Source organism: Vanellus vanellus (genome assembly GCF_965231255.1).
Source record: "Vanellus vanellus genome assembly, chromosome: 2".
NCBI lineage: Eukaryota > Metazoa > Chordata > Aves > Charadriiformes > Charadriidae > Vanellus > Vanellus vanellus.
In genome coordinates this window covers 99911905-99983993 of record NC_138906.1, presented here as the reverse complement: position 1 = coordinate 99983993, position 72089 = coordinate 99911905, and the positions used below count along the sequence as shown (strand labels likewise).

The 72089-nt window shown below is 41.1% G+C and overlaps 2 protein-coding genes across 2 annotated transcripts; one reads left to right on the top strand and one right to left on the bottom strand.

Moving 5' to 3' along the window:
* Positions 1-36656: 36656 nt before the first annotated feature.
* NDUFS6 (NADH:ubiquinone oxidoreductase subunit S6) lies at positions 36657-43957 on the bottom strand. The gene is made up of 4 exons (XM_082479379.1): positions 43805-43957; positions 42436-42489; positions 38538-38660; positions 36657-36803 (listed from the first exon to the last, which is right to left on the bottom strand). The coding sequence occupies exons 1-4, from the start codon at positions 43943-43945 to the stop codon at positions 36738-36740; spliced, it is 384 nt and encodes a 127-aa protein (XP_082335505.1). The 5' UTR covers positions 43946-43957; the 3' UTR covers positions 36657-36737.
* A 92-nt stretch (positions 43958-44049) lies between these two features.
* MRPL36 (mitochondrial ribosomal protein L36) lies at positions 44050-45032 on the top strand. The gene is made up of 2 exons (XM_082479576.1): positions 44050-44137; positions 44258-45032. Exon 2 carries the CDS (start codon positions 44268-44270, stop codon positions 44607-44609), a length of 342 nt encoding a protein of 113 aa, XP_082335702.1. The 5' UTR covers positions 44050-44137; positions 44258-44267; the 3' UTR covers positions 44610-45032.
* Positions 45033-72089: the final 27057 nt, after the last annotated feature.

Sequence of the window (72089 nt, the reverse complement as noted above, 5' to 3'; positions counted from 1 at the left end):
CAGAAATTGTCAGAAACTCCTAGCTTGGACTAGATGAAAAGGAGTGTTTGATGGGCAAAGAAAACCACAGTACATTTCCACAGCCTTTCCTGGTGGCTGCCCCTGGCAGGTGCCCCCTCCCTGCTCGGGGTGCTCCATGTCCCCTTCTGGGGCACGTACCCTTCCCCTGGGTCAGGCAGGAGGCTCAGGGAGTTGCCCAACCTCAGAGACAGTTACAAACTATAGCCGTGGCATGTAACTGCTCAGGACGGCATGGTACCTCTCCAAGAAACAGAATTTCAGCCAATGCTGGAATGCTTTCCAGCCTCGGAAAGCCAGTCGCTGCTTTCCGAACAGGCAAGTATCCTGAAGTCTGTGGGAAGCCTCTGTAAACACCACGACCTGGTATTCCTGAAGGAGACACGAATCTAAATCAGCTGAGGGAAACAGTGGGCATGCCTTGAAGCTCGGCATAAAAACATATTTTGTAAGGGCTAATCTTCACGTTGTCCGGCACTTAATTCCCCGTTCCTTTTCTACGTTTCAGCCAGAACCCAAGTCCATATGTCTTTTCAAACAAACCACAAATAATTTTCCCTCTCAAATTTGTTTGCCACTGTAGTGACACTATTGTACAGCGCACCAAGAATTTCCTGAGTTTTTTTAATACTGTAACAATACCTCAGTTTTAATTACTTGAACAAAAGGGTTTCAAGTCCGTCAGAGTGCCTTTCAAGGCCTGCGAAGATATTAACTGATTCCATAACCAATTACCTACATTTTCCTTTACTTATTGCAAATGTGACCTTTTGTTAGAATTTGATTGCAAGTTTCCTGCTGTGAGTATATAACTATCTGTGTGTCTGAGAACGGCTACCCTCCACTCATGTGATGACTGCTGTTAATTTTAATACACTTTGATGGCTGGAGAACAAATAAGTGTCTGTGACACAGAGCAGAGACATTTGAAGGTGGATAAACTACCACTTTAATGAGTAGAAATCAGCAAGTAAAGGGGCCTTCCAGTGACAAACCAGAAGACCTTCAACCTAAGCAAAGCAAAGTATCTTTCAGTCTGGAGGGAATTAAAAAAATAATCCTACTTTCCATATAGAGGTAGAATAACAAAATACCCCATAAAAATGACATAAATTAGAGAAAAGAGGAATACTTAAATAAATGCTCTCAAGACATAATCTTATAAATGAAAGTATGTGGGAGAAAATATTTCAGAGAAACTATTGCAGTTGTATGTTTTTATTACCGGTTGATAGTAATTCTTTGAGATACAAAAAAATTGGTTTGTAGACCTGTTGCCTCCGTACTGGCACTGTGTTTTTATTGTTTGTTTTGTTTGGTTTGGTTTTATTTTCCTTGACTCCAAAGACAACCCTCAGGCTAGAATCCTACCTCTGAATAAAAATATACTCACAGATTTGTTGGAGTCCAGAGGAAAGCAAGAGTGAAAATTAGGAAACTGAAAGGATTCGCTTGCAAGACAAGATTAAAAAAAGTTACTTAACATGACTAAGTAATGATCAAGGTGAGACATATTAATTCTTTATAAATATTTAAATAGCATGAATCCTTAAGAGTGAGAGGAATTAATTAACAATAGTTAAAGGAGTACTGGGATATTCGAAAGGTTGTAAATAGTCTAAAATATGTAGACTGGATTATTTATTGTACAGAAAAAAATGTACAAATTATTTAAAAAAATGAAGAAAAAATATTGCCTGCTTATATAAAATTATATTGGACTAAGGTTTGGCTCTTGAAGCTGTATACTTTTCTTTACTGTTATTTGCACTAAAAATGCACTATTGCATAGAGAGGTTCTGTTATGCAAAGAGAAAAACCTTGCACCCAGGCTTTTTTTTTCTGCCTTTTCTAGTTTTCCTCCACAGTTAGGGTGTGTATTCTGAAACCTAAATACTAACTTGTTATCGCTAATGGAAGAATTTGCAGACCACAGCAACATTTCTGATTACATGTAAAAAATGGAGGAGCAAGCTCAGTCACTATTGAATGGTTCCAAAAACTGATGAAATTATCAACTATTAGCCTACAGAATTATCTTTCCTTATGTTCCCAATCACTGATTAGAGAGTCTCATTTATTTGCAGAACAAAATCAGTCTTTATCTTGTTGCTCCCAGAAAGAAATCCTATCTTCACACTGGCTCCAGAATCTACCACCTGCCTGGACCCTCACACCCTTACTAAACACTCTATATGATAATAAGAAAAATTTCAGATTTGTATGGGGACTTAGGGCCCTCTACAGCATTTTAGTTTCACAGCCTATAGCTGACTTTTGTTTTCTGTTAACAATATTAATTAAACGAGCAGAGGAGGGGCATTGCCTTTGTTTAAGACACAAAATACTTTCCATTATAAAAGTCTTTTTCAGTAATAATTTTTGCCAATCTCTTAACATTTTGGTCTGAAAGTGCCCATGCAGAGTCAGATCATTTTATCCTGGTTGCTGGAAGAAAGAATCTCAGCAAAGAGAACACAGCTGATTCCAAGAGTCAGATAAGCAAAATTACCATGCTGCTTATTCCAGCTCCTCCATTCAGTGGCGTTGTCAGAGGACACCCTGCTGTAGTTGACATTCTTCTCAGAAGGCAGGTAAAAGCTCTTGGTCTGGCCCCCATCGTCATTCATTCATCCTTGTTAAGGTGAATCTTAATGGCCACTTGATGGTAACTACCATTAAGGAGTCCCACAGTTTACTGGGACTTGCACCATTGGCACATGGCATCCACACAGTCATCCAAAACTCAGGGCACTGGTCTCCTTTTTTTGTTTCTATATAAGTCACTGAGAGAAGGTTGTCTTTGTCCCATTACCTGAGCAGCTCCATGGCTGGTAGGCGGCTGGCCCCCACCAAAATTGCCTTTCTACTCTTCTAATGTCAAAAACCTGCCATGATGCGGCTACCAGCTCCCACTGACCTCTTTTAAACTACTGACCCCAGGACTGGCCAGCAGTCATCCATAATCCTCCACTATTGCCTTGCCAGCTAGTTGATGAGTTTCTAAGCCTTCTGCCTCGTGCATAGGTTCCCTGCTAGCAGTAAAGTTCTGTATCAGAAAATGTCTTTTTCAAGACATTAATAAATATTCTCTTTCCTTTAGTGTACCGGACTGGAGCCCTCTAGGTACCAGGTGCACACATGGCTGTTTGGAAAATAAAGCCAGTTTCCAAAGCAGTACTGTAATGGCAAGAGCTTGAGGGCAGGCAAGGCTTGAGCTGTCAGAGCTATACTGATTGTAGGACAACGCTTGAGCGTAAGCCCACTGCCAGTTTGTACCCAGACTTGGCCTTCTTCTACAGCACAACTAGCCAATGTTACCTCAAACCAGGTTACCTCAAACCAGGACAACTACATAGCATTTTGGAATACAAATTAACACACAGGCGTTGAAAATGATCCAGAAGAGGAGGAGCAAGGTTTGTGCTCGGCAGCAACCTCAAACTGCAACTAGCTCATCAGTCACAGACACAGTGAAAAGAGATCTGGTACACAAGTCCAAAGGCTCGGGTGGCATTTCCAAGAGGAATGACGGGTAACAAGTAGTTCCACACAACTTCTTAAAAAATCAATGTTGAATCCATGTTCCCACTGAATAGAAACTATCCGTAAAAAAGAGCACTTTGTAGAACGTTGTTCACAAAAAGGTTGCGTCAGTCTTGCCTTTTTTGTATCGGAGTGACCTGTGAATATTTTTTTCTGGTTCTCTGTAAGTATTACTAAAGCAAGCAAGAGGGAGGAAGTGTTTATATTACAATGGATATTTTTTTAATAAAATATAATTCGTAGCCAGATGTATGTCACTCAAGGTCATGAATTCTAGGCAGCAAAAACCGGTGAAATAGCATATCTTACCAAATCTACCTATAACAAGGGCAAAGAGCATTTCAAATATAAGACAATCAAGATGAATTAGAAACCAGAATGATACAAGTTGCAAAGCCGCATGTCTTTGAGAACTGAAACTGCTTGCTATTGGCACACGTTGTATTTACCCTGACATCTTGCAGAATGTCCCCAGTCTGCATCTTTCCTCATTATCATCTTCATTGTCTTGTTCTTGTCTTATTATTTTCCAATGGGAAGTTATTTATACATTTCAGCCTTTTTGATCTTTTAGAACAGTATTTGCCCTATTTTTTTTCTCTTTTTTACTACATTATAAGCTTCTAAAATTAATTACAAAATATCAACGAAACCAGTAGGGAAAACACCAATAGCAAAGGAAATTATGTATTTCCAATACACACCTATTAAAATGCCGTCAGTCTTTACAAACCACATCTTAAAAGTTGTACTATAGACTGTGAAGTTTCTTTATGAGCAATAGGAAGGAAAGCTTGACGCTTTGTATCAGTGAGAAATTGTTACTGGACCAGCTATGAAATGACAAGAGTTTTCAAATTGATTTATTTTTTGCCCCTTCCTCTGCAACAACAGAACAATTTTAACCACTGTGTAGATTGAGATAGATTGTCACATTAGTAGCCACTGGTCTTGCTGGTGAAGCAGAATGACGGGAGGAATTGCACTGCTTTCAGAGGCTAGAGGTATCTGTCATGTGCAAGATGGACAGGATGGGTGTGATTCAGTTGCCTAAACACTGTTGCCTCATTCTATCTGAGATGCCCCAGAGCAGCCGCAACAGCTGTGTGGGGCTGGCAGGTCTGAGGTAGGACTCCAGCAAGATCCACTCCTTTGCAAAAGAGCAAGTGGAGGCCAGGCAGGCTTAAAATGTCAGAGCCAACACCAAAAGTGATACTTGACACTCCTCTTTAGGCAACTGCATCTTCCCCTCCTCCTTGAGTATTCATTAGCCTGACCTCCTCGCAGTCCCTGGGGGCTGTAGCTCTCCTTTCACTCCATTCCTACTAGAAAATGGAATTTCTCTGGCAATTTCATTGAAACTAAACCTTGCACCCCAGGATTTTGATCCCCCAGTTATTCAGCTGGGAAAGAACTAAAAAACAAATTTCTCTCTGTTTTCTTTCTTCCTTTTTAGGAGTTCACAGAAATTATGGGATGCACTAGCTGTGTCCTCACACCTCACTTCTAGCCACCATGGCAGAGCACAAGGGAACCCCTTCTGGAGTTATTAGGGTTTGCTGACAATTTCCAATCTCTTTTCGAATTAAATGCCTAAGACACATGTCCTCTCACAAAATAAACAAAAACTACTGAAATTTTGCAGTCTTATGACACTGTTCAGTGATGAGTGCTCTCAGTTAGGAGGTGAGAAATCTGCTCTGAGATACCTATTAATCTGGAAGCAAGGAGTTCAACCCAGTTCTCCTACCGGCCAGGAGACTGCCTGCAGCCGAAAACCATTGAAGAACTGCAGGTGCAGCCTTCCCAGGCTTGACAGAGCTGTTCCATCTCATGTTAATAATTAAATATTCATTGGAGCATGGACCAGAACCTGACTCTCCCACTTCCCAGGTGATAGCCCTAATTACATGCCCGTGTCATCAATCTCTGTCTCTGCTGTAATGAATTGTCATTATTTGTATATACTGGAAGAGTTTTAACAGGAGACAGCTACCCTCCCTCTTCCCGTCCCCTCTGAATATCTGACAGCCAAGAGGTTGCAGCACTCTTTCTGGCACAGATGAAGAGCTGGGTTCAAGTCTTTCCTCTGAATTACACGGAATACTGAATCTGAGAAGAGGCACACGGAGAATAGCCATAGTCACTGCAAGGTAGCCTTCAGCCTTTTGGCTAAGCTGAGGGACACTGAATCTAGGAGGAATCCGACTGAGGACATTATGAAGAAGGATCCTGACCATGCTGCCTGTGGGTATGCATTTGTGCGTGTCCATTGGCCACTGAAATAGGGCTTCAACAGTCTTGCTAGTTCCTTAAGACTAGAGTTATGCACTAAAAGGAACGCACGGATGCTTATGTCCCTTTGCACATCTAGCCCTTTCTATCTACAGGATTACCTGCAGAAGTATACATTGCTTCAAATAGTTTTCTAATGAAAGACAGTATCAATAACCAATATACTGGCTCTGCGCTCCTCTCCCTTCAGGTGTCATTACACAGTCCTTGGCACTGACTCGAACAACATAAAGATTTCACATTAAGACTCACACAAAAGATCCTTCAGACTCTATAATCACATATTGCCTCTCCAGGGCATTTTCTACAATGCAATACCATATTTTCATATCCATTACTCACATTCTCTGTAATACTTTCAGCACTAACACTGTTGAAATTACTTGTGCAGGCTTTAAATAGGCTGTTTTTACTACACTAAGTAGGTGTTTCCCCAGAGTTTTCCATAGATAGACGCTTCCTGAAATGCAGTGCAAGAGAATGGGTTTATCACAAGTTAAAGAGTCTGTTAATGCTTACCTTTCCTTTAGGAAAACAAATAAGACTGAAACTGATACACTTAGCGCTGTTTATAACAGACTCACTAGTTCTGTGCACCCTCTGTGCGTGCAGAATTACTAACTCTGCAGTGTAGAAAAGCTTTTTCTGTTACACTCCGGTCAAAAGAGAGCATAGATTGGGGTTTTTTTACATGACATCTTTACACATTAACCTCTTTAATATTGTAGCCTCTCTTTGTAGCGCTTGAGTACTTTGCCAAGCCAAGCTGCAGCAGGGGCCAAAGCAGTCCCCGCATGACTGGGAGAGGCAAGGGACAAATGAGCTTTACCCCTTGCGCACCTGATAACATACAGGGACATGATTCTTCTTGCCCCAGCATGCACTAGCCAGGACAAGGCTTTCACTCGCCAGCTGCTGCATGGTGTCACAGATCCCCTTTGGCGATCTGCATCCTGTGACCAAGGTGCCAAGGAGAAGCTGCAATGCTGTGCTGCGGATATCCAGGCTCCCAGTGCTGCCTCAGGGAGCTGGAGATGGGGACTACTGTGCCCTTATCCCTGTCTGTAAATCTGCACCAGCAAATATTGACTCAACTCTATTACAGATATCATGCTCATAGCCAGTTTTACCATCTATCTTTGGTCTTTCCCTGTTGAATCTATCACCTTTTTTTTTTTTTTAAAGTAATTACTATATGAGCCAGCAGTAATTAAAACATTGCTTTACAAAATCCATTCAAAACGGTAATTTCTGAAAATGGTTCCATGTAAACCTTTGCACTCCAATTGTGCCTTTTCTAATTGCAGTAACAACAGTGTGACCCCAGTGAGTTATTTGGAACTACTCTTAATTTCACCCTAACAGAAGTGACAGGAGAATCAGGCTTTCTGAATCAGGCTTTACCACGTTCAGAGGAAGAAAAACACTGAAGACAAAACTGAGTTTTTGTTTTGTTAGTGTCAGCATTTATACATCATGCCCTCATCCCAGCATGGCCTTTGTGAAGCCAGAGAGAGATGTGCAGAAGGGCAGCATATATTGATTCACAAGGTCTTGCAGGACCAAGGAGAAAGTTTCAGCTGCAGTTGGGTATGAGGGAGGGAATGGTACACTGCTAGAGCTTGGATCATAGCATTTCTACAGCAGGAAAGATGGGAAAAGCACTGAGAACATCTATTAGGACTCAAGTGTGCTTTCTAAAATACAGCTACAAGCACTGTTGATTTCATCTCCTTTCATCTGTGCAGGAGAAAGACAAACTTTACCTCTGCTTATCGTTTCTTTAATAATCAAGAAACTAAAAGCCTAGAAACTATATAATTAAGAAACTAAAAACCCATATATAAGTAAGAAAACATGATGGAAAATATGGAGAAAAAGGGAGAGGAATAATGTTGGCTGAGCAGGTGACCGCTACTGTGCAGAACATACTAGTATATCTGTCTTATCACATTATTGTTATTGCGGTGGCTTGCCATGCCATCTAGCAGGGACTCAGGGAACTACTAGTTCTGGGGAAGAAGCGAACAGACAACACAAAAGCAAGACAAGAAAAAAAGTTCTGGAATTTATATTTACCAAGAGCAAATATAAGCATTTGCATTTTTCAAATCAAACAATTTCTGAATGAAGGGTAGCTTATACAAAAAATATCTTTTACCCTTAACTCTGTAATAGACACTGAGCACTTTCACAAGTTCACTATACATTGTATATGAAAATATTTTTCTTCTACCTTTAAATGTCTCGTGTTTGCTATTTTTTTCTAATATTAACAAAGAAAATCTGCAGCTGCATTTCCATATATCATGCAGCATTACTATTTTACCTGTGTTGCATTCATGTTCTTAATCCCTTCTCTGATTTTTTTTCTGATGCTTCTTTGAGTTGAACCCTTCATGCTTCTAGTCCACTGCATTCATAGTAGTTTGTGAAAGTGATGACCAGATAAACCACAGACCAATATCTGTCTAACGTAGTTGCACTTTACTCCTTACTGGCATGCAAAAATGTCCTGTTAGACTTTCCTTTTTTTTAAGGGGTAATATGCCATTTTATAAGTTAATTTCCCATCCAAGAAATTACTAATCCCCACCAAATATACCAAATCAAAATAGTACATTAAAGCAAACTTCATCACTTCAGCTTCCTACTTGAAGACTGTATTTTATTTTGCATGGACAAAATCACATTGCTGTTCTTTTTTTCCATCATTTTCTGAAGCAGGAAAGTTGAATGACAATCACTTTATTTGTTCTTAATATAAAGCTACAACCACTCTATCACTTGGCCACACAGGCAAAGCCTTTCCTAGCCTGTACATGTACCAGTACTATGTTTGCCCCAAGCAACTCTTAAAAGGACACGAGAATACCCCTGCCATTGCCCCTCCACCTCTCACTGGGAGCCCAAGCCTCTGGCATTCTATAGACATTGATAACTTTGACATTTCTCCTTCGCTTTCCCCCCCTCTTCCTCAATTTCTACTGTACCTACCTTCCTTCTCTAGCATGTACACCCCTTTATCCCATATGCCTTTTCTCCTCACTTTAGCAGTTTTGCTTTCTCTCTTGCAATACATAGCAGATCCTACCAAAATGTGGTTATGACCTCTCCTGCAAACAGAAACACTTTGGCTGTATTCTCACTGTTGCAGCTATCAGGATCACCATCACCACTACAGGCAGTTCAGAGAAAAACTTCGGACAAGCCAAGATCTCTGACTCCGCTGTTGACTCCACCACTGTGCTTCCTCCAGTCCTCTCATCCAGCAGAACAGGTTGATGGGGAAAACAAGGACACAAGTTTCAGCTAAAAGACCCAGCACATCATAACTCCAGCCTCACCCAGCCATGATGTTGTCCATGGACCTATTTCTTCTTGATCCCCCTGTGAACACAGTGGTATCAGTCCCCAGAGTGTGCATCAAGCGTGTCATGTTGCTGCCTGGCAGAGCCCATATCTGCAGCCACATCTTTGGGCATACCATCTAGAAATGCCATGGTATCTATCCATCCTGACCCTGCATCTGTGATCTCCTGGTTACCAGTTCATCCTATTTGAAAATATACATATGGGAATTAGAGATAGGACCTTCGGCTGTGGCAGCACTCTCCAAGAGACAGAGAAATATGGTTTTCTCCCTGGCACTGGAGGAACCCTGCTAGACATGAGGGAGGAGGGGAATCCAGTTATTGGGTCATCTTTGTCCCTTTCAGCATACGGGAAATCTTTAAATCCTACTACCCATCTGCCCCAGGATACTCATCTCCCAGCTCAACCCTCCTATTGGGCTGTACCAACCTCACTCTCTGCTACCTCCTCTCCTGCCATTACAAGTTACAGACAATATACTGGTTGGAGCATGGTGTCAGAGTGTTTGAGTTTTCACTGACAATACCAGAACTTCTTCTACCAGCTGCATTATTCCACTGAAAAATTCAGTGACTTTCTTCTAAATCCTAGGGCACATTTGGAGGAACTGGTTTTGATCTAGGGGGAAGGACTCGCACCCCTTTCTTTCATAATGCAATCTAACAAGTCAGTGTAGGTACCAGCTCATGTTTCCCAGCAAAGCACCACGGAACAGCATCTGTTGTCTACTTGGATGATTACAGAGTGCCAGGCACTGCTGAAAGGACTTAACTGGTATCCGTCTCTTGTTTATTTCCTTTGGAATTTTTAGCTTTGTTCCCATCCCTCCTTTTTCAGTTATCTTCCATAACAACCAGTTTATTGTCTTCTTCTGTAGCCCTGTATCGCGTTCTCTCTCACTCATCTTTCTTCCAAGGCCAAGAGTCACAGCCTGTTTAGTTTTGCTTCAGGCAGAGCTTCTGTGCTTCTGACCAGTGTGTTGTGAGATACAGGGTTCTGCAGATAATGTAAGTTTACACAGCTTCAAAAATGGACTGAACAAAGTGATAATCAAAATCTGTCTAGTGCTACTAATTACAAAGATTCGACACCAGGAAATCCCTGTGCCGTGTGAGTGAAGCATCACTACACATAGGCTAGAATCTTGCTTGGGCATCCACCATTCCCAGCTGTCAGATACAGGTTACCAGGTCTTTGGTCTGTCCCATCAAGACAGTTCTTACATTTTTATGTCTTACTCTCTACTTTCTCTAGTTTTATCACACTAGAGGGGAATGGGCAGTAACAATAATTTCTGGCTGTACTCCAGAGACAAGTGCATTATATTTTATATGGGGTCATAACGATTTTTCAGTTTTCTTTCCTATTCCTTCATTAATCATTTTTAGATTTACCTACTTAGCATCCCTAAGCACATAAGCAAATTTTTAACAGTTACCCACAAGTTCAATGTTCTTCCTTGCACAGATTCCCCTTTTGTCTGCATTATTTTACATTTACCAATATTGAATTCTGAAACCATTTTACAATTCAGTTAATCTGTATCTCAAAATTCTTCTGCAACTCTTCCCTTGTCTCCTGGACGGTTATTAGAATACAAGAGGACCACACAAAACATTCATTACTCCAGAGGCCTGTAGTGATGGAAGCACGTGAATGTCCCTGGAGCTCCTTTAAAAGATGCGTACTGCATTACTCATCTTCCATCTCTCTACCACCAAAGCTATCTTAGATGATGTAGTAAATACTAGAATTATTAGTTCACAAATTTCTTACCCGGGTTCTTTTAAAACCTTGGGGTGAACTCTTGTTGAAGGGCTATTACATCTAATTTAACAATTTGCTCTATGGTCTCTGAAACTTGTGTTCAAAAGTCTATTTGCCAGACTCAGCCCTTAAATAAGCCCACAACCAAACAAAAGCAAGCAAAAAAACCCAAGCCCAGAAAAAGAGGCTCTGGCATCGAAATCATGATATTCAAAGACTCTGATTGTATGAATGAACTCTCTTAGATCAAAAATGATCATGATATTCTATTATACCTTCTAGAACTTTTCTGTATGAACTACTGATTTGATTTTCCTCAGCTTTCACACAGAATACAGTTAGCTAAGCTACTTGCAGCAAATGAAAAGAAGCTCTATGGCATATACAAAGATTACGTATACGTACAGACATATTTTTGTCTGTCTGTAAGAGCTCTTGCTTTATTTTTATATATTTTGCTCACTTACCTTAGATTCATAACTTTTGCTTGCTTAACATGAAAGTCATCTTAAATGAAAATGTGGCATGGGGACACTGACAGTTAATCCACCAGGCAACGGCATGGAGCCCATGGAGGTAGATAGACCTTGAGAAGCATCATCGATGGCAGAGGGCCCACCTGCCACAGAGATCACCTGGCTGTACCCCAGCCATCCAAGCTTCTTTGCGTGAGATGGTGCCTACAGCATCACAGGCACACCCAGCCGGATCCCTACCAGTGGCCCAGCCTCTGCGTAAACATGACTGGATAATAAACAACACAAGAATAAAAATGCATCTCTTATTTGGCACTTTGGCAACTGCATCTGCACTCCCGTGTCCCCTCCTGGTCTCTGTCTTTGAGTAGGAGGCTCTTTCTGGAACCTTTCCCTTTCCAAGCCCACCTACATGCTTCGGGACTGCCTTACATTCTGGGCTTTTTGAGGCTGTAACATCAATAATTTGATAATAGTTTCTTAAATGGAGTGCAATTATCATCAGAAAAGCCATTGAACCCTAGGAATTTCTTGTTTCCAAAGATACTAATCTGTTAAGAGATCTGAATAGTAACATTTAAAAAGAAAGTTGGTTGCATAGGAAATGCCATGTAAAAAATACAGTATTTTCCTATATATTGCCTGGACCTGTAAGTAACAAATTTTAGACAAAAATTTAAATCATCCTGTAAATGATCTGAAGAGATCGCTTGATATTTTCAGTACATAGCTGATACGATGCTTTTGTACCTTTTATCTGTGGTTTTCAAAACTTCGTACCATTCCCAAAGGGAGGACTTACAGATACATTCCAATGAACTTAACAGGAGGTTTTCATCATTTTGATATACCCCAAGACTCTATCTTGACAAGTAATATTGACTAAGTCTAGGTCAGGCTTAGTGACCCGGGCTCAGTTAGGCCAACCTAAATGTAACATTTTTGCGCAAAAGACGTGTGGATCTTCGTGTGTCTATACTAATGAATAGGCAGCATGAGGAATAAAGAGAAGGAGCTAGAAGCTTTGATCCAGTTCCAGAGCTACTTTGGCACAGGTGAAACCTGGTGGGATGAGTCCTGTGACTGGTGTGCTGTGATGGATGGTTACAGGCTCTGCGGGAGGGATAGGCAGGGCAGGTGAGGCAGGAGGGGCGGCACTGGATGTCAGGGATGGGTTGGACTGTACGGCACTTGCAGCTGGTGGTGGCATGGTTGAGAGCCTCTGGGTAAGGATGAAGGGGAAAGCACATAAAGCGAATGTTGCTGTGGGAGTCTACTTTCAACCACCCAGCCAGGACAACATCACCAATGTATTCTTCTGTAAGGAACTAAGGGATATCTCTAGATCAGCTGCTCTTGTCCATCCTGATGGGTGGTTTGAACTTCCCAGGTGTTAACTGGGAATATCATACAGCAGGCAAACAGGTCCAGGCAAATGCTGAAGGACATTGAAGGTAACTTCTTGGTGCAGGTACTAAGGGAGATGACCAGGGAGGGTGCCCTCCCAGATTTCTTGTTTGTAAACAGAGAGGGTCTCATGGGCGAAGTGGTGATTGGTGGCTCTCTTGGTCACAGTGACCACCAAGTACTTGAGTTTCAAATTGTTGGTGATAGGAAAAACTGCCAGCAAAACTTCAACCCTGGACTTGGGAAGAGCAGACTTTGGGCTGCTGGAGGAACCAGTTGGAAAGGTCGAATCTGCTTTTGAATGCTGGGCGCTTTTAAGAGCCATCTCTTAAGAGTGCAGGAGCAGGAAATTCCAAAGTGTGGGAAGTCAAGCAAGTACGGCAGAAGGCCAGCTTGGACTGAGCAGGGATCTTCTTCTAGAACTTAGGTGCAAAATGAAAGCGTATGGACATTGGAAGCAGGGACACGCGACACAGGGGGACTACAGAGATGTTGTTCACCACAGTAGGGAGAAAATTCCTTCAGTCTAGACTCGAATAGAGTTCAAACTGTGTGCTGCCTAGTTGCCACCTGGATTCAAACCAGGAAAATTACATGGTGCAGCTTATATGCTTGAAGGAAAGCACGCAACCCAGAGGGATATTGACAGGCTTGAGAAGCAGGCCAGTGTGAACCTCATGAGGTTCAACAAGGCCATGTGCAAGGTCTTGCAACTAGGTTGGGGCAATCACTATTATCAGTACAGGCTGGGTGATGAATGGATTGAGAACAGCCCTTCAGAGAAGGACTTGGGGATACTGGTGAATGAAAAATTAGATATGTGTGCTTGCAGCCCAGAAAGCCAACTGTATCCTAGGCTGCATAAAAAGAAATGTGGCCAGCATTTTGAAGGAGGTGATTCTGCCCTTCCATTCTACACTTGCAAGACCCCACCTGGAGTACTGCATCCAGTTCTGGGGTCCCCAGTACAGGACATGGGCCTGTTGGAGCCGGTCCAGAGGAGGGCCACAAAAATGATCAGAGGGTTGGAGCACCTCTCCTATGAAGACAAGCTGAGGGAGGTGCTGTTGTTCAGCCTGGAGAAGTGTCTGGGTACAGTCTTCAGTACTTAGAGTACTTAGAGGGGGCTTATAAGAAGGACGGAGAGAGACTTTTTATCAGGGCATGTAGTGAAGGACAAGGTCTAACTGTTTCAAATCAAAAGAGGGCAGGTTTAGATTATATACAAGAAAGATTTTTTTTTTATGATTAGGTTGGTGAGACACTGGAACAGGTTGCCCAGAGAAGCTGTAGATTCCTCATACCTGGAAGCATTCAAAGTCAGGTTGGATGGGGCTTGGAGCAACTTAATCTAGTTGAAGATGTCCCTCCCTGCCTTTGGCAGGAGGATTGGAACTAGATGATCTTTAAAGGCCCCTTTCAACCCAAATCATTCTATGATTCCATGAGTGGAATCACTAACCTTAGCAAACAGATGAATAAAAAGGGACACATAATAAACCACATGAAGTTACATGCAAGGGACTACATCAGGAGGTTGTTACTGAAAAGTGAAATACTTAAAAAGAGATTGCACTGTTGCTCAACAATCAGTTTTCAGCTCCTTGATATTTCTACTCTGGAGTCTAAATGAGGCGTGATTAACGAAGAGAAAATATTGATTATGACCATGCCATTCAGAATCAGAATGCTGATGCAGAAGAGACAAAGGAAGCACGCGCAGATGATTGTAAGCTCAGTTCTAGATTTTGAGTGCTGAAAATTACAACAGAAATATTCTTCTAATATAATTCTAAAAAAAAAAAAAAAGAAATAAATTCTTAAGATTGATTAGTTGTTTGCTTGAAGCTTAAAGAAAACAACCACCAAAACTTGACAGTACTCTCTACAACTGTAGCAGCAGAAGCCACTACCTCCAAGATCTGCTACAGTGACACATCAGAATTTTCAGCCCAGAAGTAGCCACTGAGGTTGCAGTTTTGGCTGCTGCAGCAGCATCTGTTATTGCTTTGGCAGTAGCACAACCTGGATTCTTCAGATGTCCATCAGTTTTTGACAGACTAGATATCCCTAAGAAGGGCAAATGAAAGGGGAATCCAATTTTTAGCGTTGTATAGGAATGAAATTTTCCACGACAATAAAAAAGGCACTTCTACAACCCAAGGCCTTTCCACTTGAAAAATATCAAAAGCTATATTTCACACACACAATAACAGCGTGTAATTTTTTTCCGAGAAACACTTAAAAGCATCCTTCCTTTAAAATATTAAGAAAGTGGATATCCTAAAATATAGGATATTTATCAATTCTTCTTTGCATTGTAAAGGATATACAGAACGTCTTTCAGGACCTTCTATCCTACCTTTCAGAACGAGGCAGTCAAGAAATGTAAAAATGGAAAATGCAATCCCCCAAAAAAGATCTTTTCCCCATAAAATGTGTGTGGACTGGGGAACTCACTGCTGCAATTCTTTGAAGACTCTTAAGGTCTTAGCAAGTTTCCAGGAAGCATATAGAAATAACAAGAGGATCTAGAACTATAAATGTTAGTTAACAAAAAAATACATTGAATATAAGATAACAATCATATTCTTTGGTTTTTAACATGGATTTAAGACACAATTAAGAAAATCTTGTGGGATGAGGGGCAGTGATTATCCCTACACAACACCTAAGTAATTTTGCATCTTCAGCCTCAACTACTGGTTGGGATTACTTCTATGAAAAGGACACAAGAAGGGAAATCACTGTGGGTTTGGGGTGGGGTTTTTTTTTTTAGGCTGTGCAAAATGCTCAGTGAGATCAGGTTCATCTGTCAATAGAATACCTGAGCCTTCATCTGGCAACAATAAAAAAACTTTTGGAAACAAAAGATAGTTCCAGGCAAACTGCCTGTTTCAGTAGTTTCCTATTGCAAAAGGAGCTGGGTTGACATCCAGAAGCGGCAACAATGCTGAAGAGGAATGAAGGGTCTTTGAACAGCTATGAATTTTCACACCCAACACCTAAATTATTTAGTAAGTTTGATACATCATCTAACCAAGACCAAGAAGCAGAGATCAGCCTTTCTGTGTGTCATTATCTGTTATCAAGGGGAGTGAAAGTGGTACTAGAACAAGGTATGTAGCAAAAAATAAGAAACAAAAGCAAATCTTAAAACTTCTCCAAAAAGTCCTTCTCACGGGCTGCAATTCTTCATAAACTGCTTCAGCGTGGGTCCCTTCCACAGGGTGCAGTCCTTCAGGAACAGACTGCTCCAGCGTGGGTCCCCAAGGGATCACAAGTCCTGCCCACAAACCTGTTCCAGTGTGCACTCCTCTCTTCATGGGTCTACAGGTCCTGCCAGGAGCCTGCTCCAGTGTGGGTCTCCTTCAGGCACCCACCTGCTCCACAGGCTGTAGATGGATATCTGCTCCACCATGGACCTCCACGGGGAGCAGGGGGACAGCCTGCCTCACCATGGTCTTCACCACGGGCTGCAGGGGAATCTCTGCTCCAGCACCTACAGCACGTCCTCCCCCTCCTTCTTCACTGATCTTGGTGTCTGCAGAGTTGTTGCTCTCGCATATTCTCAATCCTTCCTCAGCTGCTGTTGCCTAGCAGTTTTTTCCCCCTTCTTAAATATGTTATCACAGAGGTGCTACTGCTGTCACTGATGGGCTTGGAGCCAGCTGGCATTGGCTCTGTTGGACATATGGGAAGCTTCTGGCATCTTCTCACAGAAGCCACGCCTGTAACGCCCCAGCTACCAAAACTTTGTCACGCAAACCCAATACGCTGTTCCAGAGACTAATCCAAGCACATGCATTTTTACTCAAGCTGTCTTATATTTTATCCTTTGTTACCCTAAGGACCATACTAACACAACAGCATTATAACAAAATCAAAAGAAGCACAGCCAGCAGGTTGAGGAAGGTGATTCTGCCCCTCTACTCCGCTCTGGTGAGACCCTACCTGGAATACTGCGTCCAGCTCTGGAGTCCTCAGCATAGGAAAGACATGCACCTGTTGGAGTGGGTCCAGAGGAGAGCCACAAGATGATCAGAGGACTGGAACACCTCTCCTATGAGGACAGGCTGGAAGAGTTGGGGCTGTTCAGCCTGGAGACGAGAAGTCTTGGGAAGACCTTATTGCAGCCTTTCAGTATTTAAAGGGGGCCTAGAGTAAAGACAGGGACAAACTTTTTATCAGGGCCTGTTGCGATAGGACAAGAGGTAACAGCTTTAAACTAAATAAGAGTAGATTAAGACTAGACATAAGGAAGAAATTTTTTACTCTGAGGGTGGTGAGACACTGGAACAAGTTGCCCAGAGAGATGGCAGATGTGCCATTCCTGGAAACATTCAAGGTCTGGTTGGACGGGGCTCTGAGCAACCTCATCTAGTTCAAGATGTCCCTGATTATTGCGGGGGCGGGGGTTGGACTAGATGACCTTTAAAGGTCCCTTCCAACCCAAACTATTCTATTATTCTATGATAAAGGAAATAAGACACAGCTTTGTAGACAGATGACAGCCTGTTGATTACATGTGTGAAAAAGCAAACTAAAGTGCACTAGTGGAAACTGCTATGACATTAAAGAAAACAGTGGTTAATGGCATCCAAAATAAGGAACTGGATGTCGTACTAAAAATAATAGATATAATAATTTTGATCCCATTTCTTCTCCTTGAACATCTAGACTGCTTTGTGGGTACTTGCCTATGGTACATAGAGTTGGAACATAAAAGATGAATCTGTACAGTAAAGATCCTTGAGTTTCTCATGGACTACCTGAAACCTGAGTTTAAGTGACCAGATTGGCTGCAAAGAGCACTGGCAAGGAGGAGCCTGAAACCCAAGAGGTACAGAACCTTCCTGTGGCCTAGAATGGATCTCTTCTCAGACAGCATCTAACCGCAAACCTAGCTCACGGCTCATTCTTAAAGAAAAGGCCAACCCCCTCTTACACCCACTCTCTGCCCTAACTTTATGTACTTTAGAATATTCTTGGCATTTATCTGCTTTGCCTATAATGCATGAGAATGTGGCCGCTCTGCCCCACTTTCTTTTTTTCCCCGTCGTGGCTGAAGAACTGATATTCAAGATTATTGTGTGACTGTCTCCACAGTAACTAAGGAACTGCCTGCCGAGAAAATGAAAGCACCTGTCATATCCATTTTCCTAGAAATAATAAAACAATCCTCCCCCACTTAACCATTCTGCATCACTACAGTGCAACAAACTGGTACTTCTGTCTACTCATCAGCGTTTTATTTTTGCCATGGTCTGTTCGGAGCTCATAACAATACATTTTGTTTTATCTCACCTAAACCAGGTAAACTTACATGGGGGCAGTTATAACACAAGGTTAGAACAAATACTGGGTTTGAAATGCTTTGAGGAGAAGAAAACATTGAAAGAAGTCTTCAAGAAATATTTTACACCTGAGCAAACGTGGCTACATTGCATGAAGATCTCAGTAAGAGATTTTGGTAAAGATACAGCAATTACAGAAGTCTTCAGTGAAGAGTCTGGCCCATGAAATGATTTACACAGGAAGTGGTATTAGGGGCACGTAATGAAAACAGAATATAAAGCAACAACATAAGCATGCCAAGATAGTATCAGAAAGTTAAGGCACAAAGCAAGATTTGGTTAACAATGAACATTAAAGGCAACAGCAAGCTGTTCTATAGCTATACTGAAAAAAAAATCAGAAAGTAAAAGGATGCTTTGGCTCATTGACAGATATGAAAAAGCGGCAGCTAGCTGAGAACACAGTTAAGTCTGAAGAAACCACTCGTTTCCTTTTTTGTGAAGAATTAAGCAAAAATAAATTGTGACCACACATTTAATGAGACCAGCCTTAATAAGGAGACAGAGGTGCAAGCTCGAATATAGAAAGAACATATTATAAATTCTTTGAAAGGAAATAGATATGGTCAAGCCAGCATGGTCTAAGGAAATTCATCCTAGGAACTGACCAAAGGAATCTCCTAAGCATTAGCAATTATCCTGGGAACTCAAAGGACAAGACAGGTCCTAGATTACTCTCATGACAAACAGAGTCCCTCTCTGCATTTACTTGTTAAAAATAATGAATAAATAAATAAGACTATTTGAACCTTCTTTACAGTAATCCCTGGAAATATTAAGCAGTATGCTTCCATCACATAGAATGAAGTAATTTAAAAAAACCCCACCACACACAAAACAATCCATATAGTTTTGCCAACAGCTCATCATATTAACTTCCTCTCTTAGCAGGCTAATTACCCTACTTCTCCCCCATTTTCTAGTAGGCTACATACCACTCTTAATAAGACTGCAGTCATCATTCCACATAATATGCCTAAAGCAAGCTAAAGAAGGCAGCCATGAGAGCGTAACAGATCTCCACACAACCACCATCTTTTTCTTTCCACTTAGTGTACTAACAACCCAGTGACAGATCTGACATTTCTCACCGATTCAACCCACAGTGCTGTCTCTGACCTCATGGGGAGAATTTTAGGATTCTGTCCCAGCTGGGACAAACGTAAGGCCTGCAATATTAATTCGTGCTGTGATGTCCACCAGTGATCAGAAAAAGCAAATGCAAAATTTCTCTCCAAGACCGCTGCGTGTCCCTCTAGGCCAAAGGTGCATTTTAATGAGATTCACATCACACTTCAGCTAAAACTGTGTTTCGACCATGGACCAATACTGCCTGCTCCAGGAGGATGCCTGGGCAGCTTTGCATCTGACTGTCAAGAAATCAAGCGGATCGCAAGAATCAGTCTGATTGCACAGTGCTACAGGGCAAGGTAGCTCATAGCTTTTTCCAACCCGTTCACATTTTGTTGTGAGCCTAACTTTGTTTTCAAAATCCTTTCACCTGAATTCTGTACTTTCTTAACATTTTCATGTCATGGCCTCTTCGTTAAGCCCGTGTCCTGTCAGTAACTGTAACTGCAGAGGTGTTTGTGTATGACAGAGTAGGTTCAGAGAGCTCGAAGCTCAAGGCAGCTATGGCTGGAACCCTCCGAAAATTAGAAGCCAGCCATTAACAGGTCTCCCAGCCCACTGCAAAAGCAATATTCCCTGGATTTACAAATTTGCCAAAATCTGAAGGCATGCTTTTGCAAGAAAGAAAAAGATCCCCCTCTCTCTGACAATGTAATTATTTTCTTGCCAAACACCAAGAGTTTTTAAAGTGCAAGCTATTTGTTAACAGTGGTAGAATTATTTTTTGGCAAGTTCACAGCTAGACTTGCTGTTCAAGCTTTCATATTAAAAGAAATTAGTTAATATAGTTAAAACAGACAGTAGAAGGTTATAGAAGTGCATACACTCCAAGAATACCACCTTCAAATCAAATTCACTGTGTTTTTGTTTTGGTGTTTCTTTCAAATGTAAATAGGATGCTTCCTTTGGTATCATGTGAGGACGGTTGGTGCCTTAAGGGAGAAGAATATAAAAGGAGAACAGCAGTCACAGTCAGGCTCTGGGTCAGATTTCAGAAATGCCACAGTGTCTCCTGCTCTGCCTCCAGCAGTTGCCTGGTACCTTTCCCATTCACTGCTCTTAACAGGTAGACCACAAAACGTTTATCAATCAGTTTGGCTAATTAAAAGCCAAAAGCTAGAAAAGAGTTACTTAACAGATATTTGGTACTCCTCACCTTATGTTTGTTTTGCATAGATTCACTTTCTTTTGTCACACTTATATTTAATCTCTTCTAGTCTACATATAGTTATACCAGCATCTTACAGAGAGGGACTATTAACTCTGTTTTCCTTGACCACAACCCAGGACGCCACTAGCCTTGAACTTGCCACGTTTTCTGTATCTGCTCATAACTGCAATTTACCTAGGAAAGGATTTTCTTTTCTGGGCAAATTCTATTTACATAAAATGCTCATTTTGGCTGTTCATTTATCTTTTCTGATAATGTAATTTAAAAGATGTATGGAGACTGAATACAATTATCCTTCTAGGCAGTTCTGAGGCCTTTTATTTTTAAATAGAGTTTCCAAGTTCTTCTATTTGTACCTGGTATCGAGTGTTTTATAAAAATTCCTCCATGTAACATGTATAGATATTCTCTGTATTACGGAAAAAAAAAATCAGACAAAAATGTAGACCAAAGTTTGGTGGCTCTGAATTCACCTCTTTTCCCCAAATACTCACTAGCTCTCATCTTTTTTTCACTACTTCTTTCCCTATCCCAGTAAGTCCCACTGGCTCTAATTCTCCTTTGTTTCTGCTTTTATGTCACTTATCAATGGCTTATGTCAAGACTTAAGTGCTTTTAAGATGGAGCAGATTATAATGAGTTACAGATTGTATGCTTTACAATACTTTTTCTTTGCTGCCATTGTAAAAAGCCACAGAAGTATATAGAAGATATATAGAAGCCACAGACATACATAGAAGATGTATATATCTATAAGGCTTTCATATACCCAGCCATGCACACACATTTTTCTTGGCATTTTGTATTCAAAAATAATAAAGTTGGACAGAAAATATTTCACAGGTGACCTGCTGCCAGGAAGAATTTGAATTATTTTGGTCATTTTGAGTTATGAGGTCTCCAGATAAAAGAAAAGAACATTAAGAATAAGCCATTAAGTCACTTAACCAAACAGTCCTAAAGGAGTTTACTGCTGAAGTGAACCACATTTCACTGTTCCTCTACCTGCTGTAATGAATGATACATGAAGCACTTCAGATATAGGTAGTAAGTAATATGGGGTTCAGAGTGATGAGCTGACAATGTGACTTTCCTTGGCTTCACTGGCAAGCCACCAAAAAAAAGTATTAAATCATTGTGGATTTTCTCCCTGTCCCTCCCCCCCCAACTTTTTCCAACTGCCCAATACACACATACATATTTTTACTTGAATGACACAAGGCTCTTTTCCCCCACCATTCATAATGAAGAAGGTACTGCATCATTTGCTTTGTAACTAAGTTAAGATTTACCAACACGAAATACTATCCATATATTTGGAAAAATATTTCACAAATATCCACATAGTGAAATTCTCATGCAATGAATATGACTCAGGGAAGACAGTACAGAAAGTAAAAAGTAGGGGCAACAAAAAATAATCTAAACTTACACACTCATACTAACCAGTTTGGTTTTGTTGCATACACTCCAGTTCCACCTGTTAAATGGTATGAAGTAGTCATAAAGGAAAGGAAGAAAGGAAGACTATTCTACACTTTTTTTAACATAAGACTTTATTTGGAAAACTAGGCCAGGATACAGGGGAACATAGCAATTACAGAATTGCAGCACATAAAAATCACATGCCCGGTTGTAAAACCAGAAGTCAAGGTGCTAATATTACCTATATAGCAAAAGAAGAACGTATCAACTTGTAGACTTGGCCTGACATCAACCAGTGAGCTAAATCCTTAGAGCTGAAGACAGTCAAAAAGAGAAGGGCGCAGCGGAGGAAAAAGAAAAGACGCAAAACAACCCGGGGTGTGTCTGTCTGGATTCAGAGTCCAAAAAGCACCACTTGTGTTTCTACCTCTGTCATCATTACACTAACTGGAATAATAGACAAGTTGTTAGAATATTTGCCAAAGAACCAAAGCTCTGACGCCTGTGCTCATTACTTAAAGGTTTGCGCTGTCAGCCCTTGTGTTACTAAGCACAGCCCCTACGACAAAGTACTCTTACTGTAAGAAAGCGGACATATCCATCCTTCTGCTAACATTTTGCTGTCATCCAACCAACTCAGCAGAAATTCACACACTCCGAGAGAAACCATGCAAGAGGAAAGCGGTCACTAGCTTAAGAGACTAAGACGCTCAGCTAGATGCGAAAAGGTTTAGGATCCCAGTTCACACTTCCTTATATTGTTTGTATTACACGAGATGATCCCTGGATCATCTGGAAAAATCCCCTCCACCAAACCAGATATAGTCTGGAGAGCAGAATAATCTATGGATGATAGAGAGTAAAATGAAATAAAACAGGCATATTAAGTTTCCTGAAACTCATGTTATTATTTTTTTTCCTATCTCCACAAATATGATTCATAGAAAAGGTTATTTCTTCAGAGGTTGATGTACAGAACCTTAACTGGTCTATCAACACCAAAACCCATGAAAGCTTTAGACTGAAATATTTCTACGTAACGTGTTTTCCCACACTGTTTTCACTTGACTGTGGACATAGGTTCCCACTTCATTTAGCATTTGTTTGCTTATGGAGCTCTGCCTCAGGTGAATTATTAAAAGAAGTCATCATTATGGGGTCAGCTCAAAGGGTTTTATTACTGATCAAGTGATGATCAACACTGATGGTATACAAAATTAATAAATAGGAGAACAAAATGGAAATTCCCTAAAATACCGATAAGCTACCTGCCAAGAAACATTGGTTAGTAAGATGATTTGTTTTAGCAACACAAGAATTTGAGCATTGAGTATGAAGGTTTGTTTCCTTTTTGGAAGGAGAAGAAAGCATTTCATAGATTCTGACCCCATAGGTCATCAGAAAGTCAGGTTATTCATAATTCTGACCCTGAATGAAGCACAGGCAATTTCAAGACAGCAAGTTTGACATGCTTCTTCCTCTTTGACTCGAATAGGTACAGTAGGCCACAAATTTTATTTCCAAGTATTTTTTTCTGTTCCAACAGCAATACAGTAAGTTACAGAGTTCATAACAAAAACTTCAAATGTGGAAGGGATTAACTTCACCAAATAAAGTGAATAACTGTCACAACCTCAAGAAACCTATGATTTTTTGTTCATTAAATAATAAACAAAAGTGTTACTAGAACTGTTGGAAAAGCCCTCTTAAAATATGCAGGAGAGGTTGAAAAAAATTCTTAATGGAGTGGGACTTTTTTTTTCCCCAAATACTTCTTCTTTGCAACATATTTTTCAAGTGTTCAGATAGAACTTGAAAACAGAAAAACTCAGTCACAAGCTGGAAAATTAGGGGTTTCAATTGTCATGAATTAAAAAACAAATAAATAAACCCTGGTTTGGGTATTCTCCACCCCTCGCCCCCAATATTTGCAAAGAAAACAGTCACAGAAATAAGAAGTATTTTACTGAAATTTTCATCATTTTTCAGTCAGTTAAGAACTGAGAAAAAGCCTACTTTAAGGGGGAATAGCAGATCATAGTCACAACTACATAAACTATTGATGCATATGATCATAACAAAACAACTGAAATAAAAGATAAGAAAACAGTAAAAAGGGGGGAATACAGAAAATGGTCTACATAAACTAATCAAAACTTAAAGAACAGAGGATACAAGGAAAAAACACTATTGTAAAAGATGTAAGGCCAGTAAATGTTTTGAGTACATTAGGGAAAGTTTTACACTGTTGTTATATTTCTGTCATTAGATGAAATTAGAAATAGTGAGGTGGCAGATTTTAAAAAGTTGTTCCAAATGAGGAAAACCTTGTCAAACAGGGATGTTTCTCATTAGGCAAGGCCTGACACCAAGCAAAACTGCTATCCAGAATTAGAAAGAAATACAAAGCCATGTCTGATTATGCAAATATTTGCAGAAGAGTGAAAAAGAGAGGTAGAACTGCTTACAAAGTGATTTGAACCACTCAGCTGAGCACATCTAAGCTCAACGAAATTTCATACAATCTAGTGCAGGGTCACACAGTCAGGGACAGAACTAGTCTACAGAACAAATCTACAGCATAGGAACTGCAATGAGTGAGGACCTAGAGGGCACAGCGGACAACCTAGTCTGCATAAGCTTCCAGCATTATGCTATCCAAGAAGGTGAATGTGTTCCCTTGTACACAAAGGGGATTCCCTCCCTGCTATTTTATTTCTGCATGCAACAGCAATGTGCTTAATGCTAAGTTATTCCATTCACTGTAGCTGATTATACTTTTTAGAAGTTGAAAAATTGTTGAGTGTTGAGTCACAAAAAATATTAAAACTACTTCTGTGCATCTTAGCAAAAGAAAACAAAGGTTATAGGATACAGTATATAAAAGCCTTCATGGAGGCGAAATGCCAGATGCTAATGACTCTTTCTTCTAATGGAGTAGAAAACAGCAGGAATGAGCAGCAAGATGCTGCCATCAAAAACTATGCCACCTTTAAACAACCATCTTTAAATATTACCATATTAGCCTTCTTGCAGTTTTCTGAAGATTTACCTGTGTTCCAAGAGGTTAGATCTGTCAATATCAGTGGAAGTGAAAGCTCTTCAAACAATTGTGTTCAATGTTATCCAGTCCCTCAAGTCTAAAGGTCTTTACCAGGAGTATATACCTAACATCCTTTCCATTTACTGTTGCAATAGGATACACTTCAGCAATATTTAATATAAATGCATCAGATGTTTTCTAGTCACAGGACATTTATTTATTAATATTTTCTCTCTTTTGAATATTTCTGGTATTTTTATCTCTTTAATGTAGACCACTGTCAAGGATTATTGTTGGGTTTCTGTTTGGTTTTTGGTTTTTTTTTAACATACTTTAAAAATTCTTCCAATCGCTCTTAACATTAATAAAGCTAGATATTTCACTAATATGTACAGGTTCCCCTAATGCTATATCGGGCCACCCCAAAATGTCTCAATGTGACGACTTCTAATTTATGCTAATTGACATAAATATCAAGCATTTCATGATTAAATAGTAAACACTTTGTTCCATGACTGCTCTCGAGGAAGATGCTATTATCCAATACATAGGAGATGCTGAATGCTAGCTACTTCATCAAAGCCATGGAAAACCTGAGTAGCCGTTGTAATCCAGGGTGGCATTGAAGAGGGTAAGCAAAGCTTAGAAAAGCACAAGCCTCTTCATTCCAGAATACCACATAGTATCAAGAGTGCCACAAAAGCAATACTGACAAAACCAAAAATTACAATAACCTTTGGAAGCTGGGACCTAATTTTGAATGGAAATGATCCTCTTTCATTTTCACCCTAAAAAGTAATGCGGATTTCACATATGTTCTGTTAACTGAGAAAGTGAAAACAGATCTGAAGTCCTCTAATTGTCCGTGTCCTAAAGCTCTAAATTTTTTATTTTAGTTTGTCTGGCTTTGTTAGGCACTGACCAGATGATGACAATTCCCCGTAATGATAAACATCGCGATTTGAGGTTTGGTCTTTTTCCATGTTCCTACATAGCCAGAAACTCTTTTGCAACAGAGACTTCAAGTCCCCATCCCTCAGACTACTAGAGTATTTCTGTGGGAAAACAAAGTTCTGTGGGAAAACAAAGTTGAAATCCTTTTTATGCCTTATTTTAACAGCACCGTTGTTCAGTGGAACCAGTGTCTCTGGCCTGATGCGTATTTAATTTCTACAGATTGAGAATGGACCACTGCAATGATCTAATTACCTTTATACCAAAGTCCATAATGGTTTCCAGATTCCAGTCTTGTTTCAATTAACACACATTTTAGAAAATACCAACCTTAAAAATAGGGTCAGCAAGGCTGAAGAGTCTACTGCAATCCTTGGTAGATCACACTTACTGTGAAGCCTCCTTTTCCCTGTTCTGAATCTGCTTGCCTATAGCTTCCAGCCACTAGATCTTATCCTTTTTAGCCAGACTAAAGAGGCCATTATCAAGGTTTTGTTCCTTGCATTTGTACTGGTAAACCCTAATCAAGTCATCCCTTAACCTCATTTATAAGGAAGTGCAAAGATGAAGCTTGTTAGCTTTTTCACTACACAACACATTTTCTACTCTTGTAATTAGTGTTGTGGCTTTCTCTGAACTTTCTCTAATTTATCCATATTAATTAATGAACCAGAGACCTCAAACTGGACAGAGTATTCAAGTAATAAATGCACTCATGCCCAATTCAGAAAGATATGCCTTTACAATACATCTCTATTTACTCCTCCAAAGTTCATACAAGTTACTAAAGACACAGAAACTGGAAACTCATTGTAACCTGACGATCAACGGATTTCTCCAGTCAAAAGTAATAGTGAATGTTTCCTGTTACCTGAAGTCATTAAGGCTGCTATTCACACAGGATAAATCACAACTCAGGTTGTTACGTTTATCACTTCACACAAATGCATGTTTTCAATAAATATGGACAGCTTTTTATTTTTCCGATGCAGTTCATTCCACGGAAACGCATTCAGCTTTGTGCCAGCTCCGGCTGGGCGCGTGGCAGCAAATGGTGGTATCACTGCTGAATCCTCTGCTGAATCCTCTTCCTTACTTAACAATGCTTCAACTTTTCATTCCTCGGCAAACCATCAGTAGCTATTACATGTTTTTTTAGGACACTGATAAGAAGCTAAGTGCCATAGGGTTGAGAAAGGATGCCATCAAGAGTCCAAGAGGAATGCATCCTTTCAGCGATGAGTCTCATTTTACACTGACATTTTCACACCTAAGAATTAGCTACCCTTTAATGCATGTAAAACATCTGAAGTGTTGCTGGTTGATTACACAAGACTTTCATTTCTGAATCAAAATATGGACCACTGCTAAGTCTAATCTTCACAGAAATCAGGTTATTATGTTAACACTTTTAGCTTTATCAACCACTACTTCTAATTTCATCAAAAATACATCAAGCTAGCTTGACATGGTCTGGTTTTCCTATAACTCATGTTGATTGGCACTAATTATACAACACTTCTTTAATTCATTATTAATTAGGCCCCTTATTATTTTGCCCAGAAGTGATGTCAAGCTGACAGACATGTAATTATCCAGGTCATGCCTTTTACCCTCTTTGAATGTGGCACATTAGCCATTTTTGTCCTCTTTCTCCACTATTTCAAAGCTTATCAAAAATCAACATTAATGATCCAGGAAGCTCATTGGACAGCCCTGTTGAAACTAATTATCTGGGCACGCCAATTTAAAAATGTCTAAATTTAGCTGCTACTAAAGAGCAACCCCTTGAGTACCTATTACTGAAAATTATTTCATTGACATCCTATTATACAATTATATAACGGATACATCTTTTATTTTTCCTATCTTTTTACACCACTTAACAATTTCACCACATCCCTCTTACATTACACCAATACATCTGTAAGACTTTTTCTGATTCTAAAGTAATTCAGTGCTTAGTTATGCTCTCTATAGGTCCTGTTTCCCTTTTATTTTCTTCATTTTCCTTCAGACTTTTAAAATATAGTTATTACTTAATTTTATAGCTCTACTAGCCGTCCTCTGAACATGGGGATAAGTTTTTAATCCATGTGGCTTCCTTTAGTCCTGGCTCTAAGCCAACAAGTAAAATTTCCATATAGCGCGCCCAAACTTTTCTTTTTAACCTGACTAAATACTCCCAAAAGAATCAGGGCATAATTATTTTCTGGCTGTTACAAATATCTGTGATTTGGCCTTTAAAACAGTCAATCCACAGTTTTCTTACCATTCAGAATTTTGTAGAACTCTATCATAACCCTAAACAGACTAGAAGAGTCCCAGACTACTCGACCAGTCCATCCTTCTACAGAAACCACCCACACCTTTAACTGGTTTGCCCTTCTGGCTATGCCACCAGTTGCCATTGCTGTGATTGAGGAACCAGGCCTGCAGGGCTACTTCTCAGCCACAGGACTTGGCTTCCCAAACTCCAAAGCCCTGACCACAAATCATTGCAAGATCCAGCCATACATTGATCCCATTCTTTCTCCTAACCCTATGCTTCTCCTTTGCTTTAGTTACAGGAAGGTCATCGAGGTGGATAAGCCAGGCAAAATAGACCCAAGCATGTGTTCTGGCTTGACGTCCAGTCTTCATAACTGGAAGACCACAACTGTGAACGACATCGCAACATATATATGTGCAGATAATGTCAGTAATCCTTCTGCCAAGGGCTGCTGGAAATAAAACCAGCCAGCTCAAATACCTCACCATTCCTTCCCAAAACCCCAGGCAACCCATCCTCCTCAAGTGTGAACAGAACCAATCCGAACTCCCATCCACAAATCCAGGAAACTCAGTTACCAGATCTGAAAATATCAGGTTTCACCAAATCCAATTCACAGGCACAGAGTCCTACTTTAAACCTCCAGAAACATACCTGTGCAGAACTATTAAGAATCAAAATAAACTCAGGAAAGTTTATGAATCAATTAATACATCAAGAATATTAGGCAAGAATCTTCTCCCAAGTGTAGGCAGGCAATAGCCTTGTTCCTGATCCTCATAGTTATGAGAGACTAGTAGGCAGTATATTCAAACATCAGCCCCTGTATCCCCCCTCTGAATGTCACCCAGCTTGTTTTTCAGGGTTGGCACAAACCGAACGTGGAGCGGGTCCAGTTGTCACTCTGGATGTGCTGCTCCTGAGAGCGTTCTGCAGGGGACTGCAGCTGATGGGACTTACAGCTCTGGAGCTGATCAAAAGGGCAACTGCTACAATCCCTCTGCCAACTTCAGCCCTTAAAATGCCTCGTTTCAAATCCGTCCATGCCCTCTCTCCTCAGAGAGAGGCCTGGGCCGTTGGGGACAAAAGTGGAATCCTTGCCACATGGAATACGTTTATGGAAGAAAACCTTTTTCCCTCTGACAATCTTTCATTTTGAGTGTCCAACCTTCCTTACACTCAGGCACCCCAGGTTACAATTAAGTCAGGCAGATCCCATTCTTCAATCACACGGCTGCATTTCTAACGTGCCTTCATTACACAAAAGGGATAACGGCATTCTATTATCTTAAAATTTAAAACTGAAAGCAACTTTATATTAACCAAGATGTCTACCCTTAGCACCTACCTGAGATACTTTCCATATTTACTCATATGCTGCCAAATAAGCTACTTTTTTATATAGCCTCACTCAAAAGCACTCAGAAAACCAATCCAACCAAACAACACCTCACAGTTGTTTATCAAAAGGTACTAAAAGAAAGTCTCTGTCCCTACTGTTTCATGTCAGAGTTCAGGGCATAATTTAATAGGGTAGGTTAAAATTTAGGATTGTTAACATGAAATCTGCAGTACACATTGATCACAACAGAATTCTTCAATACAACATTACCTTTTTCACTACAGATAGTGAACAGATGCTTAAGGCTAATAAGCTTATTTTGTATCACCATTTGAGGTTTTCTGGTATAGCCGCTGTTACCGTAGTTTGTTTATAAATCCATTTTTTAGTACCTAAGCCACATTTTAGATTTCCTTTCAGCAGCTGATGCACAAGAACCAGCTTTTACACTTTGTAAGGGGGAAAAGCTTCGGAAGAGCACTGCACAGTCCAAAGATTAAGGTACTTTCGTAAGTCTAATTAGGTACTATATCATAGGTCTGCTACCAATTGCAGACTACTTAGAGAGGAGGGAGAAGATGCGTCTTGTGCTCTTTTCTCCTTCCCTTAATCAACAATTGCTTCTTGGAAACAAAAATCCACCTTATTTGAAATTTTCTTGAAACTGACTCTTCTCTACAACAAATCAAAGTTTAGTAGAAGAACGTATATGGCCAGAAAAATCTTTAATTAGAGTGAAAGTGAGTGAGTGAGTGAGTGAGTGAGTGAGTGAGTGAGTGAGTGAGTGAGTTCCTAACTACATCTTCTGGGAGGAAAAAAAAGCAAACAACAAAAAACCCCCAAACATACCAAAACATTATGTCCCAACAAGCCACACCAGGCTTCTACACTAATTTCCCCTTCTCCTTTGTATCTCCAATAGAGAAAACAAATTTCAAGCTTAGAAAGTTATTCACGGCAATGAAAGTCAGTGACTTCACTATTTAAATAAAGTTAACGCAAATGGAAATGACAAATTGTAAGTGAAGACTAGTAGTTTATGCAATTTTTTGCCAGGTTGCTATACCATGAAGTCTCAAATTTCCCCTTAGAGCTTTCTCCTACATTTGTAACTGGTCCAAAATAGAGAGATCTCATTTTAATCATTAATAACTGCAGTGAAAGCAGTCTAGATTTCTCGATCCACACAACATTAAGAGGAAATCTAGCCAAATGATTGCCTACTTAGATCACTTTAACTCATGCTTTAGACCAAGTGACAGAGTTTCAGAAAGAACAGGCTTTTGAGTTAGGCACTCTTTTATTGAAGTAGGAGATAAGCATTAGAGGCTCTTCCAAAGAGACAGCTTTGCTATCAGATAAGCATTGCTTTGTCAAAGACCTAGTCCTTGAAGGGGGGCGGGGGGGCAACGGGAATGCGGAAGAGGACAAGAACAAAAACACGAAGAAAGCTAAAAAAATTTAAAGGAGAAACTACATCCCAAGCTGAACATTAAAAAAAAGGTGGGAAAATACCTACAAAGCTGCAGCCAATTTCATAAATTCTGTAATGTTTACATATATTTTCATTTGATGACCAGATTCACACTGCTTAGGGATGAGAACTTTTTTGCTTGAATTCTAGAGCTCACTAAAATGATATCTCCACTATAAAGTGCTGTTGACAGCATTTGTCCTGCAGTTGCCAGGACACCAATAAAAATGTGTGCACAACGGGCTGATGGAGAGGACTTTCTAAAGCAGGATGTTGTATCAGCAGAAGACGAATGGATAAGTGTAGTTATGCATTTTCGCGCAGCATTTGTATCTCACTAAGGGAAACTAACAGCCCCTTTAAACAAAGAGGTGCTTTAAGGCAATGTTCCCAGTGCTCCATCACATCATTTCCATATTGCACAGATTACATTCCTGGTTCTTCTGTTGCACTTCCATAACCTGTTCTTCCACATGGCAATTTTTGCTTTGTCAGCTCACCTTTTGACACCTGAATATGGAGGATTTTGGATGGTGACGGATGGCAAATGCAAACCTGGAATGATCAATAATGACTGCATAACTTTCAGGTGCAGAAAAATTATTTCCTGTAACTGTCAGTTAAATTCACCATATCTCAAACATCTGAGCTTCATGAGCTGCTTTGCACATAGCAAAACTGAAAACCACATTCCACTTGCAACCCCCCACTGTGATCAGTCAGTAGAAAATGGTTTGGGACCTGGAAAGCCTGGAGTGAAAGCTGTCGGTAGCTGGGCATGCAAGGTCTGCAAGTCATAGCTTGTTACACATGCTGCTAATAAGGGACAATATTTTTGTCCAGTGTTATTACTTGTCCAGTGTTTTTTATTTTTGGCCAAAATGGGACAAAAATAAAAGCATGTGAAAGGATGCTCATCCAAATCAGAGTGGCATTGGCAGCAATGACACACATAATGTTTTTAATTCTATTTCCCTTGCTCTACTATGTTGCCTCTGCTTATAAAAACTGAAACTGCTATTCTTCTCCAGTTACACAAGTCCTGATGGACCTCTGGAAAGGGAGACGCATTATAATTTGTGCCATGAACTTTATGACAAGATGAATGCAGGGTCATTTTTCCCTGATCAATCTATTCCACTGGCAAGACTGAATTGCCAGACGTGCTCCTCGAGAATCCCCGCCTTTAAATTTAGACTACATACTCCGAGACTACCACAGAAATATTTAACTGCCTCTCGAATCAATGTAGGCCAACAGCAGGGAAAACACCAAAGAATGCCAACAATGTGGATATTACAGAACCAAACGTTTCTATTGCTATTACAGTGTGCTGCATTTTATCCGGTACTTGCAACAGTATTAAATAAAAAAGTGCAAGTATTACTGGCAGGGCAGAGAGTAAGAAGTATAGAGATACTATTTGCTGATTTAGAAAGGGCCTGTTACAAGAGCAACACAATCAAATGCCATATGACTGAAAGAAGTTTTAAAAAAGGTGCACTTGCATATTATGCCGTAGTCATAGTAGTGCTTTGTGCTCTTGTGAACTAACAGGACTTGCCTTGTAAATTCATTTTAGTTATTTTTTAATTAGAGGACAGAGAGCTGCCAAGTAATACGGGGAAAAGGATGGATGGTCCTTATTTGTTTTGGAAGTTTAAATACATAGCGATTTTCACCAAGAAAAGCTTAATATATGTGGCAATAAAGAGAAAAAAGCCTATCTGGTTTTAGTAAGTAAAGGCAAGATACAGTTAGTTGTTAAGACAAGCTACACATCAATGTAGAATACTTCATATTTCCATAGTGACAGAGTATACACTGTGTACTCTGGTAATCAGTAAGAGACTGAAGTTCCAGCCTGGGATGAAGTATTTATGAGAACAAATCAGTGACTGACAAAATTTAAATCAGAAAGTTTTATTCCATATTGCTTTACAGTCTGAATTTGTTGCCTGAGAACTGTAACGCTGATTTGATACTGATGCGTTTAAGTCTATCCTCACATGTACCTGCTTGTGACCACCACAGTAAAAGTTTCTGCTTTTCCTCACTTCTTTTTCCTGAAGATGAAGGCTGGCCTTTCCACAGGTATGTGGATGTGTGGCTCAAAGTGCAAAGCATCAGCCTGGAGAAAAGAAGGCTCCAAGGAGATCTTATTGCGGCCTTCCAGTACCTAAAGGGGCTACAGAAGAGCTGGGGAAGGACTTTTTACTAGGGCATGTAGCGATAGGACAAGGGGGAATGGCTTTAAACTAGAAGAGGGCAGGTTCAGATTGAACATTAGGAAGAAGTTTTTCACTTTGAGGGTAGTAAGGCACTGGAGCAGGTTGCCCAGAGAGGTTATTGAGGCCCCATCCCTGGAGGTGTTCAAGGCCAGGCTGGACGTGGCCTTGGGCAAGCTGGTCTAGTGGGAGGTGTCCCTGCCTATGGCAGGGGGGTTGGAACTCGATGATCTTCAAGGTCCTTTCCAACCTAAACCATTCTATGATTCTATGATATAAATAGCCATTCCCACCTAGATATACAAACTTAGCACATAGGAAACGATAAGGAGCAAAGTTTAAAGTCTTCCTGCAAAGATCACCAGAGCGTAGTAGTGACCTTCTTTGTTTCACTGGTGTCAACAGCCTCACATATCACAAGCACTTTAGGGAGAATATCCAAGAACAGCATTCCATAGTTGAGACCAGTGGGATGGGATTTGTCTGGGTCCTCAGCAGATGCCGTGCCAATTTAAACATTGTTAATTTATTATGAGCACCAGTGATCCAAACAGATATATTATTCATAAGAAAATCAAAGGCCCGAGGAAGAGGACAACATACAATTACTTGTTTTGGGTCTCTTTGCAGAGATGATTGCACCATCAGAGATCTGTGCCAGCCAAGACGCTCTACAAACTGGTAGAGAGCCAGGCTAAAAAGCAACCAGATTTACGCTTAAAGACAGATGCTGCAAGTTCAAGTAATTATTTTATATGTATAGCATGAGATGAAATTACCAGAAGACCACTTTATAATGTCACATTTATCCTCAGTTGACGGATCATTTGCATAACGTCAGATAAGCTGAATGCAAGTTACTGGGTTTTATGAAAGGATCCTTTGCCATCTTTGTACATGCTCAGGTGCTACTCAAAATACAACATACACTAAATCTTCTTGAACTTGGCCACTGCACTAACATTACAAAACTACAACCATCATAACAGCCATCTAACCTCAGTCAGACCCTGGGCTTATAGTCAGTGCTCAGTAACCTACACTGAATTTACAATGCATAACTCTAATATTACCTCCTAAATCTAGGTCGTTACAAAGAATGAATTGAAGGCCAGTCAGACGATCATTGAAACCAACAGCAATGGAAAGGAAAAAAAGAGAGGGAAGGAGGAAGAAAGGGAAGAGACGGAAAGGGAAGTTAAGCTCTTTCAGGTAGAATGAATGAAAAAAGCGGAGGGGTGTACATGCAAGTAATTGTAGTATAGTCTCTAATCACACAACTTCTATTGACAGAACAGTTCAGAGCTTGCTTTAAGCCTGACTGTGTTGGTTCAAGATCACCTATAAATTGACACAAGCAAGTTAAGCAGTTCTAGGCCCACATAATTTGGTTCAACTTGATACCACCACATCAATTTAACTAAAGCAATATAAACAGCAGGTTTAGAATCTTTGGCCAAGAAGCAATTACTACCTGGGACCACGTTCCATCACCAGCATTAAAAAAAAAAAAAAAAAAAAAAAAAAAGTCAGTTATCGACACATTAAAATGCTCTCTGAAGCAAAGACCAAAGCTTGGATCCTCCTCCTCCAGACAGATACTTTGAGAGTCATTCTTGTATGATGGAATGCTACCTAAGTGAAATTAAGCAGGAAGGTAGATGAAGTCTTACAACCAGCCTCACACAGCCTAGGCAGTGTTACACATAGGTGGATGCTCTCATTGTCAGATTATCTGTATTAAAGGAGCAGAAGCTGCTTCCTGTAACAGAGAAATCCCTACTTTGCATCTGACAAGACCCAGTGTCTAAAGAGCTTCCAAGGGTGTGAACCCCAAGCAGAACCAGATATTTACATGCTGATCCTCTCAACTGGAAGACAAATGTTTATGTCCTCACCTCTCACATGTGCCAACTTAGGCAGCTCTCTAGCTCACACTTGATTACCATTCTAAGGCACTGGCTGCTTCTTTTAAACAAGTAGCAAGTGTAGCTACTTAATTCAGGGATGACAATCTTGCTACCAGGAGTAAGTGTTGTAACGCTGAGTATCATGTCTTTGTGCTTCCATTTGTGAATCTAGCTGTGGATACCAGGCCATGAACAAATTAAGAGTGTCAAACAACGCCAAAAGACAAACACCTAGGATAATTAATCCCCCAATAAACATTTACATCCAATTCAGTGTTGAAAAGAATACAACTCTACCCAGTGCGGTTCAACATCTTTGTTGGTGACATGGACAGTGGGATCAAGTGCACCCTCAACAAGTTTGCCGATGATACCAAGCTGTGTGGTGCAGTAGATGTGCTGGAGGGGAGGGATACCATCCAGAGGGAACTGGACAGGCTGGAGAGGTGGGCCCAAGCCAACCTCATGCACTACAACAAGGCCAAGTGCAAGGTCCTACATCTGGGTCAGGGCAATCCCAAGCACAAATACAGTGGATTGAGAGCAGCCCTGAGGAGAAGGACGTAGGGGTGCTGATTGATGAGAAGCTCAACATGAGCCCTCAATGTGCACTGGCAGCCCAGGAAGCCAACCGTATCCTGGGCTGCATCACAAGTGTGGCCAGCAGGTCAAGGGAAGTGATTCTTCCCCTCTACCTTGCTCTGGTGCGTACTGGAGTACTCCACCTGGAGTACTGCATCCAGCTCTGGAGTCCTCAGCACAAAAAAGAAATGGACCTGTTGGAGTGGGTCCAGAGGAGGGCCACGAGGATGATCCGAGGGCTGGAGCACTTCTCCTACGAGGACTGGCTGAGAGAGTTGGGATTGTTCAGCCTGGAGAAGAGAAGGCCCCGGGGAGACCTTACTGTGGCCTTCCAGTACCTAAAGGGGGCCTACAGGAAACCTGGGGAGGGACGTTTTACAAGGGCATGTAATGATAGGACGAGGGGGAATGGCTTCAAGCTGGAAGCAGGTAGATTTAGATTAGATATTAGGAAGAAATTTTTCACTCTAAGGGTGGTGAGACACTGGAACAGGTTGCCCAGAGAGGCTGTGGAAGCTCCATCCCTGGAGGTGTTTAAGGCCAGGCTGGATGGGGCTTTGAGCAAACTGGTCTAATGGGAGGTGTCCCTGCCCATGGCAGGGTGGGTTGGAACTCGAGGATCTTCAAGGTCGCTTCCAACCTAAACCATTCTATGATTTATGATTCAACGATTCAGTACAAACCAAACCTATGCTGCAGCCAAGGGCTGCTTACAAGCCTGTGAGAAGTCTGCCAAACCAGGTAGGACATTTGTTCCATGAAAACCAAATTAAGTACAAAGTAGATATTGTAATACCATTCAGCTCTCAAATACCTGAAAAGCTAGATTTTAAAAAGGTACGGACTTGTCTTCCCATAATTAAGATAAACACAAATGCTAATCTTGGGTTTCTAAATATAGTGTTTATTTCTTGTTAAACATTAACATCTGAACAGAAATCTGCAAGCAGGCAGGAATAAACTTTCAGTGATGTTTCTGTTTAAACTGAAGTCCACAGTAGCCACATGTTCCGGTCTTTGTCTCTTTGTCCTGTAAAAATATAAAAGTACAACAGCTGCTAGTTTCACTTTATAAAACTTTTTGAAATTACAAATTTTCTCTTATTTACATGTGCCATCTTAAAACGGATCAATTCAGCTGAAGTACAGAGTTTTAATCTTATTTGAAACACTGAAAGTAAGAAAAACGGTATGAGGTTCACACTTGATTTCTGTATCCTACGCAGCTTCCCTTCTGCCAACCTTTTAACTACCAGGCCTAACCTCAACAATATAATTTTAAAGCCAATCGATACCTCTTCAGCAATAAAGGATCCTCTTACCAAACTGGACATCTAAAGTCAATTTGGTCATATCTGTTCCAATGTTTTGAAAAATCTAATTTCAGAACTATTTTAATACAGAATAGGATTTGGCATTTCCACATTATATCTAGACAGGAATTTTACCCATTGTTGCAATTGTTGTTGCAATCCTTCCTAACATGACAAAACACAAGATGGTTACATAAACACTCAGGAATCTTCTGTTATTTAGCAACATAATTACTTGCGGTCATGAAACAAAGGAAACTCATGGTTCCCCCTTCCTTAATACAGGACTAGAAGTGAAAAATCCAGACTACCCTCCACCTCTGAAAGCCTGAATTTCAATTGCTAGGGCTAGGGGAAACAAGCTGGTCTAATACCATTCTCTCTGTTTGCAGACATTAGCTTTCAAGAACTAAACCACAGACATCTTGCAATTTGATTGTTAATGCAAAAAGATCTCTAAATTCACAAAAAATAAAGCATTCTTCAAGAAAAGCACGGTGCAGGTCAAACAAATCAACATAAATGCAACCGATCAGCAGTGTGCTACAGAAGTTAACTTAAGACTGAAGAACAGAAGCTTCCAAAGTGTTATGAATTAAAACCTTTGAGCATTTGACTTTGAATAATGTAAAATGAATCATTACAAGAGTTTTTACTTTGTTCAAAATAGAAACGCTGTCGGCTAAAGTTAGGAGTCACAACACTTACACTAAAGGACACCAGCTCTCCCTCATCATTCTTTTGGGTATTAAGCAAATGTCAAAATTTAGGTGAGCATGCAAAAATTTTAAGACATCTGCAGTCAGGGCCTGCCTGAGAACAGTATCTAAGCAACAGGTCATCATTGATTCCACTGAGGTCGTATGACAGTAGCCCAAATATTTTTACTGTCTAGAATAAGAATACACTGGAAACTATCACTACTGTCAATAGGAGGATAGCAAGACATTTATTCTTCACTGATTCTCTGACCATGACTGAAACGTTCAATCTTCAGATCTAACAAGTTTCCCAAAGATTGAAAGAGGAGTTTGTTTTGGTTACAAGATTCAAAATAAACTACATATTTGTAAGAATATTGCAAATGTATCCTCAACCTACATGGTGGCATTTAAACAATTAGAGTAAGTGTCTCAGAACGCAGCAAGCATGTTATTTTTTGCTCTCAAGGCACTGCTTGTACATATTACTTCAGCTAATTTCTTTTTTCAAAAAAAAATTACTGTCCTGGCAAACAAATCAAAATTTCAAAAAGAAATTTCTGTAACTTCAAACGGAAGCCCTCTAACTCTTCTGAGTAGAAATCTTAATTTTATATTAGGCATCAAATAAAATGAGCATCTCAGGTGGTTACTCCTTTTACTTTGTTAAACCAACATGCCAAAAAGTAGATAATCTTACAAACAAGAATTTACAGGCAAAACATGCTATACACAGAAGGAAGACATTACCAAGTTTATGTATACTTTAGGATGTCCCAAAGCTCCACCACCACCATCGCATGATATCACTCTGCTTTCAACTTCACTCACAGGCTGCTCTGCTATCAAATCAATTGCAAAATTCTTGTTCACCTGTAAGAGAAAAAAAGAAACTTTCAGATACCTTTCCCACTCAGCCAGAAAGCAATTGCTTTTCATCACCTCCCCAGGCAGTTCCACCACGACCATCTTGAGAAGTTCCTGCATGGGTTTCCTCCCACCTCCTCCACCAACTCTTAGGGTGTGCTATAAGCCAGATCAGTGAACTAAGCATATCAAACTCTGCAAAAGTAATCCCTTTCCCCAATACACAGGCCACATCAGTGCTCGAGTTTACAACATGACCTATGCAGATTCAGCAGAGAGGTGAGCAAGAACAAGCAGCCAAGAACAGAGGATACTTAACTGACATTGCCTCTGTATTGTGCTTTAGCAACTACACGATAAAAACTGCAAAAGACTCGCTGCTGATAAACTCAGAAATAACGGTGGGACAAGTAAGGTCAGGAGTGAGATAAAACAACTGCTGGTAATTTAGAGCCTCTCACCATGCACCTTGTTCTATCACTGCACAGGAACCTCAGGATAACATGAACGTGGTACATAACAGTTAGAAACGCGTTAGAAAAAAGAAAAAACTCTAAACATCACTATGCCACTCTGTAAATCCATCTTATATACACTTCCTGAATACACATATCACTGACAAGTAGAGTTTTTTCCTAGAGCACGTCTACGTGGCCTGGCAAACGTACCAACCTCTGGACAGGCCGGTGTCACAGCAACTTGTGCCTCCGCAGGATCCACAGCACCCAGCCACAGCGCTTCCCTCCCTCATCCACACCAGCTGCTGCCAACTTGCTCCAAGCCAGCACTGAGTGGACAACCACCCCAACCAACCGAGAATATAAAATGGTTTTGGCTGGAACAGAGTTGACTTTATTACTAGCAGCTGGTACTGTGCCGCATTTTTGATTTGGGATGTTGGTAAAACACAGGCTTTTTTGGTCATTGCTAAAGAGTCAAAGCCGTTTCTGCTCCTCACACCACCCCGCCAGTGAGTAGGCTGGGAGTGCACAAGAAGTTGGGAGGAGACACAGCTGGGACAGCTGACCCCAACTGACCAAAAGGATATTTCGTGCCAACATCATGCTCAGTATATAAAGCTGGTGGAAGAAGAAGGAAAGGGGGAAACATTTGGAGTTATGGTGTTTTGTCCCAAGTAACCATTACACGTGATGAAGCCCTGCTTTCCTGGGGATGGCTGAACACCTGCCTGCCCATGGGAACCAGTGAATGAACTCCTTATTCTGCTTTGCTTGCGTTCGCAGCTTTTGCTTTATTTATTAAACTGTCTTTATCTCAACCCATGAGTTTTCTCAGTTTTATCCTTCTGCTTCTCTCCTCCATCCTGCTGTGGGGACAGTGAGCGAGCGGCTGCATGGTCCTAGTTGCCAGCTGGGGTTAAACCATGGCAAATATGCACACCCAAAGATGGCACACCCAAGTGCTCCTTACTCAATGCATAATTCAATGAGCAATTTTTTTTTTCCTGGCTGTAGCACCAGTTTGACAATCCCATTGCTGCTTCTTTCCACCCACTTGCCTCTGCCAGTACATGGTCTGTGAGGCTGAGAGAGAAAAACAAACTTGGAATAGACCCAGATCCAAAGATCCAGAAGGAAGACAGGAGGTTATGTTTAAACCGGACCAGCTCTGAGGTAAGTCTCCCTCACAGCTTCAGCTTCTGCACCAGCCCAACAGAAACGGCAGAGCCAAAGCGGGAACGGAGGTGTCGAAAAAGGCACTGTGGTACCTCAGGGATTGCACAAGGGCAGGATGACCCAAGCTGGACCGCAGCAGATGCAGTTTAACAGCTGCCATGCTCAGTTTTCTCACAGCTACTTGCTTTAGGCCCTTGCGAGAAAGGACTAATCTCCCAGTTCTGCACATCCAGCACACGGATCGATGCTTTTAGATAAAAACGTATGGATTTAATTAACAATTGGGCTGGCAGAACTGAGGGGACAATACCCAGATACTCTGGGCTGTGCCCCCATGCCTGGCCACTGCCTGGAGAGGCCACGTGCAGCACCCAAGCGTAGGCCCAGATGTCCTCACTGAGGGCACCTGCATCCACAGGCTGTGTCCCCAGACAAGAAAGCTGCCGAGGTTGGACTGGGCTGACCACAAGCCAGGCTCAACCACCTGGAGCATAATGAAGGTGAAGAGAAGAACCGACTGAGAAGGTACAGTCACCGACTTCAGCTTCAGAAACAAGACAACATTTGGGCTACAGACACAGCTGTGAAATGCTAATACTAGCAGCTGAAACACACTGGGGGATCTCACAGGGTAATGGCAAAGTCCCTAGAGAGATCCCATTAATAAGCACAGACGAGGATCTTTCCAGTATTTAACACGTAATTTTGTTTCAACTTCACAATTAAAACCCAGCATTAAACCTCGCTCAGCAAACTTAAAGCTCAGCTTTTGCTGGAGAAGGAGGAACTGAGCCAAACTGAAAATCCTGGGTGTTCCTCACCACAGAGAAAGTGTGTCCAAAATCAGCTGCTGGCAAAGGCACAAAGGGACCTGTGCCCTATGGAGAATTAGGCTCAGAGAGCGTTTCCTACAGTTACAGAAGTAGCACAGAAACAAGTATTGCATTTGGGAGATACCTACTTTGCCACTACCCTCCCAGAAGTAAACTACGTCAGCATTTCAAGTGGCATTTTCATTTAACTATTTCCCATGTAGAATCCCTATTTTTGCCACACAGCATGAGTTAAATTCTATCCATGATATAATGAGGTAAATTCAATAGGAAAACTCAGAAATCAGCATAATTAATTTCAGGTTAATTTAGCAAGGCAACAGTTGTATGCAACTACATTAAAAATCTACCACACCTTAATTTAATGCCTCAACTATAGATATACATTTATAGCATTAACAGTAAGGCACTAATCAGATGCTCAGGCACTGAGGAATACAATTTAGCTGAAACAATCTCTGCTTCTCTCCCAAAGGCCAGCAGATCCCTCAGGGAGCTGCTAGATCATTAGAGAGAACCTGGTGCTAAAGGACTTACAATTTCACATACCCACTCTGTTGACAAGCAGCAGCAACAGGCCCACAAGATAACTTCACAGTAGCACATCTGCCTGATGACGGTCTTACTAGACTTTGCCTTTGAGGCTTCGTTATTTCAGAATACTCTAAATTTTAGTTTTATTTGTTACATCACTGCTTCAGCAAATGCTTCTCAGGTTCTGGAAATGAAGTGGCCTCATTAAAAATTTAGTTTGGGTAAAAATCAAGATTTTAACTACGCAGAAGCAAATTAAGCTTCAGAACATGTATTTAAACAGATGTATAGGTCCACAATTCAGCAGAGCATTTAATTATGTGATTTTTCTGAACACAAATGGCACTAAAAACCTGTTTCAAATTTTCTTAAAGCACATGGTTAAAACAAAAACTCATCCAAGTTTGAGATGCTCAAATGCCTACAACTTTCACAGCCTAAATGTAAGCACTTAACAGGACTAGGCAACTCTTGAATTTTCCAAATGTGCTGAAAGCAGAGAGGTACACAGAAGCTACTGCAAGGTGTTTTAAAAGAAGACGTTTCACTGTAGTGAAAAAAATAAACCTGAAACCCAAAATCCAAAACAGTTTGGTTTTGGTAGGGTTTTATTTTTGTTGTTGGTTGGTTCTCATTGCAGCTTTTGGTTTTGGTTAGTTTGTTTTTTCTTTTTGTTTGTTTTTTATAATAACAATGAAGTTGAGGACATCAGTATCAGGTATAAAAAAAAAAAGCACAAACCACCCCACTCCCATGAGTAAAAGTAGAATGAGTTACCTCCTTTTGTCGTCCAACAAATCTAACTCTTCGATAATCCCCTTCTTCATATACCTAAAGTATAAAATAAACTTGATCTTATTTAAAAAGTAATGATCATAAACAGAGAACACAAGTGCTTACAGCACTGTCAAGACTAAATAGTTTAAATTGTTTGCTCAGTTTCAAGTATTGCCATCATCTTCACAGAATGGTCAGGGTTGGAAGGGACCTCTGGAGATCATCTGGTCCAGCACTCCCACCAGAGCAGGGTCACCTACAGCAAGTTGCACAGGACGGCATCCAGATGGGTTTTGAATGTCTCCAGAGTGGGAGACTCCACAACCTCTCTGGGCAGCCTGTTCCAGTGCTCTGCCACCCTCAAAGTAAAGAAGTCCCTCCTCATGTTTAGATGAAACTTCCTATGTTCAAGTTTGTGCCAGTTACCTCTTGTCCTATCACTGGGCACCACTGAAAAAAGACTGTTCCCATCCCCCTGGCACCCTCCCTTTAAGTATTTGTAAGCATTAATAAGACTCCCCTTCAGACTTCTTTTCTCTAGATTAAAAAGACCCAAACCCCTCAGCCTCTCCTCATAAGAAAGGTGCTCCAGTCCCCTAATCATCTTTGTATCTTTCTTACCAGTATGTACTGCACAGAAAAAGTAGTTTCCGTTTCTCTCACACAGGAAAACAAATTTTAGGTTGGAAAGCAAATAAGAAAGGGGATGGGGGATTTAAAGCCAGTAAACAGAAGCCATAGCTTTGACCACAGAGGTGAACATAAGACTTATTGCTTATAATGCCGTTCCCTGATCCCACACTGCCATCTGGAAGGTGAACCAAACTAGGAAACCCGATGTACCGTATTTATGCACGTCCGAGGGCAGTAACCCCAGCGGGCAGCCGTCCCACGGCGGCCCTGCACCCCGCCCCCCCACCTCCGCAGGGCCCCCCGAGCTGGCAGGCCCCGCTCTGACATTAAGGAACCGGCGCGGCGGTCGGTTTCAGGGGCCGACACGGGGCCACCTCCGACCTGTCAGCCCTGCAGCTACGTCAGGTGTTGGATCCAGACCACGACGCCCGGTAACGGCTCGTGACCCTAACACTAATTAACAGTTGTTTGGTTTTTTTTTTTTGACACCGCACCTACCTTTTCCCTACACATCCCCCGGGAGCGGTAACTCCCACAGTCCGCACTACACCAAGCGGCACACCAGGGTACCGGCCGCGGTACCGCCAGCGTTGTCCCGCAGCTACCGGCAGACGCGGCCCGGACGCGCCCGCCCTCCCCGGGCAGCGCAGCGGGCAGCACCGACCCCCGACCCCCGGACCGCCGCCTCCGCTGCTGCCCTCCTCCTCCTCCTCCCGCCGCGGCTCCACGCGCTCACCTGCCCCGTGTGCGTCACCAGCTCGCCGGTACCGGAGGCCCGCACGCCGTAGGGCCGAGCGGCGGCGGGCAACACCGGGCGGGACAGCAGCCAGCGGCTCAGCGGCAGCAGGCGACGGAAGGTCGCGCCGGGCGCCGCCATCTTGCGCCAGCCACGTGACTCGCCAGGTGGGCGGACACAAGCGTGAGGGTAGCACTGGCCCCACCCCTCGCTCCATCCCGCGCGCTTCCGCCGGGCCGCCGCGTGCGCGCATGCGCGGTGACGGCTGAGGCGGGACCGGGGCGGCGGTGAGCGGGTGGCCGCGGGCCGAAGACGGGAGTATCGGCGGAGGCGGTCGGTGCTCAGTGTCTTCCCTTAGGGCTGGGGGCGGCGGCGGGTGGCGTGGAGGTGACGGGAGGGGAGTGGAAAGAGGGGAGCAGGGAGGGTGTCCTCACCGGTGCGCTGTCCCCGCAGGGCGCGGAGCATGCTCTCCCTCCTGGCCAGGGCCGCCGCCGCCGGGCCGCTCGGCCCGCTGGGCCGTTCGCCCTTCTCTTCCCTGGCCCCGTGGTGGCGGGCTGCGGCGGTGGCGGCGCTGCCCGCGGCGGTGAGCCGAGCCCCGCTGCCGCCGCCGCCCGGGTGCGGGGCGGCCGCCCCCCGCGGCCTACTGGTCGTGTCGCCGCTGCCCGGGCCGCCGGCGTTCGTCGCGGGGCTGAAGACGAAAACCGTGTTGAAGAGGCGCTGTAAGGACTGCTACATCGTGCGGCGGCGGGGACGGCTCTACATCTACTGCAAAACCAACCCTCGGCACAAGCAGCGGAAGCTGTAGCCCGGCGGCCGGGAGCGGGGTCCTCGAGAGCGGGGGGCCCCCGAGGGGAGAGGATGAAGACGGCGGTCGGGCCTCGGGGGGTCCTTCCTTGCTGCGTCCCTGCGGCTGGGCCCGCTCCCTCACTCTTCCTTGGCTGCCCCACGACCTGCGAGAGGTGACTGCTGGGGGACACAAATCGCAAAATGGTGTAGGTGACAAAAGTTTCGTCCTAACGCTAAGGTAGAGCGAGTTGAGTTCTTGACGGCCCTTGCCGTAACTTCAAACCATGGATGCTGAGAAGCGAAGTGGGAAGCCACGACGTTCGGGGCCTTTTGCTATCTTAGCCGTGAAGCCTTACTTAAAATCACCTCACTGTTAAGTTAGTAAGGGCAAAGCTGAATCTTTGGACTCTGAGGTGCATTTGTGTTTTTAATTAAAGCAAAATGAAAAAAAAAACCCTCTGTTGATTGTGCATTATTACAATATAGAATGAATCTTTCTTAAAAAAACCCTAGATGTTGAAAACAATGATAAAAGAACCAGTAGTTTCAAACTCAGGTGGGCTTTTAGGTGGCAAAGAATATTAAATATGTGACATTGAAAGATAATGTGCTGGCTTTTGGCTTGGTTCATACATAAGGTAAACATTTTTTTAAATATTGAGGTGCAGTGGACATAATCCCATGTAGCTTCAGTAGTGCCAGTGTAAATAACCCTTGCTGCTTGTCACTGTGGTTTTTGAGGGGAGATGGCAGTATTTTAATTAATATAAAGTGATAAACAGTTTCTTAAGTTATACTGTCATTTAATGATATATTGACCATTCACAGTGTATTCAGAAGTATTCTTAGCCCCCTCTTCCTTTGGAGAAGTCCTCTCTGATGTTTCTGGTGTACCTACTATTCTACGGTTTCCCAAACAACCCAAATAAAAAGGCAACATCTGGGAATCATTGCCTTTTGGGTGGACTTTGTAAACCGTTTTGCGTAGGTGTCTACATAAAAATAGTAATTTCAGATTCCAGCTAATTTGCCTGAAGTTTCTGCAAAGCTTTAGGCTCACTCACATAAATCAGTGAGGCTTTAGAATTATCCTTTTTTTTTTTTTTTTTTTTTTTTTTCTTTTTATACAACTTTTCCTGTGTCCCTTGAAACAACTTTCCTAATAGAGGTGTGGAGATAATGACAGGGAACAGTAATGCCTCAGAGGTCACATAGCTAGCCGTACTGTTGAATGCAAACTCTAATGGACTGGTACCCATGGATTACAATAAGATAGGCAAAATTGCTACAATCCCCAAAGGCGTTCCTTGTGCTTCTGTATATGGCTATGCTTGAGGCAGGAGTGTTGGATCTTCCTGCAAACTGTAAGTTCTCAACAGAAGGTATCAAAGTAAATTTCTGGACAACTATGAAGTTACTGCTACATGTTTGCCGGAGTACAGTGAGCGTGCGTCCCCAACTTGGAAGAGGTGAAACTGTTTGAGCACTGTGTTTGAGGTTGCTGTACCATTGGATAGTTTGATGACTCGAAGAACTTTTCTGCCCAGTTATAATCCCACAACTTTAAAATTGCCGTAACTTTTATAATTTTGTGGTTTTTTACTATGTGCTTGATGGACAATGAGAAGCCAAGCCTGGAAAGCTGTGGCTAAGCAACGCAGAGGCCATAGTTATTGACTGGTTCCTGTGTGTTGGGCAGTTTGTCTTTTCACTCATCTATCTCATCGCCAGAAATGTGGGTTTGGAGAGAGGAGCAGGTTGGTTAACATGCATGGCCACCTTAGGGGGACATCAAACAAGTTCATGGCAATGAAGGGGGAGAGAAATGGCTAGCTTCATCTGGCTGAAGAGAGACAGAGCGATTTGAAATGTAAAAGCCTCCTTGTAAGCAAAGAACCTTGAAGTAGTGGAAAACTTGCTGTACTTCAAAAGTTTGTTGAAATTTAGGCACTCAGAAATAAGAACTTCTACTTTCTAAATACCCGTAGGTTGGGCATGTAAATAAAATGTAAGCAGAAATTTCTTGGAAAAGTTTTCTTTAACATGCTATGCCAGTTAAGCAGTCTAAGCAATCGGAGATTTTAAAAGCTCTGATTCTCAGATTAGAGTTAATGGTACATGTGTCTAGGTGTGCGCTGTGTGTTGTTTTCCGGCAGAAGGAAAGGCCTGCATGCTGTGAACGCCTGTGATACCTCTTGAGTGTAGCTATTAGTACACCTTTAAGATAAACAGTGTATGTAAACAGGTAAAAGTATGTCCAGAAAACCCAGTGATTTCCAGGCCCACCTGCTTTCCTGGAGGGTGATGACTGCAAGGACTCAGCTGTGGATTGAATGAGTTGGCTGTTGGATGAAGTGAGGGTGTGCTGGGTTGGGTTTTGTTTTTCAGGAAAGATAATTGGCAGCTAATCTTATTGCCTCCTTAACAGCTCCTCCAGCCCCTTGGTCCTGTCAGAGAAAAGGGCAGCTCTCTGGTACGAGACAAATTGTGCTGGTGGGCCACTGGGGAGGTGTTCAAACCTGGTCTCGCTTGCCAAGAGCAACATCAGGTGGTGAAGAAAGAGAGAGAGACCTGCGAGTACGAGTTGCCAGGGCAAGGAGCAGCAGTTGATCCCTGGCCAGACTTCTTGAATGCAGTAGTGTGAGGGATTTGGAGACAGATTTACCCACGCCAGGCTGGTGTGTGTCAAATACAGTCTACACTCAGCAACAGGGAGTAGAATTTGGGGAGAGGATTACTGTACAGCAGAGGGGGGCACAAATTACTACGTTTTCATCTCCCTCTTTAGCCTGAGACTTAAGTCTTTTATAGAGTGCTGGCTCAGCAGCCTATTTCAACAACTCATAATCAGGAAAAAATGGTTCACAATTAAAGCCATTGAGTTTAGTGCTGCTAGTCACAAACTTGAGATGTGAAGAAATTTGAATTCAGATGTTTAACATGGTTATAAATTATTCATGTATCGTCATCTGAACAGTCAGTTTGTGATACCTGGGGTGGAGCATTCAAAAGAATGGAGCATTCACGGCCATCACTGAAACAGCATATTTGGTTGTGCTAATAGATTTTGGAAAGAGGATTATAGGATTAGAAACTAGAAGGCTCTGAATTGTAATTGTACTTTGCCATTGACTTGCTGTACAATCTTGAAAAAGTAATTTTGCCTTTGTCTCAATTTCTCCATCTGCTTGGCAGGAGTACTGAATCTCACACTTCTAAGTACCATTTTTTTTTAGTTTATGTCCACAAACCGTTACAGAGGCGTTCTAAAAGAAAATCAGATTCTATAGCTTTCTGTAAGTTGGATGACATGAGGACGGTTACTAGAGCTGTTGGTGACACATGTCTATATTAGGTTTGTTTACAACAGCTTCAATTAGAAGCTGAAGCAACATCAGCCAGTAGCCTTGTGGTTGGTAGCTGAGGGTTCGCATCCTTCGTTACAGACTCTCTAAATGTTGTGCTACTTAAATAGCTGTTTTCAAAGGATAGGGTACGCAACTGCGACTTAAGCTGTCCAGGCCAAAAGGTTAGTCCTGGAATACTAAAAATACCAATCTATGTTAGTTCCATAATTGCGTTTTTTATCCCTCTCCCCTCCACAGATGTTATACGGGCAGAAGATGAAAGGGAGGGGGATGAAAAGGAGAGCGTAGCTAGAATGTAAAATGGTTTAGGGGGTAAAACAGGACCCAATAACATAGGAAGAAGAATCCTTACACTAAATACTGAAATAAGATGCAGGCTCCAATTACATTTTCAGCTTCTGGTTTCCTGCTGGTTTTGTGTCTAGGTTACCCCTTCCAGAAATTCTTCCTTTTTCTTTAAATTCCCACAGTGGAGTAGGAGGGTGACAACTGATGTCTCCTGTGACTGTCCATTGTACAGTTATGAAAATCATTTGCAGTTGTGAGTGACTGAACTTGCTTAACTCCTCGGAACTCTTCTAGGGAATGAAACTGTCAGATTCCTGATATGCAACAGGTAGAGATGTATTTAGGTCAACCGGAGGATAAATCTTAGAGCTCATGTATATTAATGACTGTCAGACTTTGTCTGTGGTTGTGTGCGTGGGAATTACAGTATTGGTTGCTGAATTCAGGGCAATAGCTCTTCAATAATGACAGGTGCGGGAGAAGTCTTTGGGAACTGTAGTATTGGGAGAGCCGTGTCTGCTCGGATCGAGGAGGTACATGCTGAGGTTAGCTGACTGACAGGTGACTTTTCTGGATTCTGACACCACCAAAGTGAGTTTCCCAGACTCAGTTAAAACAATAGCTATTTTTTGGTTCTTTAGACACCATGTTGCTTTTCCAGTTATTTTATCATACCATGTACATAAGCAAAAAAGGAAAAAAAAAAGAGCACAAGAGTGACCAAACCTTAAGAGCAATTGATAATGCCTTTGCAAAGTATTAACAATTGGAAACTTTCCTTTATTTGTAGAGTTGAAGTAGATGACTCTTCTATTCCGTAATATCCATGAGTCTATGGCCAGGCAAAGGAAAATTAAAAGTTGGAAGTATTATTTTACAAGAAAAATAAAATGAAAACATAAATACTCTGAAACAAGGAAAAAGAAAGTGAGAAGCGGGCTGCTTTCCCTTATTTGTTTAACAGTGCAAATGGACACAACGTGCGATTGCAGGCTCTGTTCAGAATATCTTTTCTGTAACGCCAGGGTCTCAGTGAGCTCCATGTACCTGATATTAGAGAGGTTTCCTTACCAAAGCTGGTTTCCGTGTATCTGCAGTGTCACCGTATTCTAAAGTTCTGAGTCAGCAAGGGTGGACGTACCTTGATACATGCTGCTGAAAACTTATCAAATGACTTTTAAGATGTAAATTAAGGATACAGTAGTGCCATTCAGATTAATAAGGCCGATTATACATTTAAATACTTCCATTCATTCTACTGCAGCACATCAGATTATTGACTTGGAGCTTGAAATCTGTACCACTTAAATTGGGGGGGGAGGGGTGTGAACATGCTAGTCCCAGAGGCTGAGAAGGGGCTGGGTTCTTTCCAACTACCTGGGATAGTTTAACTCATCACACCTATGAGGGGTTGTGCCCTCACCTGTCCAGTCTCCTCTGCTCTCCAGGACTGAATTTGTCTTCCTGTAGGAATAGCTGAACAGCCCACGAAGCTGTTATTGAACTGTCACACTTTACAGCCCAGTTTATTTAGGTAAGTGGTGGTGGTTTACTTCTATACCTCTGGGAGATAAACTGCAGCAGTTTTGTTATTGTTTCGTATCCCACTCATAGTGGAGGCAGCAGTCTTTATAAGAGCTTCATCACAGTGAAGACACTGAGCCCGGTCTAAAAATGATGAAAGTGGGGACGGGGAGAATATTGGCACCCAAGATGAAGCTGTCACTTGCTGGAGTTATCCACCTGCGTCCAGAAATGGAAAATTCACCATTTCACCTAGAAACTTGCGCATCGGACTTTGAAAGCCGTTGTCTGTAAATGTGAATACAGTGTTGAAAGAGAGCAGTATTTGTCAAGAAGCCACCTTTCTTATGTGCCACGTTGTGCAAAAAGGAAAATAAAATGTGAACTTTGTGAAGTTGTTTGATCTTAAGATACATTGATTCCGTTTAGGGGTTAAAAGCAAGCAAAGGAACAGGCAGGTAATAATGTGAGGCTCTGTGTTGTACATGGTTGAAGATTGGTAACGGACAGTGCCTAAACGAGGAAAAGGCTGGGAACAAGCAGTCTCAGAGTCCATACAGTTTAAAAAGGGACTCATCACTTCAGAGGAAATAACCGAGGAAGCTGCTCTTTATAGAAGCAGTGACTGAGATATCTAAAACAGGTCACTTTCATAGGAAGTTCAGGCTTTAGATAAGAACCGTTGCATGTAGACTGTGTGCCAAGTACTTTGGTTTTTGCTTTGAACGCTCATCCTGCTATTAAATAACAAGCTGGTTTTAAGAAAGTTGTCTGGTCATTCATCCTGATCACCAATTGCATAGTGACAAAAAGGGAACTTATTGGACGTACTTAAGTGGATGACAATACAGTAAATATGAAACGGTAGCCCGGGGCTCAATCTGAGGGCTGAAGAATTCTGTCCTGTCTGAGGTAAAGACATGGAGCCTAAAACAGGGCTGCAGCCAGAGACCGCGTAGCAGACAGGCGAGCAGCCAGTCATGCAGCTACACATCCGTTCCAAAATACTGTCACTTCACTGTTAAAAATGTGAGCTCGTTTGCTTTAATTTGCAGTTACTTTCATTGTTAGAGGCCTGTATTTTTTTTTTTCTTCAGAAGATACAGGGTCACTAAATTCGAGTCACCCTTTAGTCTTTTGATAAGCTAATAAGGTGAATCATCTTAAGTTTTTCACTATAAAATATTTTTTCTAGCCTTTGTATATTTCTATTTTCTGTACCCTCACCCCATTTCTTTTTAAAAATGTAGACACAGGAACTGTAAGCAGAATCAACCTGAGTGATGCTGAACACTGAGTTTAAAATACTGCTGAACTTTGCACTCACCAATCTTCTGCTTCCTTCACCTGAAGATCACATTATGACTACAATTTTCCGTAAAGAGTTCATGTTTGTTGTCAGTTTTCGATGACCGGTAAAGGCTTTACACTGCTTAACACTTCAGAACCCTCTGTCCTACAGGTGTAGCTGCAACACCCGACTTCTAGGTCTACAACTTTGCACGTGAATGTAACAAGACAAAATTGTTTTGAGTAGGTTCAGTGTGTTGAACAGCATAAAATTTTCCCCGTGACTTTGTTATCATTACTACTGCTTTGCTGATTTTTATTACCCTGAATTTATCAGTGTTTGATCTATATTACTCCCAAATCTCTAATAAAAACACAGGGTATCTATCACTTGTCCTAATACCTCCGAAACCACAATGAAAGACATTCAAATTTCATGATGGTTCCCATTCGCAGTTATGTTTTGATATATGTTACTCAAGCAGTTGTTAATTCATATATATATATACATATTAGGATTTTTTTTTGGAGTTCTGAAACATGAGACATCTCATAAGTTAGTCTGAATCACTCTGGTTTTGCTCCTGCATCTTGTTCACTTGATCATCTGCCCTGCACGTGGGATGGAGAGCTTCCAGGATGCTTTCTTTCCTCAGACAAAGCCCAGAAACCATTCAGAGTCCAGACTCGTCTAGCTTATTCTCATCTGCAATATAGCTGGTTTCTCCAGCCCATCCCAGGTCTCTGGTACTACTCCAGCTACCCTTGATGTCTCACATTACTTCATACCATGGCCTTCTGCACGCAGCAGACATCCTCAGCATCCTCCAATGAAAGCACAAACATGGAAGGCTGCAAATCACCCATCTCATTGTCTTGGGCACATGGTAAGGAAATGATATTTTTTAAAGAAACTTAAGATTTATAATGTCTGATGTTCAAAGAGGGGTTCAGGGGGGAAAATAGGCAAGGAAAGACAAGGAGATTGTGGCAGGAGATCCTTTCGGGTGAGTTTTGGGTGCCTCTCTTTGTGCTGCTTGCAAAAGTGAAGAGCCGAACTATCCCACATTAAGGCTCACAGTGAGAGGTGGCATAGTCGGGTGCTAAGCGTGAATCAGACAGTGACTGCGTGTGGCATGAGCAGCAGGTCGGAGAGCTGTGGTGGGAGCACTATTGGTAGGGGCCGAGGTAGAGGTCATTGGTGTTCAGGCCTGTGAAACGTTCAGCATTTGGAGTCTCCTTAAGCATTACGTAGGTGTAGTGTCTCCAGGCACTTGGAAAGATGCTGCCTGTGAGTAGTATGGTCACAATCAGCTATAGGCCAGCGTGTTGGCAGAATGGTGGTCACTGGAAAAAGTCATAAAAGCAGTATATATACATAAACTCCAACTCCCTGCTATTCTGGCAACTACGTAATATTATTTAAATAAATTCATTAAGTTCTGCATTGAAAATTAAGTGTTTTTTGCTAACACCGCTCTTTGAAAGATAGTCTAGAACTTCCCTCCTCTTCCGAATCTTCTTCTAGCTCCAGCTCTACATTTATTCAGGACTTGTTTATACTTATGCCAACATTATCTTTTATGTTAAATAGCACTTCTGTTCCTGGGGAATTTACCCTCTTGATATTTATTTCTAGGCAGCTATCGTGTCCTTTCTCAGTCTTTGTTTTCCTAAGCTAAACAGGTCATTTTCGTCTTTTCTCGTGAAGCAGACTTTCTGCTCCTCTCATCATCCTAATAGGCCTTTTGTGTAACTTTTGAATTTGTGAGATAAGGTTTGTAAGGAGAGGTAATATATTTTATTAGATCACTGATGTAGTCAGAAAAAAATGGGAAAGCTTTTGGGTATACAAGTCATTCTCACGTATGCCCAAAGCTTACCAGCTTTTTTTCCAGCTGTCTCAATTGTCTAATAAAAGATATTGCCTCTGCCTACAAGCGCTTCCTCTCATACATTCTTAGACATTATTGACTACGCCATACACCGTTTGAGTTAATCTTTCCTGAAATATTTTATATAATTCTGTCCTCCCAAATATTTCTGGTTTTGCCAATATGACACATGAATGTCTATCTCTGTGCTTCTTGGAAACACACCTCACCATAGATATTTTAGGATTGCCTTTGAACAGCTTGTGGGCCAGTTCCCACTGGTGCCTCAGCATCTTTACTTGAGATACCACTAGTATGCACAGGTTTTTGTCCTACAAGTAGCCAGCAGCCTACTTTCCTTCAGTTCGTGGGTGATTTTATTCTTCCTATACAATATTTCCATTTTCCCCCATACTGGTTTCCTGTTGCTACCTTGCCTGCACATTCGATTGACCATCCCACTTTTTGTGCTAGGTCAGAAGGGACACCCAACTAGCTGCTCTTCTGAAAAAATATTTGGGGTTTTGGCACACCCATCTAACAGCTCATTTTTAGTCACTTCCTCACCAACCTTAAAATTCATTAGGTAGTCCTCCTTTTCTCTGTTTTAATGAACTGCATAAATGAGCTGTCACGTTTTCCTGAAATCCTGATAGATCTACTATATTTTCCTCTTTTAGAAAAAGTCAAAGAAAGATACTTACGTTTGACATGATGTACACATGCTACATCGTGTTTCATTTAATCCTATTTTCCATTTATTTTCATATCATTGCTTGTGTTCCATATCAGAACCCTTTTACACTGTGGAATTTAGCTTACAAGCTTGTGGTACTTACTGCTGGTATTTCGGTATTTTAAAAATATATGAAATCAATAGGCCAAAAATATTCTGAGCCAGCAGTTTAAAGTTTCCTGGTCATAAGTTGTCTGGACAAGCTGCTGTAATGTACTTATGCCTAGATACACACTAATTGTTGTCTGTCATCAAGTGGTTTGATTGCATAAGGCTACCAAAAGACTGAACAAAAAGCTTATGTTTTGGGATGTTTGTTGTTGGATTTTTTTTGACAGATGAAATAAGAGCAAAGGCTATTTTGCTCCCGCCCCCCCCAAGTTTAGACATATATAAGGGGTGATGTTTTCACAAGGGAAAGCAACATGCCTTTAAAATACTAGCCAATGTTTCATAGAATCATAGAGTCATAGAATGGTTTAGGTTGAAGGGACCTTGAAGATCATAGGGTTCCAACCCCCCTGCCATGGGCAGGGACACCTCCCACTAGACCAGATTGCTCAAAGCCCCATCCAGCCTGGCCTTGAACACTTCCAGGCATGGGGCCTCAACAAGCTCTCTGGGCAAACTGTTCCAGTGTCTCACCACCCTTAGAGTGAAAAATTTCTTCTTCATATCTGGTCTAAATCTACCTGCTTCCTGTTTGAAGCCATTCCCCCTCGTCCTATCACTACATGCCCTTGTAAAATGTCCCTCCCCAGGTTTCCTGTAGGCGCCCTTTAAGTACTGGAAAGCCACAATAAGGTCTCCTCTGAGCCTTCTCTTCTCCAGGCTGAACAACCCCAACTCTTTCAGCCTGTCCTCATAGGAGAGGTGCTCCAGCCCTCGGATCATCTTTGTGGCCCTCCTCTGGACTCGCTCCAATAGGTCTTTCCTATGTTGCGGGCTCCAGAGGTGGACGCAAACTGAACTCTCGCTGGACTGATAGTTTACTCAGTTCCTCATGAGGATGAGAAAAGTTTGGTTCCAACACATACCACCAGGGGTGTCAAAAATTCCAGGTGCTTCTTAGCCATCTAACACACGCACCATAGAAATCTCTGCGCCTACACAAGGGTTTTTATATCTTTCAAGTAGTATGTGTGACACAGGAAAAGAAACCCTTCATTACCTTTCAAAAGGTACATATACATGAATTTGGATACTGAAACCCATTCATATTTGAAAACAAATATTGCACTCTTTTTTTTTTTTTTTAGAGATTTTAGAGTTTTGGTAAAATAGCACAGGCCTGATCTAAACCCCACTGAAGTAAGTAGGAAGAAGCTGAGTGACTTTGAGGAGTAAGATGCCATGTATATGTTCTCTGCGGAGCACGCTCTGTCAGAGGTCTCTGCCCAGAAGAGGGGATAAGGTGGGAGCTGGGATGTGTGAAGCCTGTCCAGTGATTCATGCCTGTGCCAAACAGCTGATCTAAGGGCTTGCAGAGTCCCTCAAGGACATGCAAGCTGCATTTCTATTACAATGTTGAGTGAAGAGGGTTTCCTTTCCAAAAGTTGTCTTATTCTCAGTTCCAAATAATAGATGATCCTGCCAAAACTATATAAAAATTATGTGTCTTATAAAGATGAATGGTACGCTTTGTAGGATATCAAGTGTATTCCTCTTAAACAGTCTTTTTTTTAGTGATTTCTTAAGAAATGTTATGCATGTTTATATATGTGAAGGTTTGACTGGACTCACCAATCTTCCCTTTTTTTAAATAAACCAGCATAAAGTAGAATTTATTTACATAATGCAATGATCCATGAAGGTTACCATAACATCAAGGGACCATATTAACCGCTTGAGTGAAATTCATTAGAAATTAACTACCACTTAAATTAATTTTCCCACATTCACAAGGCTGTAATGGTGGAAAAAGGAACCGTCCATCAGCGTGTACTGACAGGAGAGCTGTCACTGCTTTTATTTATAGGTGAATACATTAACCCATGAAGCAGCCCTTTCAGACCAAATCTTGAGCTTCTGTACAAATAAGCTCCATCAGAAGACTTTTCTTTTAATAAGTAAGCCGGCTTCAGTTAAACAGGAACACATACTGCATAATGCTTTTGCCACTGGCTATGTATATTGTAGCCTTTTCATAAGAACACTACAAAAATTTGATCCTAAAAATCCAAATTTCACAATGTACGTAGTTTATTTTCAGTGGATAATATTGATTAGATCTAGTCCTAGTGATATTGTGTTATCAGTATTGGTAAAACTATACAAACAAAAGACTGCCCATCGATTCTTCTTCTTTTGTAGTTTGTTGCATCGTTTGAAATTTTTAACTGTCTTACAAATGAATATATGTGCAAGTCTCCAAAGTGCCGGGTGAAAGTGAACAAGGCTTGTACACGTCTGTGATCTAGGTATACTTTGGGCAAATTTACTGTAGTACATGGCGGTAATCAATTTGAGTACGCTACAATGGGAAGGAGCTTTGTGGCACCTGTTAGATGACCACAGTTGTCACAGACCAATACAGCATTAGAAGGCGGTGTCTTTTTTCTATGTAATCCTTATAGCTGAAATGATCTTAGGACAATTTCCTGTACAGTTTAATACAAACAATTTTTTTCATGAATGATTGTAGCTCAGGGCTGAAAGCTGGCCCTTACCAATTAATAGCGGTTTTAATTTTCTTTTTAACAGAGGAAGTTCAGTAAGAAAATGATAGGATTGTGAGGAAACACCCCCTGCCTATGACCGTCAATATTGAAATAAATAAATAAAATCAATTTTACATATTTTTCTGTTGGATGCTACCATATGTAATAAACAGTGACACAACTACATCAAATGAGGCTCTGTGCCAGCAATATCGCTCACTGAAGCGTTTCGCTCTCATTGCTGTCCAAAAAGAGAAAATACAAAAGTTGCAGTGAATCTCATAGTGGTGCGAACACTTTCTCTTATTCCCCCATGGTTTCCATACCAGTGTCAAGGGAAGCTTCTCCGCACAGTTTCTCATATGAGGAATTTGGAGGGCAAGTGGCCTTCTCAGGTGTTTCTGTGAGTTTATTGCTGTGTTCAGACACTTGGCAGGCATAGCAAATATATGAGCTTTTCCTGGGTTACCCACAAGTCCCTATATTCAAAGGGAACTAAAGGCTGTCCTGTTACTCCAGTGAGAAAATTGCATGCTGTTATCTTTTATGTTGTCCCCTCTGAGCAGATTCTTTTCAACAGCTTCTCAGAGGAATAGGGATGTTACACGCTCAGGGCTAAAAGTATAAACTCAGTAAGTGAAGAGAAAATCTTTCACAAGCTTTGCCCCCCAATAATATATGTAGGTTTCCATTTCAATTATTTAAATAGGGCTATACTGTACTTTCCAGCTATGATGGTGAATTAAAAACTCAGTGTCAGTATTACCTGAAAAGACTTATCGTTGCAGTTATCTCCGTCTCGGCCTGATGTCACACATCTAAACAACAAATTTGTTCGTGTTCACCTTTCTTATTTTTTATAGCTATCATTTAACTAGTTAAACTAAAAATCCGTCAGTACTTCTACCAATGGCTTGGGATGCTATTTGTTTGGAATATAGGCAAGGGATTCTCCGATGTTCTCATGGCAGCCTGAGGAAAGCTTGTAGCTGGGAGCAGACTAGCCACTCTCCTTCAAAAGTAGCAACTGTCACCACTGCAACGTATGATTTATTTATTATTTAATGGATTTAGAGCATTTAAAATCCTTACAAACACTGTTTTGTCTAATTCTTCCACATTTTATGTGGCACTGCCTTTTAGTTTGTCTGATTTGTATACACTAATGTACACACATAATGTATAATGTGAACGAGTCAGACAAACTAGAAAATTATGCCATTCTACTTAGTTCTCATTAGGGACTATGGTTAATTTGGTTAATTGATACAATATTGACTAAGTAATGGCTCTCACTTCTGTCAACATTTTTACACTTGTTAAATTCCCCTGCCTGATTCTGCTTTTCTGCTTTATTTCCCTTTAAAATTTAAACATCTTAAAAAAGGGTCTTCTCAATTAATGCATTTCCTGATCGAGGAACACTGAAATTAACTTTTAGCCAATTAAATTTTTACGAGTATTTGCTATTGTCGACAGTAGTAAAAACTTCTGTTTCAGCCACATCAATAATTAATTTAGAAGCACATGCCTGAAATACTTCCCCACATGCAAAGGAGTTGTTATTCTCCCACAGCTTCCCTCACAGTCGTCCCGGTGACTCCCTTGGCACTAGTACGCCATTATTTTGTTGGCAGCATTTTGATTTCTGCATGGTTATGATTAACCTGTACAATGTGTTCCTCTTAATGCAAAGCTGTTTTCTTATCCCTTCAATTCTACAAACTGGAAAAAGCATATAGCCGGAGGCCACACAGAATAATACCGGTGTCAAGCTTTAAAAAACATATTTGTTTTGTGTCCTCTAAGGACAAATGATAGACATGTAAAAATGTTTTCTCTGTTTCTCTTTCAGGGAATACTTACTTTAGAATTAACTTCTGTCACAGAAAACATAATTTGAAGCATCTACTATATATTATTTCTGAGCATTTCTGCGTTAAAGAGAGAAAATAGTACATTGTGTATGACATGTGTGATTACAAGGTTATAGAAACTCTTTATGTTTCTCCTGTTGTTATGGTTTCTCCTTAAGAAACCTTGTCACTGGAAACAGAAGAGCGTCCTTCCTTCAAAAGAGGCGAGTATGTAACTATTAAACAGTGCGGTGTAATGAATGTAATTTTTAATTGCTTTATAATACTTTAAATTCCTGCACCTCTGAAGCACTCAGTGTTCTTCATGCAATCCAGTCGTGTATCACTTTTGAAATATTTCAGAGGACAAAAGAGACTTTTATGATACATCCTTAAGTGTTCTGATGATTACACATGCTGTAACCTCTTTCTTCATAAATGCATTCCATCTTTAATTTTGTCCTCTTCAAGATACAATCATCCTAGTGTCCTTTTATTCATAAAGATTGTTCTTTTACATACTTTCTCTCTTACCTATTTGTTAATTCTGTTTCCCTGTGATATCAAGCATACTTCATTTCATGCTTCATTGTCCAGGTTTTAGTTTCAGCTCCAGTATATTAAATGTTCCCACCCTTTTGCTCCATATTTTATCATCGACAGTACAGAAGCGTTAAAAGCCTTTCTCAAGAAAGAGAAAGACGAATGTTCTTAATGCGGAATTCTCTTCCTTCAGAAACTTGATTGACCCCAAATCTTACGACTTCACAGTCAAGAAAAATAAAACTCATTCAAGCCAAAAAGTATCTCAGCAGCACTTCTCTGAAGTTAAAACACTAGAGATTTTCCCTTTTCTCCCTATTTCCCATCCCTTCTCCTTGAAATACGGAGAAAACCTGTACATTAAAATGAAAGAAAAAAAAGGATTAGCTGTATAATTTTTGCTTAAGTCTACATATTATTAGGAATTTTATGTACCCTTGTTTCTGACACCAAAATGTTCTACTTCATTACACTGAAGACTTTACTTTTTGTTTGGAATCCTTTATTTCCCAGCTCAGTTGTTGTAGTGGACCTGATCACAGAAAAGGATTTCCAGGATCTGAGCAAGTCATCCTAAAAGGCGTGCAGCTTGGAAAGGTCTCTTAGAAAACCCTGTGGTGCATGTAAAAGAGATACTAATTATAGCAGAGCCCTTGGAGACAGAGGAGATGCTAATGAAATAGTATTGGTTCAGCCCGTCTTTTGGTCAAAGACTAGATGGCCAAATGACAAATGATCCTGATAAGTCAATTGTAGAAGATCTTGGAAGCAGCACAGATAATCAAATTAGCTGTGGTCCAACAAAGTACAAGTTTGGTCTGAATCAATCTCATTCCCCAGACGACTTCTCTATGCTCTTAAAAATCATACTGAGAAGTCACGTGTGGCACCTGGTCAGCTCATGAAGGCTGACCTTCAGCTGGAGAGTGAGCACAGCCCAGCTCCCTGGGAGAAGGAGCGTGCAGTTTTCTGAGGACTTTGTCATGAACATGAGATGCCCTGGACTGAAGATCCATGGTCAGTACCCTGGGATTTACTAGTGAGCACCCAAGAGAGCACCTCCAAGGGTTTGGCCTGAGAGGGAAGTAGTCCCTTCAGCTAGGCCTGGTCACATTGAGTCACTGGGGAACCAAGAGCCAGCAGTGAGGGTCCTTCTTAAAAGTCTTCTCTTCACAGGTATCCAGCAGAGGAACTACAGCAATGGCCTGGCCAGATTGGCCTGGTGGATCTCAGTACAGGTTAGGGGCTGACCTTCTGGACAGCAGCTGTGTGGAAAGGGACCTGGGAGTCCTGGTAGACAACAGGATGACCATGAGCCACCAATGTGCGCTGGTGGCCAAGAACGCCAATGGCATCCTGGGGTGCATCAAGAAGAGCGTGGCCAGCAGGTCAAGGGAGGTTATCCTCCTCATCTACTCTGCCCTGGTAAGGCCGCATCTGGAGTAATGTGTCCAGTTCCGGGGTCCAGCAAAGGGCTACAAAGATGATTAGGGGATTGGAGCATCTTTCTTATGAGGAAATGCTGAGGCACTTGGGTCTTTTTAGTCTAGAGAAAAGAAGATTGAGGGAGGATCTTATCAATGCTTATACTTAAAGGGAGGGTGCCAGGGGGATGGGAATAGGTTTTTTTCAGTGGTGCCCAGTGATAGGACAAGAGGTAACTGGCACAAACTTGAACATAGGAAGTTCCATCTAAACATGAGGAGGGACTTCTTTACTTTGAGGGTGGCAGAGCACTGGAACAGGCTGCCCAGAGTGGTTGTGGAGTCTCTGACTGTGGAGACATTCAAAACCTGCCTGGACGCCATCCTGTGCAACCTGCTGTAGGTGACCCTGGTCTGGCAGTGGGGTTGGACCAGATATCTCCAGAGGTCCCTTCCAACCCAGACCATTCTGTGATTCTGTGATCTCAACAAAGTGTGTGGCAGAGGGCTCAGTAGCAGCCTCAGCTGTTGTGCAGGGTAATACTCTCTCTAAAATGGAGGGAAACAGCCCTGGTTTGTGCTTTCCTTCCATTGCGTGGAAGATGAAGTCTCTGCATTTGTCATCAGAGGGTCTGGAAGCTGGGAACAGCCCCCTTCAGACAGCTTGCACTCACAATTTCTTACAGCCTCTTCCAGCCATTGCTGGCACCCTCACGTCAGTAGGGCCAATGCCCTCCTGCACGTTTTGGGAGCCAAGCATTCCTCTGTGCGGGCCCTTCTCCAGACCAGAGGATAAAATACACACAGGATGCATTTGTCCGTTTTGTCCCCTTTGCCTGTTCCATAACATCTTTTTTCCTGACAGCAATTAAATTATCCTCAACTTTGCCTCTTCAAGTTACAAAGCACCCTGCAGATTATCGGTTGAGAGTGGAATTGCAAGATATTTCTGGATGTATTTGACTCAGATATATTTTAATTAAATGTAAAATTCCAGCAATTATGATTGAAATGTTGTTGAAGTCTTGGGTTCAGTTGGGTTTTGGAGAACACACTGGGGAACAATGACACAGAGCAGTTAAACAAAGAAGAAAACAGCAAGAATACCAACAAATGACAACTTAAAAATAGGGAAAAGGTGATAGTAACAGAAGTGAAGCTAAAAATAGCAGCAGCATTGAAAACCTAAAATAAAATAATTTTAATACAACAGAATAAAAAAAGCAAACCAACCAGCTATGTAGGTCTTAGTTGCCAGTTGAAATGCTTCGAACAAGACTGTAGAAAATGTAGATTTTATCTTTATTTTGCCTTGTGAACTAATTGCTTCAGAATTAAAAGAAGATATTATCGTACTGATGGTACCAGGATAGAACAGAAAGAAGCACATGTGTTCTCCCTGATCGCGATCCCATAATAGTAATTAAAAACGAAGAGGAAAGGAAAGATTTTTTCTGTCTATAATAGTTGGCCTCATTAACATATCAGCTACTCTTTCTTTGATTTAACAGAATATCAAACAGGTTGTGCTCCCACTTACAGTCATTAGGCTTGAAGTGCTGATTCCTGCATATTCAAGGTCTCCAGCTTCTTTGTGGCACCATCACAAGGAATACCCACAGGTGTCTTTCTTACTGTTCAAAAGTCACATTTGAATGTGTATTAAAAATCTGATTAATTTGTCAATGAACAATGCTGATTTCTGGGCAGGTTAAAAAAAAATTATTTCTATATATTTATACATACATCTACGTACACATTTTAAAAAATTCTAGGGTCAGAACTTCTCCGTATAATATATTAATGATTTAAAGCCATACTTACACTTTTTTTTCCAGTACACATGCTTGAAAATCTTTATAAATAAAAAGACAAGAATTTATTTAGGTTAACAATGTTTTTTCATTATTTTGGGACAGCAACTAAGAAATTGAAGTAAATTGTTACTTATAATGATGGCTGCTTTTAGAAAAATAGAATTTATCAATGGAATTTTTTCACGGATCAACTGTTTTGTATAGGCTACACCACCGTCTGGTGTCCAGACATTTTAGTTCACTTTGACAGGAAATATAGCACCCATTTTGTTGACAAAATAAGAGTTACTTCTCCTTAATCACAGGGCTGTGAGCCTTTTTATGGTGTTTCTGTCGTTTGTAGAATGAATTCTAAATGGTAGGCTTTACTGTTTCTGCTTGGACCACCACCCTAATGTGTGGCACAGAGTTTATAGCAGTGAGTGTCACAGATAAATGCCTAGAATAGAATAGAATAGTTTGGGTTGGAAGGGACCTTTAAAGGTCATCTATTCCAACCTCCCCTGCAATGCACAGAGATATCTTCAGGTTGGGACATCTGATCAGATTGCTCAGAGCCCCATCCAAACGGACCTTGAATGTTTCCAGGAGCGGCACATCTGCCACCTCTCTGGGCAACCTGGTCCAGTGTCTCACCAGCCTTAGAGTAAAAAATTTCTTCCTTATATCTAGTTTAAATCTTCCCTCCTTACAGTTTAAAGCCATTACCTCTTGTCCTATCACAACAGGCCCTGATTAAAAGTTTATCCCCATCTTTCTTTTATGGGCCCTTTAAGTACTGGAATGCTGCAATAAGGTCTTCCTTCTCCAGGCTGGACAACCCCAACTCTCTCAGCCTGTCCTCATACAAGAAGATGTTCCAGCCCTCTGATCATCTTCATGGCCCTCCTCTGGACACACTCCAACAGGTCCACATCCTTCTTATGTTGGGGGCCCCAGAGCTGGACGCAGTACTCCAGGTGGGGTGTCACCAGTGCAGAGTAGAGGGGCAGAATCACCTCCCTTGACCTGCTGGCCACAATTCTTTGGATGCATCCCAGGATGTGGTTGGCCTTCTGGGCTGCAAGCGCACAGTGCTGGCTCATGTCCAGCTTTTCATCCACCAGTACCCCCAAGTCCTCAGCGAGGCTGCTCTCAATCCCTCATCCCCCGGCCTGTATTGATACTGGGGGTTGCCCTGACCCAGGTGCAGGACCCTGACCTTGGCCTTGTTGAACCTTATGAGGTTCACACAGTCCCACTTCTCAGGCTTGTCCAGGTCTGAGTGGGATCCCATCCCCAAGGTGTGTCAACCACACCACTCAGCTTGGTGTCATCTGCAAACTTGCTGAGGGTGCACTCAATCCCACTGTCTATGTCATTGATGAAGATATTGAACAGTACTGGTCCCAATATGGACCCCTGAGGGACACTTCTTGTCACTGATCTCCATCCGGACATTGAACCATTGACCACTACCCTCTAGATGTCACCATCCAACCATCATGCCTATTGACAAGCATCACCTCTCAGTAGCTCTAAAACTACCCCTTCCTTTGGAAGCACAGTAGTCAGTGTTGGGGAGTCACAGAGTTCAGAACCCTAAAATACCTTGAGCCCTAACTCATGCATCTGTTGAATGCACCAGTGAAATAAAATTGTGGAAGTGCTTGGGTGGTGTTTTCATTTGGCTTTTATGTGATTGCAGTGTGGCAATTAGTAATTTTAGAGAATAAACAAGATGACAACTGCTTAGCAGCAGAAGGCAGAAAGAAAGAACTCATCAGTGCTGCTGTACTCCCACTCCCGTTGTCCCATTCACATTACCTCAGTCACACACCGTAATTGGAAGTTAAGGCAGCAGCTCTTTTTTACACAGCATAAAGATATACAAATAACAAGCATTAAATAAGAAACATCGCACCACATCAAGATTAACAAAAGTAATAGTGCTGACCTTGCTAGCACTCAAGTCTTTTCAACCGCGAATAATCTTCCATCCTGACGGGGAAGAGCAAGACACCTAATCCTCTAGCATGTTCATGATAGAAGAATTGCCACTCCTTCCCAATTAATCATTATCTGAGACAGTTCCCTTATACTTGAAAAGATTATTCCTTAGCCCTTTGCCAGCTAAGCTTTCCCTTTATTCAGAGAAGAGCCAGCTGGGGGTCTCTTAACTCCGCTCCAGCGGTAACCCTTGCATTTCAGATCTAGCATGTTGTGTTTGCCCAGGCCCAAATGCCCCTTAAATGGCTGTCGGGTGCCCTTGCCCCAGTATCTTAAAGCAAAACACATCTAAATATTTTTGAGATTTTCTACAGATCAAAACCGATGTCTATTGGCAGTTTTTGTAGACTGACTTGGGTAGAACTTTATCATGGTATGAAGATTAATGATCCTTAAGAGGAGTCCTGCAGGTTTCCTTTGTATTCTTTGCACTATGTTTTCACACTTTCAGAGAGCGGTGCCGAACTTCTGAACCACTTTGTCAACCTTGTTAATTTGACAGTGATTTACATCTCTCTTAATTCATACCGGAATATCTTCAGCCGTAGCTATTTGTTAGTTATTCTGCTCAGGAGGGGAAATCCTGGACTCGTTGCCACAGCACAAGGTCTCAGCACAACCAACTGTGTAAATGACCTTGACTAAAAGCACCCATTTTTAGAGCCCGTGTTAGTATCCCAGTGTGTGTATAATAGAAGTCAGGTGCATTGTGTATTCTGTTTCGATTTCTCGCTCAGGAGCTAGGTCTCTAAAACCTTTCTCTTCCTCCCTGAAAGGAGAAGAAACAGGATCCTCCTTCCTAGACAAGTAAATATGTGCAGTCAGATGAGACAGTCAACAGTGTTTATATCTATATTCATGTGAATTTTGTATAATGACTAGAAAAAAAGTTGGGAGTTCAAGGTTATGCCTAATGAAATTCTTGCAAAGGCTGACGCAATTACACCTCTGGTTAAATTTATTCCGTGTACTCTGACAGTGTACACAAACAACATTCAGCGCCTCAATTCTGCAAAATTATGCTTGCCTTTACCTGGAGACACCGACAGTGTCCCTGGAAGGGCTGGCTTCCAACCCAGCAAGCCGCAGAAACACCTGCAACCTCTGCAAACCTTGCTGAGCCGGGTTTCAGATTGGAGAACAGGCTAAAGCAGGGGCTGACTGCCTCATAGGGCCCCGTCGATTTTACAGAAGCGATGTTTAGGGAAATTGCTATTATTAGACTTATCAATATACCTTTTTGAGACTATGGAGCACCAGAATGCAGGTGCTCTCAGCTGGAGGGTGGTCTCAATGTTGCACTTCCTTAAACTTCCCGAGTTTTTTCATTTCCTTTTTTACATATGTTGAAGAAGTAGATCTGTCCTTCCAAGATCAGATTAGCTGTCTGTAGGGTACTATTACATTCTATTCTTTTTTAGGCAAAGATGAGCAAGCTCAGCTCCACTTTCCAATGCATCTTGTGGCCACAGGGCTCTGGTTAGTACTTTGTTAAGGGCAGACAAAAAGCCTTGAGCAAGACAAAATGTATTGACTTTGTCTAAGCAGTGCATTCATGCCACTAACTGATTTTTGCTTGGTTTGGAACACGGGCGAAGTGATATGGATAATATCTGTCTGTGAAGGACTATAAGAATGTACTCTTAGCCTCAGCATTGGACAGGAGGGTTCAAGTTCAACTGGTATTCAATAATAGCTGAATATAAATGCTTCTCAGTTGCGGCTTCCTTTTAAGGGAAAGGAAAACAGTGTTTTCCTTTCCCTTAAAATGACATTGTACCATCCACAGCATATTGTATGTGATGTATATTGCACTTCTCTGAATCCAAACATATAATGGTAATTTCCACCCAAATTTGTAAGAAATCCAGTTGTGCCAGGTAGGTACCTCATTATTCACAGTTCCATCAATATTGAGGTAACTTATGTTATGGACAATATATCCATTTGATTATGTATTGTCGTTTACAATTACCATTTGAGATCAGCAGACTGTAACCAATTCTTTTACTACGGTTATATTGATTTAGTTTGATATTAACCTTTTTACCAGAAATTGTGCCTAGCTGTTGCTACAAACAACTAACTCATCTTCAAAAGGTTTGGAATGCAGCACAATCCCCACCCCAAAAAATTTATAATACCATCTGTTGCTTTAGGACGAGGTACCCAAACCTGATTGTATCTTTAACATGCTTTTATTCTTAGCAATCTGAAGCTTGTTAGATGATGTAATCTACCACAATATTGAAAACTTTCAAGAAATTTTATTGTTACTTCAGATATGATTAAGTTCTTTCACATTTTTATCCTTAATCCAGTGTATCTAAATGCATTTTTTTTTTTTTTCACTTTAAGGAACTATTGTCGTATACACTTTCCCTTTCCGCATACTTTGACAGGCGGTAGGAGAACACCTAGAGAGGCCCAACCTGTGGATGATAAGGATTTAGGCATTTCAATTTCAGTTTCCATCTATAGGAATTTATGGCACCTAGAGACCTGTAGACTTCCATGAAGTTTTTCCTTAGAAATTAGTGTGTCCTACCAAATGATTGCAAGGACAAGAACTGAGGATGTATCTGGGTGAAATAATTTTATGGACTTCATTATTATACGTATATGTATATGTATACGTTTATGTTTATGTGTATATGTGTTACATGTATATATCTAAGGTAAATTATATGGATATCTAGGGCTTTTTTTGGATGTCCAAGTTGCTGGTATAGCTCTACTACCAAGACCAGTAAAGAAAGGTGATATCTCTAGCCCGGTCTGACAAGAAGCAACAAAGACCCAACAAACTCCAGGCGAGACACCATTGCAGTTCTGCTATGGTGCCTCCACTGGAGGTGTCCAGTGATGGTACTGGCTTCAGGATCTTCCCCTTTTCTCTCCTTTGCCATATGCTGTCCTGCCATCTCATTTGTGCCATGCTAGCCCGGCTGGGTTTGCTTATAGTACGTGAGCTCCCTTTGATGGGGAAAGATCAACAGGAAGCTGGTAAGATGCAACAAAAGTCTGTATTTCTAAGTCTAGATTTTAAGACTGAGAATGTTAAATGCAGTCATTTTATTATGTTGACAGTTTCCCCACAAAAGAAGAAAAAAAACTTTTACATTTTATATTTTTTCCACTTGAATATCGCACAACAGTGAAACTCTGGTAGTACTACTACCAAGACTGTCAGTTAAAAATTCATAGTGTGGTTCACAAAAATGCTATGTGAACTGAGAATAAGGCAAAGAGCTCTGATTTGGATAAAGGCATCATCTTTGTAAAGTAGTATTTTTTATTCTTTGCAGGAAGTTGCTCTGTTTTAACATTCTTTAAAAGCGCGGACTTACATAATGAGGATGTAGTACTTGTTTAAAGGAAACTGCTTTCCATATACTCTGCTGTCTGTTATATTTCTCTAGAATAAACATTGTTTTTAATATTCAAATATTTCAACTTCTGTGAGAGTTAGGGTTATTAGGACTAGTAATAATTATATGAGTTGTAACAACAAAGTAAATTTTCATGAAATGCACATTGCTTTCCTGGATTGTTTTCTTGTTTTTTTTTTTTTTTTTTTTTTTAAATTCAATTAGTTGCCTAAGAGGAAATTATAAATATTCCTGCAGATCTTTTTCTTTATTCGCTGAAGGAGACTTGTACATAAAAGGCTTACTTACAGTATTTTATAAATCATTATATCTTAAAAGAACCCAGTCTTTAATAAACACTTCTCCCTTTAAAAGAACAAAATTGACAAAAGCATTAGTTGCTTCATGTGATATATGTATTTCACACCCATAAGCATATATGAAGTTTCTTACACTTACAGTTTATGCTTTAGCAAACTTTGCAGGAAATTGAGAACAGAGAAGTCTCTGCAAGTTTGTTTTTATTTTAAACTTTATGCTCTTTTGTATTAATCTTAATCAAGCATTACACAAAATCAATGATAATTTGAATTAAAAAATTGGATATCAGAAGAAAATCTCTGTAAGGGCCCTTTGCATCAAGAGGAATCTGAAGGCATTTTCTGGTAGGCACAGAATAGCATAGCTGTTGTTCAGTTGGTTGTTTTTTTATATATCTTTATATTTATGAAAGAAAAAATCCTAGTTTCAGAGACCACAAAACAGCATAAGCACTGATCGCCAGGAACTGTGGATCCAGTTTTGAAATTCAAATATCAAACCAAAAATACCCATAACTTGAGAAAGCTTCGTTGCATACTTTCAGGGAGAGGTGAAAGACATCCTCAAGCAGAAAAAGAATAGGACTTCCAATATAGCAAATCATTATTACTATTATTTTAATACATAGCATCAGCACAAGCCAAGGATAGATTTACAGTGTTAAAAATGGTAATAACCCTGCAGAAGAGGCAGAATTATTCGGCAAATACTTCTTACCTGGTCTAACATGTAGGGCATCCCAGCCTGCCTATGGCTACCATGGAGATCCCTTCGATGTGTCCTTCTTCAAGCTCCGCCCTATTTCTCCCACTAACCCTATGAATCTTTTTTTTTTTTTTTTAAGTGTAGGTGCACATCCCACTAAAATAGGAAGAGCAAACTTGCTCGAAATGTTGGTTTAAAGCTTCCTGGGCCAAAAAGGGGACTGAATCCAACTTCAACATACTGAGTGAATGCTCCTCTTGCTGGATTGAAAAAAAAGGTCTGTAACCAGGTGATAATTTTTCTTAAATGTGGGGGTTATTTTGTCTGCATTTTAAATGGATGCAGCTATTTTTTTGGCTACCGAATGCAGTCTGTAGAGAGGCCCCGAGACTTCAGCTGATGAGCCTCCCATGTGCCATGGGCAGAGAAGCAGACAGCTTCGCAGTCCAGCTCAAGCACGAGCATAGCCAAGCAGAGCCGGAGCAGAAGAGTCCCTCCCGCTTGGAAAACCGGCAGAAGTAAGACTCTTCGCTCCTCAAAATTTTCAAGGTCAAAGACGGGGGCATCTAGGAAGTTTAATTGCTTCAGGAATGAAGGACAGCTGAGCAGAGGTTTACGGGATTGCAGCTTGGCTTGTGGTCTGTCTAGCACCTCTTCCCATCTTTCATCCGCCCTGTGTGCGTGACCCAAACCGGCTCAGCTACGGTCGCTTGACTTGCCTTGTTATGCCGACTAGTTTGCAGCGTGACTGCCGTAGCCAAGCGAGAAAGCAGCGCCCTTCTATAAAATGGCAAGAATGATTCTCTTTTCCCTTCTAAATGTTTTGGAATGTACAGATGAAAGTCGTACACGGGAAGTAAGTTCCTCTTTTAAAACAAGCCCGCAATATTGTTTGCCTGCAAAGAAACAGAGGTTACATGTTTCAAAAGTTGGCACAGTAAGTACTTACAAGCTGCACATTGTTTTTCATTACCAATGATTTGTTTTCTTGAAGAACAACTTCTTCTAAAATATTAAACATAGTCAAAGTGACTAATGCATTTTTTTAATCTAAGAATTGCTCGATTAAAAATTTACAAGGCACGCAATTTTGATTTCTGCCAACAATAGTCAAAACTTGTGTATAAAGATTAATTACTTATAAAGTAAAACGCATCTTTTAAAAACTGACATTAAATTTGCATCTGCACTATATGTTGAATTTTATTCTGCTCTCTTTAAGCAAAGGACTTCTGGTGGACTTTTGGTAGAGCTTTAACCTGCTGATGGAAATGCATTGTATGACTTGACTAGTGCTTGAACCAGCTAAAGAGGGAAACCGTATTTTTTACTTTTGATTCTGATGCATTCAGTATACCCTATGGATATCCTACTTACCAATATAAAAAGTATAACGGATTTTGAATTACATTATGTTATTGTGAATGACTACCTTATGTCAAAAGGTATTCACATTTCATACACAATTAAACAACTTCGTTAAAATCTTCTTTAAGAGTAGCTGCGCTTTTTTAACTATGTTATAACATTTTGTACTCAGTCTACACGAATGAGGTTTCTGATGACAGAAAAATATATATTCCTTTTACTATACCAAGACTGCCCTCTAGAGTCTCATTGGGCCAAATTAGTCTCTGGTGTAACTCCTCTCTCTCCAGATTAGCTTTGAAATGTACACGTCTTTACCGGCTCCATTATGCAGTGCTCCAATTTGAATGATTGCTAGAAAAAAGTAGGTAATACAATTTCAAGACAAAGATGGGCATTTTTGTCACTTACTATGAGGTCTGATAATTCATTACATAAAATTGCTTGTAGCCTCTTTCCTACACATATTTTGCATTCCAACTGAGTTGTAAAATATTAGGAAAATGATGAAAAAGAGAGTAGTTTTAATCTCTTCCTAAAACCACATGAGAGATGTGTATAAAAGATGTCAGAGGGAATGCATGCAGGATAACTGAATTAGGCTGGTACTTGTTCTTTCTTCACAAGTGTTAAAAAGCAGCACTTCTCCCCTCTGAGGGTTGGATTAAGCTTCCACTGAAACCTATGGCAAACCTTAAGTAATCAAGGAAACAGAATTATTGCACTTATTGCCAGAAGCATTTGTATTCGGTTGTTAAATTAATAATAGGTATCTGGTTCAATAAACAGTTGTGTTTCCCATTTAATTGTAGCTGCAGTTCTGCTTCTTATTACTTACCAATATATTATGCAAAAAAGGCAGGCAAAAGAGGACAAATGTGAAGTAAACAGACTCGCACAATATGGTTTTAAAATGTAAGATGCAATGAAACAAACTTTTAGCGCACACTTTGAAACATGCACCACTTCATATCATTGAAAGAGAGACTTATTTTCAGATTAAAAGAATGTAATTCTTAATTACAACTCCATAATTTAAATCAAAGACTATAATAAAAAAAAAATAAGATTCTCTTTTTCTTCCCTCAAAGAACTGAATTTTCACTTTTCTCCTGCTTCCCAGCTCCCAGTAGGCATGGCTCATTCAAACCAGGTTGCACTTTGCATTTGTCATATATTCTGTGGCAAATCTGGGATAAACATCCCCAGCAAGCTAACTGAAATTGGCTTTGCTTAGATAAAGCCAAAAGGATTTGGCCCTACATTGATATTTACAGCAGATGCGTGTGAGACTGAAACATGGCTTATTGAATTATATCCCGGAATCTCTATTTATTCAATAAAGTTTTTCTTTATTCTGATCTTTCTGTAGGAAGTAACAGAAAAAAAAATAATCAATTTAGATCACAATGAATGGTGCAGAGCTAGTAATTGTGGGGTTTTTTCACTATAATTTTGTTGAGAATAAACCCCAGTTACTTCATCATTCTGTATTCCCAAGTTCTAGTAATGTAACTGCACCAATATCTGTCTTATCAGGGAGATCTGAGACCACTCTCATGAGCAGCAGTGCACAGTTGTTCTTGGTCCTTGTGACTGCCACGTGAAGAGTTACAGGCAGTCATTTTGGACATCTAGGTCTAATTTCACACACCGAGGGCAGAGCATGCAGGGGAAACACTACACACAGAGTACACAATGGTCTTGTCTTTGTTTGGGAAGGTTGCACGCAATCTGGGAAATATTTCATTAGTATAAAAATGCAAAAAATTACATTGTGTTAGACATTATAGACCTAAATTGACAAAAGTACCTACCAAATAAACTATTTTTTTTTGCATCTAAAGGAAATGTTTAATCTGAAGGCCACTGCAGCCAGTGGAAGTCTTCCCACTGATGTGAGTTGGCTTCTTACCTGTTCCTTATCCCATGTATACTTGAGATGGCAGGAATCAATTTAGACCATCTCCTAAACACATCTACACAATCTAACGATCACAGGACACTGGATGAAGAATAAAAAAGCCTCATACATCTCCCTGTTGTTCCAGGAAACCAGTTTTGATATCACTTTCTTCAGTACTTCCCTTGGCAATAATGGGAAAATATGCTACATTTCTCATTATCTCTTTTAAATTGGAATACGTTTGCTATCATTCTTTATAGTTTGGATCCTCTTTTTCTGCCTATGCCTTAGAAATACTGGCAGTCATTCCCAACATAGAGATATGCTTCTATCTTTTAGGGAGTATTGACTTTTTAATCTTCTAATTTTGTTGCCCTCAAGCTGATAATTTTTCACTATTAGACCACTTTTTCACTAAAGCAGAAACACAGAGCAAAATCGAGGCATTTTAGGAAAAAA

Bases quoted from the DNA above. Each gene is read 5' to 3' on its own strand.
- MRPL36 (XM_082479576.1), top strand. From the start codon at position 44,268: ATGCTCTCCCTCCTGGCCAGGGCCGCCGCCGCCGGGCCGCTCGGCCCG.
- NDUFS6 (XM_082479379.1), bottom strand. From the start codon at position 43,945: ATGGCGGCGCCCGGCGCGACCTTCCGTCGCCTGCTGCCGCTGAGCCGC. The intron at 42,490-43,804 runs GTGAGCGCGTGG...TTTATACTTTAG, and splicing joins TGGTGACGCACACGGGGCAG to GTATATGAAGAAGGGGATTA. The intron at 38,661-42,435 runs GTAACTCATTCT...TTTCTCTTACAG, and splicing joins TTGTTGGACGACAAAAGGAG to GTGAACAAGAATTTTGCAAT.